Consider the following 72,089-nt stretch of genomic DNA (forward strand, 5'->3'; position numbering starts at 1 on the left):
TCAGCCTGGAGATGTGAAAGCTGTGGTACATATATACAATGGAGTATTACTCAGCCATTAAAAAGAATTCATTTGAATCCGTTCTAATGAGGTGGATGAAACTGGAGCCTATTATACAGAGTGAAGTAAGCCAGAAGGAAAAACACCAATACAGTATACTAACGCATATATATGGAATTTAGAAAGATGATAACAATAACCCTGTGTACAAGACAGCAAAAGAGACACTGATGTATGGAACAGTCTTATGGACTCTGTGGGAGAGGGAGAGGGTGGGAAGATTTGGGAAAATGGCATTGAAACATGTAAAATATCATGTATGAAACGAGATGACAGTCCAGGTTCAATGCACGATACTGGATGCTTGGGGCTAGTGCACTGGGACGACCCAGAGGGATGGTATGGGGAGGGAGGAGGGAGGAGGATTCAGGATGGGGAACACATGTATACCTGTGATGGATTCATTTTGATATTTGGCAAAACTAATACAATTATGTAAAGTTTAAAAATAAAATTAAATTAAAAAAAAAGTTCATGTCAATTAAAAAGTTTTCTTATATACTAGAATGATATAATATTTCTTGTGATTGTTTTTTTTAGCATTTTACTACTTTATTAGTTATCTGGACTTTTAAAAGGTACTTTAATGTTCATAACTCTTTGTGTATCCATGGTACATGGCTCATAGAAGGTGGTAAGTGTTCACTGAATGACTAAGTAAATGAATGCCTAACTCTTTAACCATTTATCCAGTCGGATGGTATTTTGTACTTTAGATCCAAAAATAATCCTCACTTATTTTAGAGATTAAATATATGCTTGTTATATTTCTGAGAAGAGTGCATGTAGCCCATTATCTTTTTTTCTCATCATGTTATGACTATTCTACTTCTACACATAATCAGAGACATATATGTTTTATTATGTAAATGGCAAATGACTATTTCTTCTTCAGCCTTATAACATGAAATGCATTTCTTAGTGCAATTGGGATCTGTATAAAATTCTATTTCCTTATTAATTGGTTTTTTAAATTTTCAGCTACATTGAGGTAAAATTTATAAATGAAATTGTAAGATATTTAAATTTTACACCATGAAGATGTGATATATATATACATTTTGAAAAGATCCTCCCATCTACTTAACTAAAACATCCATCACCTCACATATTTGACTTTTTATTTGTGTTTGAAAACATTAAAATTCTAGTCTCTTAGCAAATTTCAGTACAATACAATGTTACTAACTCTTTTGTCATGCTTTACATTATATTCTCAGACCTCACTCATCTCATAGCTGAAATTTTATGCATGTTTCCCAGATAGCTCAGTGGTTAAAATCTGCTTGCCAATGTAGGAGACGCAAGAGACATGGATTCAATTTCCTGGAGAAAGAAATGGCAAACCACTCCAGCATTCTTCCCTGGGAAATCCTATGGACAGAGGAGCCTGGTGAGCTGCAGTCCATGGAGTTGCAAAGATTTGGACACGATTGAGCACACACACACTGATCTCGATTTCTCCCACATCCCAGCTTCTGGCAACCACTTTTCTACTCACTATTTCTATGTTTGTTTGTTTGTTTTTTCCCCCATTTCCACACGTATGTAACACCATGCAGTATTTGTCTGCCTGTCTTATTTCACTTAGCATAATGCCTTCAGGTTCCATCCAAGTTGCAAATGCAAGGATTTTGTTCTTCCTCATGGCTGAATAAAATTGCATTGCATCACTTGTTATCAGGAGATAACACTTGCTTTTCCTTGTTTTCTTGATGGTAGCCATTCTACTAAATATGTTGTGGTATTTTATTGTAGTTTTGATTTGCATTTCTCTGATGATTAATAATGTTGAGCACATTTTCATGTATTCATTGGCCACTCATATCTCTTCACTGGAAAACAAACTTTGGATATTAACCCCCTTATCAGATAAGTTTAAGTTCAAGTGAAGTCGTTCAGTAGTGTCTGACTCTGCAACCCCATGACTATACCTACCAGACTCCTTTGTCCATGGGATTTTCCAGGCAAGGATACTGGAGTGGGTTGCCACTGCTTTCTCCAGGAGATCTTCGCAACCCAGGAATTGAACCTGGGTCTCCCGCACTGTAGGCAGACGCTTTACCATCTGAGCCACCTTATCAGATAGATCATTTGCAAAACTTTTCTCCCATTCTGTAGCTCATCTCTTAATTTTGTTGATGGTTCTTTTGCTGTTGCAGAAGCACTTTAGTTTGATATAGTCCCATTTATTTATTTTTGCTTAGTTTCCTTTGTCTTTTTTTTTAAATTTTATTTTATTTTTTAACTTTACAATATTGTATTGGTTTTGCCATATATCAACATGAATCCGCCATAGGTATACACGTTTTCCCATCCTGAACCCTCCTCCTTCCTCCCTCCCTGTACCATCCCTCTGGGTCGTCCCAGTGTACCAGCTCCAAGGTTCCAGTATCGTGCATCTAACCTGGACTGGCGACTCATTTCATATATGATATTATACATGTTTCAATGCCATTCTCCCAAATCATCCCACCCTCTCCCTCTCCCACAGAGTCCAAAAGACTGTTCTATACATCTATGTCTCTTTTGCTGTCTCGTACACAGGGTTATTGTTACCATCTTTCCAAATTCCATATATATGTGTTAGTATATTGTATTGGTGTTTTTCTTTATGGCTTACTTCACTCTGTATAACTGGCTCCAGTTTCATCCACCTCATTAGAACGGATTCAAATGCATTCTTTTTAATGGCTGAGTAATACTCCATTGTATATATGTACCACAGCTTTCTTATCCATTCATCTGCTGGTGGACATCTAGGTTGCTTCCATGTCCTGGCTATTATAAACAGTGCTGCAGTGAACATTGGGGTACACATGTCTCTTTCAATTCTGGTTTCCTCAGTGTGTATGCCCAGCAGTGGGATTGCTGGGTCATAAGGCAGTTCTATTCCCAGTTTTTTAAGGAATCTCCACACTGTTCTCCATAGTGGCTGTACTAGTTTGCATTCCCACCAACAGTGTAAGAGGGTTCCCTTTTCTCCACATCCTCTCCAGCATTTATTGCTTGTAGACTTTTGGATCGCAGCCATTCTGACTGGTGTGAAATGGTACCTCATAGTGGTTTTGATTTGCATTTCTCTGATAATGAGTGATGTTGAACATCTTTTCATGTGTTTGTTGGCCATCTGTATGTCTTCTTTGGAGAAATGTCTAGTTATTTGGCCCATTTTTTGATTGAGTCATTTATTTTTCTGAAATTGAGCTGCAGGGGTTGCTTGTATATTTTTGAGATTAGTTGTTTGTCAGTTGCTTCATTTGCTATTATTTTCTCCCATTCTGAAGGCTGTCTTTTCACCTTGCATATAGTTTCCTTTGGACACTAATAGTTGGAGAAATATACCATGTTCATGGATTGGAAGAATCAATATAGTGAAAATGAGTATACTACCCAAAGCAATTTATAGATTCAATGCAATCCCTATCAAGCTACCAACAGTATTCTTCACAGAGCTAGAACAAATAATTTCACAATTTGTATGGAAATTCAAAAGACCTCGAATAGCCAAAGCAATCTTGAGAAAGAAGAATGGAACTGGAGGAATCAACCTGCCTGACTTCAGGCTCTACTACAAAGCCACAGTCATCAAGACAGTATGGTACTGGCACAAAGACAGAAATATAGATCAATGGAACACAATAGAAAGCCCAGAGATAAATCCACACACCTATGGACACCTTATCTTTGACAAAGGAGGCAAGAATATACAATGAAGAAAAGACAATCTCTTTAACAAGTGGTGCTGGGAAAACTGGTCAACCACTTGTAAAAGAATGAAACTAGAACACTTTCTAACACCATACACAAAAATAAACTCAAAATGGCTTAAAGATCTAAACGTAAGACCAGAAACTATAAAACTCCTAGAGGAGAACATAGGCAAAATACTCTCCGACATACATCACAACAGGATCCTCTATGACCCACCTCTCAGAATATTGGAAATAAAAGCAAAAATAAACAAATGGGACCTAAATAAGTTTCCTTTGTCTTATGGTGTCAAATCCAAAACAATCTTTGCCAATAAGAATGTCAAGAATCTTATCCTCTATGTTTTCCTCTAGGACTTTCATGGTTTCCATTTTTACATCCAAGTTTTTGCTCTATTTTAAGTTGACTTCTGGGTGTTGTGCAAAATAGAGATCCAGTTCTATTATTTTTCTTATTGCTTTCTAAAATGTTTATAGTATATTTAGAACATATTGAGAAGAATAATGTCAGACTTTAATCAGATATAATTTTTCATAATGATAACCATAATTTCCTTACTGCATGAGTTACTAAATATTTGTTTTAAATGTTTGTTGAAAAGAAACTGACATAATGAATGCAACTTTAGTAACTGTGCAGTATATATGTGTCTGTTTTGATATTCTATTTTACTCTTTGCTAGCCGTGCAAACTTGGGTGAGTCGCTTAAATTCTTTAAGTCTCATGTATGAATGGAGAAAGTAGTACTACTGGCTTAATAGGACAGTTAAGAGAATTAGAGGAGATGGTACATGCCATGTGCTCAGGACAGTGTGTGTCTGTTAAGAGTTCAGTATGTGTTAGTGGTTATCCTTTTCTCAGCACCATCAGATGTGACGTCAACCAAGTGCAATAAAGCATTACTTTTAATAAATTGTTTTCAGTTATATTTTCATCATATTTCATCGAACATAGTGTAGGTTATTCTGTATGACTAATTTTTAAATGTCCTATTGTTTCTCTACAATATGATATTTTTATATCATTATTTTGTTAAAATCATTTTTATATCTGTGTAATGATGATGATCAAATACACAATAAATTGCCTAAGAACATTTAAGTTGTCCAGTTGTTCACTATTATGAATAAATCTTCAGTGATACTCCTTACATACATATCCCTGATATATCTTATATTATTCCCCTTTAGATAAATTGCTGAAAGAATTATTGAGTTCAGTTTTCTTATACATACATACATACTTGTTGCTTTCCGGAACAGTTGATCTAACATAATACAAACAGCAGTTCCTATTTCACTGCAGCTTTGCCAACATTAAGTGCATTTAAAACATCCTTACCAGCTCGATGATATAAAAAATGATATCTCATTGATGTTTTACTTTGAATTTGATTCCTAGTAAGTATCACTGTTGTTTTTGTTTGGTCACTGAGTCAAGACTTGTGACCCAGGTAGGGTAGTCTGCCGGGTTCTTCTGTCTATGGAATTCTCCAGGCAAGAATACTTGAGCGGGTGGCCATTTCCTATTCAGGTAATCTTCCTGAACCATCGAACCTGCATTTCCTGCATTGGCAGGCAAATTCTTTATCACTGAAACACCAGAGAAGGCCCAAGTATCATTATATACATTTATTAGCCATTTGAAATATTGAAGGCAGGAGAAGCAGATGGCAGAGGATGAGATGATTGGATGCCATCCCCTACTCAATGGACATGAGTTTGAGCAAGCTCTGGGAGATGGTGAAGGACAGGGCAGCCTGGCACGCTACAATCCATGGCATTGTAATGCATCATACCATAAGCATTATGAATGAGTGACTGAACAACAATTAGCCATCTGAGTTTTCTTTTTTGCAGAGTTCCTACAGGCAAATAGAACCTCTTTGCTTATTTATCTATCCTGGGTCTTATGTTTTCTTTATTATTTTATAATAATTTTTAAAAATTTAAAACATTTTCTGGAGTTTGCTTTCAGTTAATTTTATGCTATTTCTTATGATATGGATATTTCATTCAATCTATCAGATATTCTTGGTGCATTTTATCACTGATTTATAACTTTAATGCTCCCCTTACATCTAGAAATATTTCAGTTGCACCTTCAACTCATTGTTACATTTAAAATATAATTATTTTAATAAGGTAATTTATTTTATGTGTATTATTTAATATGAGGATCTAACAAATTTTCCCTTTAGCCAACAAATTGTTCCTCTCATTATTGACTAAATGCCTCTTGTTCTACTCTTTTTTATGGTGATACTAATTTCATAATACAGAAATTTATTTTTATAACTTTTGATCTTAGTGAAAATGCCATATACATCAATCATTAGGAACAAATAACAAAATCAAATTACCAGTAACTTTACAAAACCGAGATAGTCTCTAACAATACTGACACATATTTTTCCAAATATATAGATTAATCATTGACCAATTTAGTTTAGAAATATAATATATTAATAAACTATACATTTTTAAGCCTTTATGGCTTATTGAACAAATATTAATTTTCCTCCTAATCTGTTTCAGGCATTATGGTATATGCTAGGAATACAGTGGCATGGTGGAGCTAACAGAGACTACAGTATTCAGCTTTTCAATAAAAGTTAATAGTACAAAATAAAATCACATGAACAGTTCCTTGCTCCATTTACAGTAACTTTGACCAGGGAGCAAAGGAGAAAACACTTCAAAAGAATGTAACAGAAGAACCTTAGATTTTCTAAGTATTCTGGAAAAGTACCTCCAGTGTTTGGTCATCTGAAGGATGACCAAAGTTAGATAAACCCTTCTATGCTCTGGTTTCTCTAAAATTATCAGGGGAAAAAACAAACAAACCTCAATTTGAACTTTTGTTAGAATTCTTGTAGGAAATGTTGATCCACAGATTGAGATTCAGAATAGCAATTGTAGTTATTAGATTTATTTGAGGATATACCCTGAACAAACAGCTTCCCAGGTGGCAGAGTGGTCAAGGACCTGCCTGCCAGTGCAGGAGACACAATAGACATGGGTTCGATCTCTGAGTCAGGAAGATCCCCTGGAGGAGGGCATGGCACCCTGCTCCAGTATTCTTGCCTGGGAAACCCCATGGACAGAGGAGCCTGGTGGGCTACAGTCTGTGGAGTTACAAAGAGTCGAACATGATTAAGCACACACACACACACATACACACATACTCTCAAAAAGCTAATTTCTAGATTATTACACTTGACAAACTACTTTAAAAGATATATTTTTAGTCTTTAATTTAAAATGTGGAGAAAGAATATTTGCTTTACAAAACCATTTTAAGAAAAGTTTCCTTGAAATAGTTTTATGACCTGTAGAAGCTTTCAAGGCAGAATTCTATATACAAAAAGTAATTTATTTGCAGCTCCAGAAAACCATATTTCTAAGAAAAAATATGTGTCCAGAATTTATATGGTCGTAGAAAGAGAGTGGCCTTGAAATTGAGTAATCCAGGTTTGAGTCTCTGCCTTGATACTTGTCGAGTGATCTTAAGAAAGTCATTTTACTTTTCTGAATGGATTTCTTCTGTAAATTAGGATACTGGCCTAATCCTCAGCACCATTGTGAGTTTTATGTGAGATTTGTGGAAACAACTTGAAAAGCATTCAGCTCTTTGTACTTTTATGTATTCATAGTTTATGGATAACTTTATTGCAAAAGTATCTGTTTTGCAAATTATTTGGGATTGTGATCATCGGAAGTGTCATCCTCAGTGAGATAGCTATAAAGCATGAATTCAAGGCTTACTTTTACATCCTATAAATAAAACCCAAGTCACCATTAGGTAATTTTTAACTGTTATTGACAGCTACTTATACAACCCTGGCTCTACTTCAGTAGAAAGAGACTGAGAAGGCAACTGAGCACAATAGTTATGTCCCCATGGTTCACAATTATAGAAACACCTGGGCAAAAAAGAGAATGTTCTGTTGATTCACCATGATAATCCATGAGACTCAAGGGCCCTCCACATATCTCAGTCCTTGCCAGAAAGTAGGCCGATGGTTTTCAAGTGACTACAGAATGAAACAAGAATGAACTCAGTCAAAAAATACCTCTTACGATGACTGTTTCAACAGAAACACTACTTGTAATGAACACCTGTGCCACTTGACTTTACAACAGTTTTATGTGTTCTATTAAAACACTCGCTTTATAAGTTACTGCTTAGAGCTATGTACATGCAAGGAAAATGAAAGCAACTTCAGCTACACTGATATGTTTTTCTATGATTCTAGGAAATTATTCTCTATATAAGGATTAATATTTTTCCTTATTGAATATCACAATGAATGCCCAAGCTCAATTTCTTACATTTTTGTTATTTAAAATAATCTGGCTGCTGCTGCTGCTAAGTTGCTTCAGTCATGTCCGACTCTTTGCGACCCCATGGATTGTGGCCTACCAGGCTCCTCTGTCCATGGGATTTTCTAGGCAAGAGTACTGGAGTGGGTTGCCGTTTCCTTCTGCAATTGACTACACAAGCAGATAATGAAAATCTCACAGGCTTTATCCAAATCCCAAGTATGTTAAACCCCAGAAATAATGTGTTATGAATTTTTGTTTACGTATATTAAATTTTTGAACCATGACCACTCTAATTCAGCTGTGTTTGACTCTGCAACTCTACAGACTGTAGCCTGCCAGGCTCCTCTGTCCATGGGGCTATCCAGGCAAGAATACTGGACGAGTGGCCATTTCCTCCTCCAGGAAATCTTCCCAACCCAGGGATCAAACCTGGGTCTCCTGTATTGCAGGCAGATTCTTTACAGTCTGAGCCACCAGGGAAGCCCAATGTTTGTATCATACCTTGCAAATTTTAGACCTTTCAAGATTTAGAAAAAAGCCAGTATTACTAGTTACTTCTATTTTAGGCATTCTTCTAATTGAGTAGAGAACCAAAGTCCTAAAAATACTTCATGTCAATCCATTCCTCTTAATAATTCTGCTTAAAATATTAATCATAAATGTTTTTCAAGCTATTATTATGCATCTGACACTGTTCTGAGTGGTTTGATTTCATGTCTTTTTGATCACTATTATGACCAGGTACAATCAGGATATTCATTTTACAAATGAAGCATTAAGGTTTATAAAAGTTAAATAATTACTCAAGTTGTAAAAATAGGATTCATACCTAGGTTTGACTCACAGTCTATGCTTTTCTGTCTGGGTCTGAAGCTCAAGGAGAGAAATGGAAAGTAAAAACAACTTACTAATGATATAGAAGAGAAACTCAAAAATTACTGAGATTAACTCTATTTCAGATCAGTCATTTTGCTAGTAAGCAGAATTGTTCAAGGGCTTTTGTGATAGCTCAGTTGGAAAAGAATTGGCCTGCAATGCAGGAGACCCTGGTTTGGTTCCTAGGTTGGGAAGATCTGCTGGAGAAGGGATAGGCCACCCACTCCAGTATTCTTGGGCTTCCCTTGTGAATCAGCTGGCAAAGAATCCGCCTACAATACAGGAGACCTGGGTTCGATCTGTGGGTTGGGAAGATCCCCTGGAGAAGGGAAAGGCTACTCACTTCAGTATTCTGGCCTAGAGAACTCCATGGACTGTATAGTCCATGGGGTCACAAAGAGTTGGACACGACTGAGGGACTTTCACTTTCACCTTTCAGAATTACTCGAAAGGCAGAAGTGTTGTTATCACTAGCTATCATGCTTAGAAAATTATACAATAGCAATAATTGCAGATAAAGAAATTGAATGAATCTGAGATTCTCAAACCCAGTGGAATTATTAGTAAAAAACCATTTTTTATTATTAAAATCTATAATATAGTTGCTTTCCTGGTGGCTCAGATGGTATAGCATCTGCCTGCAATGCAGCCAACCAAGGTTTGATCCCTGGGTTGAGAAGATCCCTTGGACAAGGGAATGCTACCCACTCCAGTAGTTTTGCCTGGAGAATTCCATGGACAGAGGAGCCTGGCGGGCTCCATGGGGTTGCAGATTTGGAGAAGGAAATGGCAACCCACTCCAGTGTTCTTGCCTGGAGAATCCCAGGGACGGGGGAGACTGGTGGGCTGCCGTCTATGGGGTTGCACAGAGTCGGACACGACTGAAACAACTTAGCAGCAGCAGCAGCAGCAAGCACCTTTCACTTTTCAAACTATATCATGGGGATTTTATTTTAGTGAATGGTATGTCTCATGAAAGCTGGTGGGAGACTCCGACACTTTTTTGCCATTAGGGTTTTAATTGTCATGAAGTCACCCAGTAGAGCTTTTATTTTGCTCCATGAGGGAGCAGTAGAAATCAGTCATGGCAAGAGTAGCAAGATCCAGACAGACTCCAGGCCTCGTTCTGGAGGTGGTTGGATGAGGCCAAGCTTGGAAGCAGCTCTCACACTCCTCTGCTGTCACCTGATGGTATGGAGCAGCACCTGGTTCCTATAGCTCCTGCCAGATCTCTTTAAACTACTCCAAGTTCTGAGCCTAGACTTTGCACAGCTCCATGGCAAAGATCACCAGTCTTGCCTCCAGGTCAACCTCAATACTAAGATGGAGATCATGAGGGACAGACCCAGAGGACAGTCTACCTACGCAGCTTTCAGTTTGTCCTTGTTCTCAAATGCTTTATTTCCTGACTGCCTGTCAGCTGATTTACACTGACTTCAGGCTTAAAAAGCACCAACCTTCATGGACTGACTTTAGGATTAATGCTAGTTGTAGGATCAACAGCTTTCATAGATAGCACCTCAGCTCTCCATAGAAAATGCCTCAGTTTACATTACTCATAGCAATTCTACCTCCTTAATCAGACTTCAACTGACACAATACTTATTACACCTGTTCCTTTAGCTTCTCAAATGAGTTGTCCTAACCCATGGCATGTGATCAAAGAGTCATGCATATGTACTCCACTATAACTGTTCTCTTGAGATTGCTTTTATGAAATTTTATTTAAGCTTGTCATGTGCCTGTTTGATGGAGATGATAAGAAATAGCCTCATAGAAATCATGTCATCATACTTACTGTAGAGTATTATTGTTTTTTATTTCATACTGTGCCTTTATGAGGGCAAAGGAGAGAAATTTCTCCTTGAGCTTAGTAATAGAATTAACTGTGCCAATATTTTATTTTTAGTTTATGAACACTAGGAATCTTATACAAAAACCTATTTGCCTATTCAGATCAACCCTCGCAAGATCAGAGCCACATTTGTTTCCTACCTGGAACAAGCTGATAGCTATCTCTTTCTGTATCTATTTTCCTTTTGTGCTTTTCTTATTCTTTTTAATAGGTTTTCATTTTTAAACCACCTGAACATTTTTTTTAAACAGAGCAATATAAAAATTAAAGTACCTGATTAAATAAAGTACCTGGTTCATTCAAAGTAGAAGGTTTTAATTTCACAAAACTGTTTAACAATTTCTTTTTTTTTTTTCATTCTTTTCCTCCTGAAAGATTTTTATACATCATTAAAGGAAATACACCAGAAATCCCTTCTTACTGCTTTTAAAACAATATTTTTAAAATAAAGTCTCTCAACCACCCTCCAAGATAGATCGTACAATAATTAGACATAGAGTTAAGAAACTGAAAGATATCTAGCTAATATTATTGAACACTTACTTCCAAATATTATTCTAAACACTTATCATGTAATAACCTCATTTTACAACTGAGAACATTCGAGAAGAGAGGGCCTATGTCTTCCTAGCGCAGAGAGGTTTTCTAACTTGCCCAAGGCCATGCAGCTAGTAAGTGGCACAAGAACAAACCTGAGAACCACGACTCTGGAGTCCACACTGCCAGGCACTCGAAGGTATTGTCTCATCTAGGTCACACAAGTCTTTGCTTTATACAAGTTTTCATTTATGAGTTTCAGGAATAATATAATTTTTCCATTTAAAATAAATTTTCATTTCCTCAATCTGCACTTATAGAGTCATTTCCCTATTTTTTCCTTTCCTAAGAATAATTATTTAAATTATCTTCTTTGAAAACCTAAATCATATTCTACTAATTTAAATCTGTGGGTTATTTTATTAGTGCAGATTAAAATTCATTGTTATTCCTATCATTAGGAATGATAGTCCTCTAAATTTATTAGCAGTGATGAATAGGTTTTTTTTCTTCAATATTTACTCAAGAATTTTGAGCAACATATTTAGAGTATAAAGCAGAGATTATTGGGCTTTCCAGATAGCACTAGAGGTAAAAAATCCACCTGCCAATACAAGAGACTCATGAAACTCAGGTTCTATTCCTGGACTGGGAAGATCCCCTGGAGGAGGGCAGGCAACCCACTCCAGTACTTATGCCTGGCGAATCCCGTGGACAGAGGAGCCTGGCAGGCTATGGTACATAAGGTTGCAAAGAGGTGGGCACAACCGAAGCAACTTTGCACATGCACACACGTGCAAAGATTATTAACTTTTAGTCTACGGATTAAATTTTGATTCAAAGATGTATTTTAATTTGTCAACCTATAGTATTAAAGCCTTTGACTGTGTGGATCACAATAAACTGTGGAAAATTCTGAAAGAGATGGGAATACCAGAACACCTGATCTGCCTCTTGAGAAATTTGTATGCAGGTCAGGAAGCAACAGTTAGAACTGGACGTGGAACAACAGACTGGTTCCAAATAGGAAAAGGAGTACATCAAGGCTGTATATTGTCACCCTATTTATTTAACTTATATGCAGAGTACATCATGAGAAACGCTAGACTGGAAGAAACACAAGCTGGAATCAAGATTGCCGGGAGAAATATCAATAACCGCAGATGACACCACCCTTATGGCAGAAAGTGAAGAGGAACTAAAAAGCCTCTTGATGAAAGTGAAAGTGGAGAGTGAAAAAGTTGGCTTAAAGCTCAAAATTCAGAAAACGAAGATCATGGCATCTGGTCCCATCACTTCATGGGAAATAGATGGGGAAACAGTGGAAATAGTTTTCTGGGCTCCAAAATCACTACGGATGGTGACTGCAGCCATGAAATTAAAAGACACTTACTCCTTGGAAGGAAAGTTATGACCAACCTAGATAGCATATTCAAAAGCAGAGACATTACTTTGCCAACAAAGGTCCGTCTAGTCAAGGCTATGGTTTTTCCTGTGGTCATGTATGGATGTGAGAGTTGGACTGTGAAGAAGGCTGAGTGCCGAAGACTTGATGCTTTTGAACTGTGGTGTTGGAGAAGAGTCCCTTGGACTGCAAGGAGATCCAACCAGTCCATTCTGAAGGAGATCAGCCCTGGGATTTCTTTGGAAGGAATGATGCTAAAGCTGAAACTCCAGTTCTTTGGCCACCTCAAGCAAAGAGTTGACTCATTGGAAAAGACTCTGATGCTGGGAGGGATTGGGGACAGGAGGAGAAGGGGACGACAGAGGATGAGCTGGCTGGATGGCATCACTGACTCGATGGACGTGAGTCTGAGTGAACTCCGGGAGTTGGTGATGGACAGGGAGGTCTGGCATGCTGCGATTCATGGGGTCGCAAAGAGTCGGACACAACCGAGCGACTGATCTGATCTGATAGTATTTTTCTTTAGTCAATCTTTTGAAGTGTAATTTGCATTTCATAAAGAACACATATTTTAAGTTTACAGAGTGACATTTTCATAAACACATATACTCCCATATGCATCATCAGTTAAGATTTGGAACATTTCCATCATGCCCACAAATTTCCATCATTTCTCTTTAAATGCAATGCATTCCTACCTTCCTAACCCAGATAATCACTAAGATTTCTATCACAGTAAATTAATTTTGCTGGTTTTTGAATTTCATACAATTACATTATACAGAGTGTACTCATGTGTTTGGCTTCTTTCATGTATCAACAGTTTTGTTCCTTTTTGTTTCTGAATAATATTCACCGCATGGTTACATTAACATTTGTCAGTTCACTTATTAATGGGAATTTGAGTTGCTTCCAGGCTTTTGGCTAAAGTGAATAAGGCTTCTATGAATATTAATGTGCAACTCTTTCTGTACACATTTTCTTTTTTCTTAGGTAAATACTTAGGAGTCAAAATTTGGGCCATACATTAAAGGTATGTTTGACTTTATAAGCAACTGCCAAATTGTTTCTCAAGTTATTGTACTAATTTTGTTACAACCAACACTATCTGAGCACTACAAATTTGAGCCAACACTTGGTATTGTCACCGTTTCATTTTGCTTATTTTAGCCTTTCTAGAAAGTAAAGTATCACTATATACTTTGGACATAAATCCTTTGCCTGATATATATATGTGTGTGTATATATATATATATATATACATGTAATTGATATTTTATCCCTGTCTATGGCATCTCTTTTTATGTTCTTAACACTGTTTTGAAGAATACAAAAGTTTAATTATGATGAAAATTGATTTTTTTAACTTATATGATTATTGCTTTTCTGTGCCTATATAACAAATTTTGATTGCCATAAGACTCGTAAGAGCTTTCTAGGCGAACAACCATGTCTTCAGCAACACTGTTAATTCTTTCAAATGTAAAAGGTAAATCTTTTTCTTGACTTTTGCATTGGCTAGGGCACTCAGTATAGTTTTGAATAGAAATGTGGATAACAGACACTATTGTTTTGTTCCTGATGTTATTGGGATAGCATTCAGTTCAGTTCAGTCACTCAGTCATGTCTGACTCTTTGTGATCCCATGGACTGCAGCAAGTCAGGCCTCCCTGTCCATCACCAACTCCAGGAGCTTACTTGAATCATGTCTATTGAATCAGTGATGCCATCCAACCGTCTCATCCTCTGTCGTTCCCTTCTCCTCCCACCTTTAGTCTTTCCCAGCATCAGGGTCTTTTCAAATAAGTTGGCTCTTCGCATGAGGTGGCCAAAATATTGGAGTTTCAGCTTCAGCATCAGTCCTTCCAATGAACACCCAGGACTGATCTCCTTTACGATGGACTGGTTGGATCTCCCTGCAGTCCAAGGGACTCTCAAGAGTCTTCTCCAACACCACAGTTCAAAAGCATCGATTCTTCGGTGCTAAGCTTTCTTTATGGTCCACCTCTCACATTCATACATGACTACTGGAAAAAACATAGCCTTGACTAGATGGACCTTTGTTGGCAAAGTAATGTCTCTGCTTTTTAATATGCTGTCTAGGTTGGTCATAACTTTTCTTCCAAGGACCAAGTGTCTTTTAATTTCATGGCTTCAGTCACCATCTGCAGTGATTTTGGAGCCCAAAAAAATAAAGTCTGTCACTGCTTCCACTGTTTCTATTTGCCATCAAGTGATGGGACCAGATGCCATGATCTTAGTTTTCTTAATGTTGAGCTTTAAGCCAACATTTTCACTCTCCTCTTTCACTTTCAAGAGGCTCTTTAGTTCTTTGCTTTCTGCCATAAGGTGATGTCATCTGCATACCTGAGGTTATTGAGATTTCTCCTGGCAATCCTGATTCCATCTTGTGCTTCATGCAGCTCAGCATTTCTCATGATGTATTCTGCATAGCATTCAGCTCATATTTTTTAAAAAAGTGATGTTAAAAATGTTTTACTTACTTTAAGTTATTCTCCTTTTTCTGGCTTTTAAGGTGGAAATTTAATTGTCATTTAACTTTTTTTTTCTTTTTTAATAAAGGAATTAAAGCTACAGATTTCTAAACAAACAAACAAAAAAACACACTACAGATTTCTTTATACACATTGGATTAGCTGCAAACCACCAGTTTTGATATATATTATCAGGTAATATATTTTCTAATTTCCCTGTAGTTTTTAATTCATGGATCATTTAGAAATCTGTTATTTAATGTCCAAATACTTTGTGAATTTTTAGATATTTTATTATTATTAATTTCTTGTTTAATTCTGGGTCAGAGAATAGACTCTACAGAATTTTAATCTCTTAAAATTAATTATGAAAAACTTATGACAACATACATGTACAGAAAAAATGTATATTTTGAACTGGTTGGATGTAGAGTTGTATAAAGATCAAATATACAAGTTGATTGTTCAGATCTTCTATATCCTTATTTTTATTTTCCTGCTTAATTTATCAGTGACTGAGGAAATGTTAAAATCCTCAAGTATAACTACCAAGTTTTGCTTTGGTGAATTTTGAGGTTCTATTACTAAGTGTATAAGTATTTGTGATTTTATATCTTCCTGATTAATTGTATCTCATGCCATAATGAACTGTCCTTTATTTCTTATAATATTTCTTACAGAATCTTTTTTTTAATATAGATAAAATCACATTTGTTTGGGGGTTTGTTACATATATTTTCACATATATTTTCCATCCTTTAAATCCCATGTTTTGTGTATCTTTATATTTAAAGTGCTTTCTTTTATAGCATATGTAGAAGCCTTTATTTTTATTTGACAATGAAAGTGAAAGTTGCTCAGTCGTATCCTACTCTTTGTGATCCCAAGGACTATACAGTCTATGGAATTCTCTAAGCCAGAATATTGGAGTGGTAGCCTTTCCCTACTCCAGGGGGTCTTTCCCACCCAGGGATCAAACCCAGGTCTCCTGCATTGCAAGTGGATTCTTTACCATCTGGGCCACAAGGGAAGCCCAAGGATAGGGGAGTGGGTAGCCTATCCCTTCTCCAGTGGATCTTCTGGACCCAGGAATCCAACCAGGGTCTCCTGCGTTGCAGGGGATTCTTTACCAACTGAGCTAACAGGGAATATGTGTTCTTTAATTGGAATGTTTTATAATTTTTGTAATTATTGATATTTTCTCAGTCACTCAGTTGTATTTGACCCTTTGTGACTCTACGGACTGCAGCCTGACAAGCCCTCCTGTCCAGGGAATTCTCCAGGCAAGAGTACTGGAGTGGGTTGCCATTCCCTTCTCAAGAATTATTGATGTAGTTGGATTTAAATTTACCAGATTGTTGGTTGTTTTCTCTTTTGTTGTTCAGAAGTTATTTTTAGAGGTTGCTCTAGGATCTAGATTGTTCATACTAAATCTAATTAATATTTATTTGAAATTGGTACTTTACCACTGCACTTTTCTCACCTCCAGTCTCACTCTTTACTGTTTGTACTTTCTATGTCCTACATCTCAATTCACACCTGATATTTCAGAGTTCTCAATTCCAGTTTCCCACTTCACAAGTATAATAAACTTACAAGAGCAAATTCCATTTAACCATCTTCTCTGTTCTATTATTGCCTTATTTTAATTTCTGTATATGTTAAATAGCATTTTACAGTATTATTGTTTTTGTTTTAATGTGTTATCTTTTCATAAATATTAGTAGAAGTATTATTTTTATGTTTACCCACTTAATATTTCTGGCACCTCTCTCTCTTTAGTGTATATACAAGTTTTCTTCTAATAAAATTCCCCTTCATCATGAAAAATAAATTTTAGCGTTCTTGTAGTTTAGGAATGCTGGTAAATGATTCATTGGATACATATACTTTTGTGTTAAGAGATTATTATTTCTTTCAACAATACATATGTTCTTCTGCCTTTGGGTTTCCGATATTTCTGATAAGAAGTCAGCCTTATTTGTTTATTATTGTTTTCTGTATTTAATATGCTTGTAATGTGGGAGATGTAACCTGTATGTAGTACAGGAGGGTTAAATCTCTGGATCAGGAAAATCCCCGGAATAGGAAATAGCAACCTGCTCCAGTATTCTTGGTTGGAAAATTTCATGGACAGAGGAGCCTGGTGGGCTACAGTCCAGGGATTGCTACAATTAGGACATGCGTTAGCAACATAGCACACACACACAATGTATATGGTAAGGATTTTCTTTTTATTTTGATTGTTAGTAGTTTCATTTTGATGTGCCAGTGTGTGATTTTCTTTGTATACATCTAGACTGGTTTTCGGAGAAGGCAATGGCACCCCACTCCAGTACTTTTGCCTAGAAACTCCCATGGACGGAGGAGCCTGGTAGGCTGCAGTCCATGGGGTCGCTAAGGGTGGGACACGACTGAGCGACTTCCCTTTCACTTTTCACTTTCACGCATTGGAGAAGGAAATGACAACCCACTCCAGTGTTCTTGCCTGGAGAATCCCAGGGACGGGGGAGCCTGGTGGGCTGCCGTCTATGGGGTCGCACAGAGTCAGACACTACTGAAGTGACTTAGCAGCAGCAGCAGCAGACGACTGGGTTTTACTCAGAACTTTGGAATATGTAAGTCAATTTTTTTTATTAAACTTGAAAAGTTTGGAGAAATTATAACTCAAAATTTGATTCTCTCCACTTGTTCCTCCCTTCTGTTTTTAAAGTTTCTATTATATATGGGATATAGAATTTGATATTGCTCCATAGGTTTCTGAAACTCCAGTTGTTAGATAATGTCTATTAAGCTACAATCAAACTTACCTATCCATTTTTTCCTGACATCTTTAGTCTGCTGTTAATGTTGTCTATTTTTTAGAAATTTAATTTTTAGTTCTAAAATATCCATTTAATATTTTTTTAAATATTTTTCTCTACTGTAGATTGCTACCTGTTCACTTATTTAGATCAAATTTCTCTCTTTTTTTAAAAAAAAGTTGCATTCCTTTGTTTCTTTGCACATTACTCTATGGGGTGCTTTAAAGTCTATATTTAATTAATCTTAATGTTTTTGGTGAAGTTGAGTCATCTCAAGTTAAATATCTATTGAATTATTTTATAGTGAGCTCCGTTTTCCTTTTTATTTACATGACTACTAATTTTTAATTCTGTTCTGGACATTGTTGGTGGAACATTGTAAAGACTAAGTTCTGTAAATTTTTTCTGAAGAGTATATATTTTGATCTGGTTAATAGTATAATTATTGGCTTTCTGTCTTGAACTTGTTTAGGCTCAGTTTCATGGCCTGATAGGGCAAATTTATTGAAAGCCCAAAGTGTTTCTCAAGTTTCCCTAAATTTGGGTTATTTAACTACCAAAATTTGCCTCCTTGTTTATCTTTTAGAATTTATTTTGAGCTACTATTAGGATAAGCATACACCAAGCCATTCTTTAAGACTCAGTCTTTATTTCTGTGGGTAGACTTCGTGAGTTCTCAGCCAGGTGCCCTGTACGCTAATGAAGTCTCTTCAGTCTGGCTGAGCCAGGAAAACAATGCCTCCAACTTTGTTTGACATGAATATTTCTGTTTCTTTTTCAACCCTGCATAATCCACTCTCTAGTAAACCTTATACAGTCTCTACCTAGGCATGCGTAGCAAAGCTATCTGCCAAGAAATTGAGGAAAACCCCCAACCCCCACTGACATTCAGATTCCAGCTTTATCATCAGCTGCCACAAATTCTGATCCTTGCCTCCTCCATTTGAAGGGATCACCATGCTTGGATTTCAGATCACAGTTCCATAGTTGGGATATTTCATTTTTGCAAAATCAGAGGATCACCATGATTTGAGAGCATTCCTTACATATTCCTTTGCTAAGGAACTGAGGCTTTATGCTGCCTGTTGTCCTATGCCTGAAATTAGTTGCCTCCTATAATTTTGGTTTTATGATTTCTATGGCATGGGGACCTAATCTGGTATTATCATTTACTTAGTCAGAGCTGAAATGGAAATTCAGCATAGCATTAGTTAAAAATTAACTTGTAAGTATTTTTAAATTGGGAGTTTTAAAACAAAAACCTGGATTTCTGTTTTCTTTTTGAAATTCTAGAAAATATATATATATAGTGTCGACTGAAAAAGATGTACAACTTGAGAGTTGTAAGTTTTATTTGGGACCAATGAGGACTGCAGCCGGGAGGCAACATCTCAGATAGCTCTGAGAGACTGCTCCAAAGCGGCAGTGGGGGCAAGTCAATATATAAGGTTTTGGTGAAGGGGGAGTTCAATACCTTGAAGCGTTTTACAAAAGGTTTTTTGTTAGTCATGAGGATCTAATGTCACCATGAAGGGATTTAGTGCTTCTCTAGATATGAGGAGATGCAAGGATTGAGACCATAAAATCTGTTCCTGAAAACATCCAACTATCTAAAGACCTGTCCAACCAGATTCCCTGGAGCACAGAGTGCTTCACTTCACCCTGAACTCCCTCTGGGGGTGCTGAAGGTCAACAGCTATGGCAGCATGGGGTTCAATATCCATAGAGGCAGATGGCAAATGCCTTTGTTGTTCAGTCGTTGGCAATGCTCTTGGTAAGTGCCAATTTGTAGTTGACAATAGCAATCACTAACTAGGCAAAAGTAGTATTGTGTCCTCTCTTTTTAAAAAATGTCTTATCCATCTTTATTGATTTTCTATTTCTGGTTTTGAATTTACATAAAATTCAAATAGTATTAAAAACAAAAATTTGGTAACAACACAAATAAAACTCAGTTCATCCCACTTACAAGTCATTATTTTCTTGGAGTCCTCTCTTTAGGAAGGCATGATCCCAGGAGCTCACCACAACTCCAAATACCAAATAGATTCCTCTGTACAGAGAATGACTATGAGTTCTACCTATTTGGGGGTTTTATTATTGTTTAATATTCACCTGGCCCATTTCACTCTTTTTCTCTACCTACTTAGCAAATCTTGTCACAAAGCAAGAGGTGTCTTTTTGGTAATCTAGCCTTTATTACTCCCATACCAATATGTTTTTCTATTACATTATATTGTCTTTCCTCAAGTTCTGCTATACATGAAGCTTTTGTCCGAGGAGACACATGTGCTGACAAAGCAAGAGATTTTACTGGGAAAGGGCACACGGGTGGAGAGCAGTAGGGTAAGGGAACCCAGGAGAACTGCTCTGTCACATGGCTTGCAGTCTCAGGTTTTATGGTGATGGAACTAGTTTCCGGGTTGTCCTTAGCCAAACATTCTGACTCAGAGTCCTTCCTGGTGGTGCACGCCTTGTTCAGCCAAGATGGATGCCAGAGAGAAGGATTCTGGGAGGTGGTCGGACATGTGGTGTCTCCTTTTAGCCTTTCCCGAATTCTTCCAGTTGGTGGTGGCTTATTAGTTCCATGTTCCTTAGCAGGACCTCCTGTTGTAAAACAACTCATGCAAATGGTTACTATGGTGCCTGGCCAGGGTGGGCAGTTTCAATCAGTATGCTTCCCCTAACAAAACCATGATGTTTTCCATGAGAAAGATATTATTCCTAGGAGAAAATTTTGAGTATAATTTGCCAAGTTAATTGTTTTCATTTATACTTAACTGTATTTCTTTTGAAATATTTTGGGCTTTGGACATTTTACCATGCTACAGAAAATTCCATTTCTTTCCTAATATCCAGGTTAAAATAATTGGTAGATGCAAGTTAAATAAACTATTATTTCATTTTAATATTGCAACAGAGTTTGGAAGAGATTTACTAGGTTTGCTAGCTGAAAAGTGAGTACAAATATGCCTTACTATGCTGCTGTGCTAATTTGATAAGGTCTAAATTAAGTATTTAACAATCTCAAGCTGAATGTATACAGTTTTCAGAATTTTGCATAGCTTACAAGCTTTGATATGGCTCTTTTTTTCACTCCTTATGTTAACCTAACCTAAATTTTTTCCACATAAAGAGAGGAAGATACACCCATATATAAAATGCAATCACTAACTGAGTCATATATAAATATATATGAGGAATTTTGGTTTGTGGTTACCATGAAGTTTTTATATAGCAGTCTATATATACACATAATTGTTTTAAGCTGCTGATCTCTCAATTTCACATGCATTTTAAAAACCCTGCATTTGTACTGTCTTCCCTTCCTGATTACTGTTTTTGATTTGACATCTAATTGTTTTATATATCCCTTAACTGCTTACTGTGGATATAGATGATTTTGCTACCTTTGTCTTTTAACCTCCCTACTCTCTTTGTCTATGGATAATTTCCTAACTTTACTGAGTGCTTGCCTTTATCTGTGAGCTTTTACATTTCTTAAGTCTCTTGTTCCTAGCTGTGGCCTTTTTTTTTCTTTCTTTCACTTTTTCTTCACCTAAAGAAGTTCCTTTAACGTTTGTTGTAAAGACAATTTGATGGTGCTGAATTCTTTTAGCTTTTGTTTGTCTGTAAAGCTTTGGATGTCTCCATCAAATCTGAATGAGAGCTTTTGGTGGGTGGGGTATTCATGATTGTAGGTTCTTCCTTTACATCATTTTAAATATATCCTGCCTCTTGTTTCTGGTTTGATTTGTTTTAAACACACTGTGCTGTCTTTCCAGAAAAATTATAAGAAGAAAAATATAATTTTTTATGCTTCCCAACTTAATATTTCTGGTGCTCTCTCAAAGAATTCAGTGAGTCTAAATTTATATGTGATAATATATTTTTCATATATATTATATATATAATACTACATATTACATGTAGTGTGAATCTAAATATATAATGCATATATGTTCATCAGATCAGATCAGTCGCTCAAATACATGTATATATATATACATATTTGTCAGTATGTATCTATACATATGAATAATATATGTTACATAACTATATGGATGCTGTAACTAATTTAAAATGTCTAACTACATAAAAATAATGTAAAAGTAAAAGATCAGGGTAGCCCAAGCATATAGCTTTACTACAACTTCATGTGAGACCTCAACCCAAAATCACTCAGTTAAGCTGTTTCCAGATTTTTTTTTTAATAAGTTAATTTATTTTTAAAATGAATTTATTTATTTTTATTGCAGGCTAATTACTTTACAATATTGTAGTGGTTTTAAAACTGTGAGATTATAAATATCTATTATTATAAGCCATGAAGTCTGTTATGATTTGCTATACACTATTTGACAACTAGAATTTCCTCTAACTAATAAAAGGTAGGGCTTCCCTGATGGCTCAGATGGTAAAGAATCTACCTGCGATGCAGGAGACCAGACTCAATCCTTGGGTCAGGAAGATACCCTGGAGAAGGAAAGGGGAACCTATTCCAGTATTTTTACCTGTAGAATTTCATGGACAGAGGAGCCTGGCAGGCTATAGTCTGTGGGGTTGCAAAGGGTGGGACACAACTGAGGAAAAAATATTTTCACTGCTATTACTTATATGATATTCATGAAAAGTGAAAATATTCACGACCCAGATAATCACGATGGTGTGATCACTGACCTAGAGCCAGACATCCTGGAATGTGAAATCAAGTGGGCCTTAGCATCACTACAAACAAAGCTAGTGGAGGTGATGGAATTCCAGTGGAGCTATTCCAAATCCTGAAAGATGATGCTGTGAAAGTGCTGCACTCAATATGCCAGCAAATTTGGAAAACTCAGCAGTGGCCACAGGACTGGAAAAGGTCAGTTTCATTCCAATCCCAAAGAAAGGCAATGCCAAAGAAGGCTCAAACTACTGCACAATTGCACTCATCTCACACGCTAGTAAAGTAATGCTCAAAATTCTCCAAGCCAGGCTTCAGCAATATGTGAACTGTGAACTTCCTGATGTTCAAGCTGGTTTTAGAAAAGGCAGAGGAACCAGAGATCAAATTGCCAACATCCACTGGATCATAGAAAAAGCAAGAGAGTTCCATAAAAACATCTATTTCTGCTTTATTAACTATGCCAGGCCTTTGACTGTGTGGATCACAATAAACTGTGGAAAATTCTGAAAGAGATGGGAATACCAGACCACCTGATCTGCCTCTTGAGAAATTTGTATGCAGGTCAGGAAGCAACAGTTAGAACTGGACATGGAACAACAGACTTGTTCCAAATAGGAAAAGGAGTTTGTCGAGGCTGTATATTGTCACCCTGTTTATTTAACTTATATGCAGAGTACATCATGAGAAATGCTGGACTGGAGGAAACACAAGCTGGAATCAAGGTTGCTGGGATAAATATCAATAACCTCAGATATGCAGATGACACCACCCTTATGGCAGAAAGTGAAGAAGAACTAAAAAGCCTCTTGATGAAAGTGAAAGTGGAGAGTGAAAAAGTTGGCTTAAAGCTCAACGTTCAGAAAACGAAGATCATCGCATCCCGTCCCATCACTTCATGGGAAATAGATGGGGAAACAGTGGAAACAGTGTCAAACTTTATTTTTCTGGACTCCAAAATCACTGCAGATGGTGACTGCAGCCATGAAATTAAAAGACGCTTACTCCTTGGAAGGAAAGGTATGACCAACCTAGATAGCATGTTCAAAAGCAGAGACATTACTTTGCCAACAAAGGTTCGTCTAGTCAAGGCTATGGTTTTTCCTGTGGTCATGTATGGATGTTAGAGTTGGACTGTGAAGAAGGCTGAGCACCAAAGACTTGATGCTTTTGAACTGTGGTGCTGGAGAAGACTCTTGAGAGTCCCTTGGACTGCAAGGAGAACCAACCAGTCCATTCTGAAGGAGATCAACCCTGGGATTTCTTTGGAAGGAATGATGCTAAAGCTGAAACTCCAGTACTTTGGCCACCTCATGCGACGAGTTGACTTATTGGAAAAGACTCTGATGCTGGGAGGGATTGGGGGCAGGAGGAGAAGAGGACGACAGAGGATGAGATGGCTGGATGGCATCACTGACTCAATGGACGTGAGTCTCAGTGAACTCCGGGAGTTTGTGATGGACAGGGAGGCCTGGTGTGCTGCGATTCATGGGGTCGCAATGAGTCGGACACGACTGAGCGACTGATCTGGTCTGAACAGCAAACTTGATGGGCTACCCTGGTAGCTCAGTTGGTAAAGAATCCACTGACAATGCAGGAGACCCTGGTTTAATTCCTGGGTCCCAAGATCCACTGGAGAAGGGATAGGCTACCCACTTCAGTATTCTTGGACTTCCATGGTGGTTCAGCTGGTGAAAAACCTGCCTGCAATGTGGGAGACCTGGGTTTGATCCCTAGGTTGGAAAGAACCTCTGGAGAAGGGAAAGGCTACCCACTCCAGTATTCAGATCTGAAGAATTCCATGAAATGTATAGTTCATGGTGTCACAAAGAGTTGGAAAAATATGAGTTGGACACAACTGACCTTTCACTTTTGCTTTCAATAGCAAATTTATTGGTGGAATATTGAATGCCTTTCCCTGACATGAGGAATAAAGCAAGTGTGACTGCTCTATTTCTAATCAAGTTAGTTTATGACTAAGGAATAAGATACAAAAAAGAAACCAAAACAGATAGGTTGGATATAAATAAGTAAATCTCTATCTGCAGTTTATTTTTTACTTTCTATGTAGAAAATGCTATGAAATCCACAAATATGTAAAGAGACTTAATAAGTGAGCTTATCCAGGTTGCAAGATATAAGGTTAATCTATAAAACCATATTACTGTTTTATATGAAAAATAAAAAGCTGACATTTAAAAATATTATTTATACGAACATCATCAAGATACAATATTTATGGATAAATGTGACACAAGGTGTGCCTACTAATGTACTGGGAACTACTAAACAATGCTGAGAGAAACAAGAATAATTAAGTAAGTTGCTGTTCAGTTGTTCAGTCGTGTCCAACTCTTTGCGATCCCATGGACTGTAGCATGCCAGGCTTCCCTGTCCTTCACCATCTCCCACGGCTTGCTCAAACTCATGTCAATTGCCATCCAACCACCACATTCTCTGTGGTCCCCTTCTCCTCCTGCCTTTAATCTTTCCCAGCATCAGGGTCTTTTCCAGTGAGTTGGCTCTTCACATCAGGTGGCCAAAGTTTTGGGAGCTTCAGCTTCAGCATCAGTCCTTCCAAGTATATTCAGGGTTGATTTCCTTTAGGATGGATTGGTTAGATCTCCTTGCAGTCCAAGGGACTCTCAAGAGTCTATTCCAACACCACAGTTCAAAACCATCAAATTTTCAGCTCTCAGCCCTCTTTATGGTTCAGCTCTCACATATAACTACAGGTAAAACCATAGCTTTGACCATATGGACCTCTGTTGGCAAAGTGATGTCTCTGCTTTTTAATACACTGTTTAGGTTTGTCAGAGCTTTTCTTCCAAGGAGCAAACATCTTTTAATTCCATGGCTGCAGTTTCCATCTGCAGTGATTTTGGAGCCCAAGAAAATAAAGTCTATCATTGTTTCCCCATCTATTTGCCATGAAGTGATGGGAGCAGATGCCATGATCTTAGTTTTGTAAAAGTTGAGTTTTAAGCCATCTTTATCACTTTACTCTTTCACCTTCATTAAGAGGCTCTTTAGTTCCTCTTCACTTTCTGCCTTAAGGGTGGTGTCATCTGCATATATGAGGTTATTGATATTGCTCCAGGCAAACTTGATTCCAGCTTCTGCTTCATCCAGCCTGGCATTTCTCTAAATTAAATCCCTTGCAATTATACAGTGGAAGTGACAAATAGATTCAAGGGATTAGATACTCCAATAGACAGATTATGTGAAAAACTGTGGACAAAGGTTGATAACATTGTACAGGAGGCGGTGATTAAAACCAACCCCAAGAAAAAGAAATGCAAATAGACAAAATGGTTGTCTGATAAGGTTTTATAAATAGCTAAGATAAAAGGAGAAGTGAAACACAAACGAGAAAAGGAAAGATATATCCATCTGAATGCAGAGTTCCAAAGAACTGTAAGGAGAGAGAAAACCTTCCTAAGTGAACAATGCAAAGAAATATAGGAAAACAATAGTATGGGAAAGACTAGAGATCTCTGAGAAAATCAGAGATACCAAGGGAATATATCATGCAAAGATGGGCACAATGAAGGACAGAAATGGTATGGATGTAAAAGAAGCAGAAGATATTAAGAAGAGGTGGCAAGAATACAGCTATACATAAAGATCTTAATGAAGGAGATGGAAGAAGATGGTGGAGGAGTAAGATGGGGAGATCACTAGGCTCCTCACAAATACATCAAAAACTAATCAAGATATCAAACAACTCCTACAAAGTATCTTCTAGGTGAAAGCAGAAGACCCCAGGCCTCCAGGGGGACAAGCTAAGCTCCCTGAAATTAGGTAGGAGAGAGGACGGAGACATAAAAAGGGAAAAGATGGAGACCTTCTGGGCAGGAGCTTGTGCCCCAAGGGAGGGAGGAAGCCCTAAACAGGAGTTCCCCTGCACAAGGAAACTCCCTCACAGGTGGGTCTCAGGGGGAGCTGAGATATCGCAGAAAACTAGGCAAAGCAGGGACTTGGAGGGCAGTAAACAGCGAAAGATGCTCTTCTCAGCCACTTAACAGCTCATGGACTGTGGCCTCAAGCAGAAGGCGGGATCGGGGATGACAGCGGTGCAGCTAAAACAAAAACAAAAACAAAAACCAGCCAGCACACCCAACTCCTGCCGCACAGAAGACTTGACCCGGTAGCTGAGTGTGATGCAGCAAACACAGCCATTGCAGAGTGGGCCCAGGGTGCCAACAGAGGTAAAGCATGCAGACTTGGGCAGAGCACACAACCCTCCCAGCACAGCCGAAAGAAGAACACAGAACCCCAGTGACAAAGAGGGTAGGCGGTGAGATGAATCAAGTGCACATAAACCGCCTGACGCAGAGGGCGGGCATGGGGAGCCAAACAAGTCCACGCTAGCCCCGTGTGGCAGAGGCCAACCCGCGGGCTGAAACAAGTGCACACAAGCCCCATGAAGCAAACGGCAGGCTGGGGGAGCCAAAACAGCTGCACACAAGCTCCGCGACGCAGAGGGTGAGCTTGGGGCAGAGGGAAGCCCACACAAGTGCCCGTGAAGCAGAAGGATCCACACAAGCACCTGCCTAGCAAGCTTGGGCCAGCTGCGCAGGGCGGGACAGGGGAACAGAAGCAGCAGCAATGACCCCAGGGACAGGCAGGGGCTGGCGGCACTGCAGTTATGCTGAGAGCGGCAATCGGAAGCAGCTGGGGAAATAGATGCGCCTAACACCCCCTGGTGGGCTGCAGTCCATGGGGTCGCTAAGAGTCGGACCCGACCGAGCGACTTCACTTTCACTTTTCACTTTCATGCATTGGAGAAGGAAATGGCAACCCACTCCAGTGTTCTTGCCTGGAGAATCCCGGGGACGGGGGAGCCTGGTGGGCTTCCCTCTATGGGATCACACAGAGTCGGACACGACTGAAGCGACTTAGCAGCAGCAGCAGCAGCAGCAACGCGGCCAAAGCTTGAAGGACTGACCAAAGACATACAGAACCCATAAGTTCAGTTCAGTTCAGTTCAGTCACTCAGTCGTGTCCGACTCTTTGCGACCCCATGAATCACAGCAAGCCAGGCCTCCCTGTCCATCACCAACTCCTGGAGTTCACTCAAACTCATGTCCATCGAGTTGATGATGCCATCCAACCATCTCTTCCTCTGTTGTCCCCTTCTCCTCCTGCCCCCGATCTCTCCCAGCATCAGGGTCTTTTCCAATGAGTCAACTCTTTGCATAGGTGGCCAAAGTTTTGGAGTTTCAGCTTTAGCATCAGTCCTTCCAATGAATGCCCAGGACTGATCTCCTTTAGAATGGACTGGTTGGATCTCCTTGCAGTCCAAGGGACTCTCAAGAGTCTTCCCCAACACCACAGTTCAAAAGCATCAATTTTTTAGCACTCAGCTTTCTTCACAGTCCAACTCTCACATCCATACATGACCACAGGAAAAACCATAGCCTTGACTAGACGGACCTTTGTTGGCAAAGTAATGTCTCTGCTTTTGAACATGCTATCTAGGTTGGTCATACCTTTCCTTCCAAGGAGTAAGCGTCTTTTAATTTCATGGCTGCAGTCACCATCTGCAGTGATTTTGGAGCCCAGAAAAATAAAGTCTGAAACTGTTTCCACTGTTTCCCCATCTATTTCCCATGAAGTAATGGGACCAGATGCCATGATCTTAGTTTTCTGAATGTTGAGCTTTAAGACAACTTTTTCACTCTCCTCTTTCACTTTCATCAAGAGGCTTTTTATTTCCTCTTCACACTCTGCCATAAGGGTGGTGTCATCTGCATATCTGAGGTTATTGATATTTCTCCCGGCAATCTTGATTCCAGCTTGTGCTTCTTCCAGCCCAGCGTTTCTCATGATGTACTCTGCATAGAAGTTAAATAAGCAGGGTGACAATGTACAGCCTTGACGTACTCCTTTCCCTATTTGGAACCAGTCTGTTGTTCCATGTCCAGTTCTAACTGTTGCTTCCTGACCTGCATATAGGTTTCTCAAGAGGCAGGTCAGGTGGTCTGGTATTCCCATCTCTTTCAGAATTGTCCACAGTTTATTGTTATCCACACAGTCAAAGGCTTTGGCATAGTCAATAAATCAGAAATAGATGTTTTTCTGGAACTCTCTTGCTTTTTTGATGATCGAGAAGATGTTGGCAATTTGATCTCCTGTTCCTCTGCCTTTACACACCCCAAAACATACTACTGGGCACTGCACTGCCCTGCAGAGAGACGAGATTCAGCTTCACCAACCAGAACACAGGCACTCGCTCCCCCAACCAGGAAAATATCACAGGACACTAACCCAACCCTGTCCACAGAGGCAGACTCCACAACTGAGAATTATGACCTCGAGAACCATCTTTTAATTTTTTTCTTTTTCTTTTTTTTTCTTATAAAAAACACTGTTTACCCCCTCGATATAGCTCCATCTTCAAAATAGCCTTCTGTGATGTTGTGGAGTTTTCCTCATTGTTTTCCTTGTTTAATAAAAAAAAAAGAAGAAGAATTCATTTTAAGATTTGGTTGTTTGTTTTTTTCTTATAAATCATACGGTTTATCCCCCTTACATGTTTCCACCTCCATGTTAGCCTTCTGTGGTGCTGGGGAGTTTTCCTTTCTGTGTTTCTTGTCAAAAGAAAAAAATTCATTTTAAGAATTTTTTTCACTTTTTTTATTTTATTCACTTTTTTTCTTGACGATTTTTTTCAATTTTATTTTTATATATTAAACTACTTTTCCTATAGTTCTTTACCAGCTTTAGCTATTCTTGAATATATAGAAATCTTTTCTACATACATAGAAAGTGTATTCATTTTTGCTTTGTTAGTTTTCTTCTTTCTCTCTTTTAATCTTCTTCTCCACCCCCTCCTTTTCTCTTTCCCTTCCCTTCTCCACTTTTTTCTCTTTTTTTTTCCTCCCTTTTTTTTTGCCTTCACTCTTTCTTCTTTCACCAGGTAAGTTAAATTGCTGAGCTCTCTTTGCTATATTCCCCAGCTGGCCCTCTGCTCATGCTCAGATTTCTAGGTTGAGCATTAGCTAACTCTGCTTTCAACTGGTTGATATCACCTCTGGTTTCCCTTGCTCCCCAAGTCAAGCTCCTGTACTCTTATTTAGAACACTTTGGTTCTAACTGTATGTGTAGAAGTGTGTGTACATATGTCCCAGAATATGTAGCTACCTTCTGGGTCTCCTCCCACTAGAACACAGGCACAAGTCACCCGTAACAAGAAATAAACACAAACCACCCAACAAACATTACCCTCCAAGGGAAAAAATCAAAAGGAAGAAGTAATACAACCCTAAAGCCTTGGAAAAGGAGACCTCAAGTGGAGCAAGATAGGAATAAAATAATAATAATAATGAAAAGACACATAAATACAGCACAAATGAAAGAGAAAGGTAGAAACTCATCAGACCAAATAAACAAAGAGGAAATAACTAGTCTCCCTGAAAGAGAATTCAGCATATTGATCTTAACAGTGCTCAAAAGACTTGAAAATAGAATGGAGAAAATGCAACAAGCATTCAACACAGTTAATACAATCACCAATGATATAGAAGAAATAAAGAATAAGCAAACAGAGATGAATAACACAATTAATGAAATTAAAAATTGTCTAGAAGGCATTTACAGCAGAATAATGGAGGCAGAAGAATGGATAAGTCAGCTGGAACATAGAATGGTGGAAATAACTGCTGAAGAGCAGAATAACGGGAAAAGAATGAAAAGAATTGAGGACAGCCTCAGAGACCTTTGGGACAATATTAAATGCCCAAAATTCGAGTTATAGGGGCCACAGAAGAAGAAGAAAAAAAGAAAGGCACTGAGAAATTTTTTGAAGAAATTATAGTTGAAAACTTCCCCAACATGGGAAAGGAAATAGGTTCCAAGAAGAGCAGAGTCCCTAACAGGCTAAACTCAAGAAGAAACACATCAAGACACAAATTAATCAAGCAAACAGAGATTAAGAACAAAGACAGAATATTAAAAGTAGCAAGGGAGAAGCAACAAGTAACATACAAGGGGAAAAAAAGCATACAATTAACGGTGGATCTTTCAGCAGAAACTCTACAGGCCAGAAGGGAATGGCAGGGTATTTTAAAGTTCTAAAAGAGGAAAACCTACAACCAAGATTACTATACCTGGCAAAGATCTAATTCAAAACTGATGGAGAAATCAAAAGCTTTACAGACAAGCAGAAGTTAAGAGAATTTAGCACCACCATACCAGCCTTGCAACAAGTACTAAAGGGACTTACATACCCAGTAAACGGCAAGAGAAAGGAAAGACATACAAAAACAAACCCAAAACAACCAAGAAAATGCCAAAAGGAACATATGTATCAATACTTACCTTAAATATAAATGGATTAAATGAACCAACCAAAAGATATAGACTGTTGAATGGGTACATAAACAAGACCCATATATATGGTGCCTATAGGAGACCCACTTCAGACCTAGAGACACAAACAGACTGAAAGTAAAAGGATGGGAAAAGATATTCCATGAGAAAGGAAACCAAAAGAAAGCTGGAGTGGCAATCCTTATTTCATACAAAATGGACTTTAAAATAAAGAATATTAGACAAAGAAGGACACTATATAATGATCAAGGGATCAATCCAAGAAGAAGACATAACAACCGTAAATGTCTGTGCACCCAACACAGGAGCACCTCAATACATAAGGCAAACACTAAAGGCATAAGAGGAGAAATTGATAGCAACACAATAATAGCAGGAGACTTTAACACCCCACTTTCACCAATGGACAGATCATCAAAATAGGGAATCAATAAGGAAACAAAAGTCTTAAATGAAACATTAGACCAAATGGACCTAATTGATATCTTCAGTACTTTCCATCCAAATGCAGAAGAATACATTTTCTTCTCAAGTGCACACAGAACATTCTCCAGGATAAATCACATCTTGGTCCACAAATCAAGCCTCAGTAAATTTTTAAAAACTGAAATTGTATCATGTATCTTCTCTGACCACAACTCTATGAGACTGGATATCAACTACAGGGGAAAATAAAATAGCAAAAAACACAAACTCATGGAGATTAAACAATACATTACAAAATAATAAAGAGGTAACTGAAGAAATAAGAAAGGAAATCAAGAGATTCTTAGAAACAAATGACAATCAAAATACAACAACACAAAACCTATGGGATTCAGCAAAAGCAGTTCTAAGAGGGAAGTTTATAGCAATAGAGTCATACCTCAAGAAACAAGAAATGCATCAAATAGACAGTCTAACTCTACATATAAAGCATCTATTAAAAAGAACAAAGAACCCCCAAAGTCAGCAGAAGGAAGGAGATCATAAAAATCAGAGCATAAATAACTTAAAAAGAAATGAAGGAAACAACAGCAAAGCTTAATAAAACTGAAAACAGGTTCTGTGATAAACAAAATTGACACTAGACTCATTAGGAAAAAAGGGGAGAAAAATCAAATCAACAAAATGAAATGAGAAAGGAGAGGTTACAACAGACAGCACAGAAAAAACAAAGGATCATAAGAGAATATTATGAGCTGCTACTGCTAAGTCACTACAGTCGTGTCCGACTCTGTGTGACCCCATAGAGGGAAGTCCACCAGGCTCCCCTGTCCCTGGGATTCTCCAGGCAAGAACGCTGGAGTGGGTTGCCATTTCCTTCTCCAATGCATGAAAGTGAAAAGTGAAAGGGAAGTCACTCAGCCGTATCTGACTCTTAGCGACCCGATGGACTGCAGCCTACCAGGCTCCTCCATCCATGGGATTTCCCAGGCAAGAGTACTGGAGTGGGGTGCCATTGCCTTCTCCCATATTATGAGCAACTATATGTTAATAAAATGGACAACCTAGAGGAAATTGACAGATACTTAGAAAAGATCAGCTTCCGAAGATTGCACCAGGAAGAAATAGAAATTATGAACAATGCAATTACAAACACTGAAATCAAAACAGTGATCAAAAATTTGTCAAAAAACAAAAGCCCAGGGCCAGATGCCTTCACAGGGGAATTCTATCAAACACTTAGAGAAGAGCTAATGCCTATTTTTCTGAAACTCTTCCAAAAAAATTGCAAAAGAAGGAACACTTCCAAACTCATTGTATGAGGCCCAATCACCCTCATACAAAACCAGGCAAAGACAACACGAAAAAAAAGAAAATCACAGGCCAATATCACTGATGAACATAGATGCAAAAATCTTTCAATAAAATTCTAGCAAACAGAATCCAACAACACATTAAAAAGCTCATACACCAAGATCAAGCCCGATTTATTTCTGGGATGTGAGGATTCTTCAATATATGTGAACAAATCAATAATATACACCATATCAACAAATTGAATGATAAAAACCATATGATCATCTCAATAGATGCAGAAAAGCCTTTGACAAAATTCAGCATCCACTTATGATAAAATTACCTCAAAAAAGGGGCATAGAAGGAACCTACCTCAACATTGTAAAGGCCATATATGAAAAGCTTACAGCAAACATCATTCTCAATGGTGAAAAACTAAAAGCATTCCCTCTAAGATCAGGAGCAAGACAAGTGTGTCCACTCTTACCACTATTATTCAATACAGTTTTGGAAGCCCTAGCTACAGCAATCAGAGAAGAAAAAGAAATAAAAGGAATCCAGATCGAAAATGAGGAAATAAGACTCTCACTGCAGATGACATAGTACTATAGATAGAAAACCCAAAAGAAACTACCAGAAAATTATTAGAGCTAATCAGTGAATTCAGCAAAGTCCCAGTATACAAGGTCAGTACACAGAAATCACTTGCACTCCTATATACTAACGATGAAAACTCAGAGAAATTAAAGAATCAATCCCATTCCCCATTGCAACAAAAAGAATTAAATATCTAGGAAGAAACCTATCTAAGGAGACAAAAAAAAAAAAAAAAAAAAACTGTATATGGATAACTATAAGACACTGATGAAAGAAATCAAAGATGACATGAAAAGATGGAGAGATATTCCATGTTCCTTGGTAGGAAGAAACAATATTGTGAAAATAACTATTCTACCAGATACAATCTACAGATTCAATGTGATCCCTAATAAATTACCAGTGGCATTTTTCACAAAACTAGAACAAAAAAATTTCACAATTCATATGGAAATACAAAAGACCCTGAATAGCTAAAGCAGTTTGAGAAATAAGAATGGAGCTGGAGGAATCAACCTTCCTGACTTCAGACTATACTACAAAGGTACAGTCATCAGGACAGTATGGTACTGGCACAAAAAAAGAAATATAGACCAATGGAACAAGATAGAGAACCCAGAGATAAACCCACACACCTATGGGTACCTTATTTTTGACAAAGGAGGCAGGAATATACAATGGGGAAAAGACAGCCTCTTCAATAAATGGTGCTGGGAACACTGGACAGCTACATGCAAAAGAATGAAATTAAATCGCTACATAACACCACACACAAAGATAAACTCAAAATGGATTAAAAACCTAAATGGAAGACCAGAAACTATTAAACTCTTAGAACAGAACACAGGCAGAACACTCAACAACATAAATCAAAGCAAAATCTTCTATGATCCGCCTCCTAGAGTAATGGAAATAAAAACAAAAATAAACCTAATTAAACTTAAAACTTTTTGCAAAGCAAAGGAAACTACAAACAAGGTGAAAAGACAACCCTCAGAATGGGACAAAATTATAGCAAAGGAAACAACCGACAAAGGATTAATTTCCAAACTCTACAAGCAGCTCATACAACTCAATACCAGAAAAGCAAACAACCCAATCAGAAAGCGGGAAAGGGACATGAAGAGACATTTCTCCAAAGAAGACATACAGACGGCTAACAAGCAAATGAAAAGATGCTCAACATCACTCATAATTAGAGAAATGCAAATCAAAACTACAATGAGATACCACCTCACACCAGTTGGAATGGCCATCATCAAAAAGTCTACAAGCAATAAATGCTGGAGAAGGTGTGGAGAAAGGGAACCCTCTTGCATTGCTAGAGGTAGAAATGTAAATGGATACAGCCACCATGGAAGAAGGTATGGAGATTCCTTAAAAACTAGAAATAAAACCACCGTATGACCCAACAATCCCACTCCTAGGCATACACCCTGAGGAAAAAAAAAATTGAAAAAGATATATGCATCACATTTTTTCATTGCAGCAGTATTTACAATAGCTAGAACATGGAAGCAACCTAGATGTCTGTCAGCAGATGAATGGATAAAGAAGCTGTGGTACATATATGCAATGGAATATACTACTCAGCCATAAAAAGTAACACATTTGAATCTGTTCTAATGAGGTAGACAAAACTAGAGCCTTTTATGCAGAGTGAAGTAACTCAGAAAGAGAAATAGAATATCATATACTGACACATATATGAGGTATCTGAAGAGATGGCACTGATTAATTTATTTTCAGGGCAGCAATGGAGAGGCAGACATAGAGAAAAGACCCATGGACATGGCGGGAAGAGAGGAGGGAAAGGGGGAGATATACGGAGAGAATAATGGAAATTTACAATCAGTTCAGTTCAGTCACTCAGTTGTGTCTGTCTCTTTATGACCCCATGAATCGCAGCACACCAGGCCTCCCTGTCCATCACCAACTCCCGGAGTTCACTGAGACTTAACGTCCATTGAGTCAGTGATGCCATCCAGCCATCTCATCCTCTGTCATCCCCTTCTCCTCCTGTCCCCAATCCCTCTCAGCATCAGAGTCTTTTCCAATGAGTCAATTCTTCACATGAGCTGGCCAAAGTACTGGAGTTTCAGCTTTAGCATCATTCCTTCCAAAGAAATCCCAGGGCTGATCTCCTTCAGAATGGACTGGTTGGATCTCCTTGCAGTGCAAGGGACTCTCAAGAGTCTTCTCCAGCACCACAGTTCAAAAGCATCAATTCTTTGGCGCTCAGCCTTCTTCACAGTCCAACTCTCACATCCATACATGACCACAGGAAAAACCATAGCCTTGACTAGATGGACCTGTGTTGGCAAAGTAATGTCTCTGCTTTTGCACATACTATCTAGGTTGGTCATAACTTTCCTTCCAAGGAGTAAGCGTCTTTTAATTTCATGGCTGCAATCACCATCTGCAGTGATTCTGGAGCCCAGAAAAATAGTCTGACACTGTTTCCACTGTTTCCCCATCTATTTCCCATGAAGTGGTGGGACCGGATGCCATGATCTTCGTTTTCTGAATTTTGAGCTTTAAGCCAACTTTTTCACTCTCCTCTTTCACTTTCATCAAGAGGCTTTTTAGTTCCTCTTCACTTTCTGCCATAAGGGTGGTGTCATCTGCGGTTATTGATATTTCTCCCGGCAATCTTGATTCCAGCTTGTGTTTCTTCCAGTCCAGCATTTCTCATGATGTACTCTGCATATAAGTTAAATAAGCAGGGTGACGATATACAGCCTTGACAAACTCCTTTTCCTATTTGAACCAGTCTGTTGTTCCATGTCCAGTTCTAACTGTTACTTCCTGACCTGAATACAGATTTCTCAAGAGGCAGATTAGGTGGTCTGGTATTCCCATCTCTTTCAGAATTTTCCACAGTTTATTGTGATCCACACAGTCAAAGGCTTTGGCATAGTCAATAAAGCAGAAATAGATGTTTTTCTGGAACTCTCTTGCTTTTTCCATGATCCAGCAGATGTTGGCAATTTGATCTCTGGTTCCTCTGCCTTTTCTAAAACCAGCTTGAACATCAGGAAGTTCACGGTTCACATATTGCTGAGGCCTGGCTTGGAGAATTTTCAGCATTACTTTACTAGCATGTGAGATGAGTGCAATTGTGTGGTAGTTTGATCCTTCTTTGGCATTGCCTTTCTTTGGGATTGGAATGAAAACTGACCTTTTCCAGTCCTGTGGCCACTGCTGAGTTTTCCAAATTTGCTGGCATATTGAGAACAGCACTTTCACAGCATCATCTTTCAGGATTTGAAATAGCTCAACTGGAATTCCATCATCTCCACTAGCTTTGTTCGTAGTGATGCTTTCTAAGGCCCACTTGACTTCACATTTCAGGATGTCTGGCTCTAGATGAGTGATCACACCATTGTGATTATCTGGGTCATGAAGATCTTTTTTGTACAGTTCTTCTGTGTATTCTTGCCACCTCTTCTTACATCTTCTGCTTCTGTTAGGTCCATACCATTTCTGTCCTTTATTGAGCCCATACTATATATAAAATAGATAGATAGATGGCGAAAGTGAATTTGCCGTGTGACTCAGGGAACTCATACACGGGCTCTATGACAAGCTGAATGGTGGGATGGGGAAGGAGATGGGATGGAGGCCGAGAGGGAGGGGACATGGGTGAACCTAGGGCTGATATTCATTGATGCATGGCAGAAAACCACAAAATTCTCTATAGCATCTATCCTTCAATTAAAAAAAAAAATACTGGAAAAGTGGAAAAAAAAATCTTAATGATAACCATGATGGTGTGATCACTCACCTAGAGTTAGACATCTTGGAATGTGGAAGTCATGTGGGCCTTAGGAAGCATCACTATGAACAAAGCTAGTGGAGGGGATGGAATTCCCACTGAGCTGTTTCAAATCCTAAAAGATGATGTTGTTAAAGTGCTGCACTCCATATGCCAGTAAATTCGGAAAACTCAGCATAGGCCCCCAGACTGGAAAAGGTCAGTTTTCTTTCCAATTCAACAGAAGGCAGAGCCAAAGAATGTTCAAACTACTGCACAATTGCACTCATTGTGCATGCTAGCAAAGTAGTGCTCAAAATTCTCCAAGCTAGGTTTCAACAGTGTGTGAACTGGCAATTTCCAGATGTTCAAGTTGGCTTTAGAAAAGTCAGAAGAACCAGAGATCAAATTGCCACATGCATTGTATCATAGAAAAAGCAAGAGAATTCCAGGAAAACATCTATTTCTGCTTTGTTGACTATGCCAAAGCCTTTGATTTTGACAACAAACTACGTAAAGTTCTTAAAGAGATGGGAACACCAGAACACCTTACCTGCCTCTGTCTTAGTTGGCCCTGCATGGCATGGATCATAGTTTCATTGTGTTAGACAAGGCTGTGGTCCAAGTGATCAGATTGGTTAGTTTTCTGTGATTGTGGTTTTCACTCTGCCTTCTGATAGAGAAGAATAAGAGGCTTATGATGCTTCCTGATGGAAGAAACTGACTGAGGAGGAAACTGGGTCTTATTCTGTTGGGCAGGGCCATGCTCAGTAAATCTGTAATACAATTTTCTGTTGTTGGGTGGGCCTGTGTTCCCTCCCTGTTGTTTGACCTGACACCAAACTATAGTGGTGGTAATGAAGATAATGAGGACTTCCTTCAAAAGGTCCCATGCACACACTGCTGCACTCAGACTCCCCAATAAGGCTGCAGGCCATTGCCAAACCATGCCTCCTCCAGAGATTCCTGGACACTCACCGGCAAGTCTGGGTCAGTTGCTTGTAGGGTCACTGCCCCTGGCTTCCAGGTTCTCATGCACACAAGGTATTCTTTGTGCCTTCCAAGAGTCTGTTTCCCCAGTCCTGTGTAAATTCTGGCAGCTCTATTAATGGCAATCTCCTCAAGAGGACTTATGCCACACCCAGGTCTACTGCATAAAGAGCCCCTGCCCCTGCAGAAGTTTACTGCTGACCCGTACCTCCACAGGAGACACTCAAACACAGTTCTGGCTCAGTCTCTGTGGGGTCTCTGGGTCCTAGTGCACATAAGGTTTGTTTGAGCCCTCCAAACATCTTTGGCGGGTATGGGGTTTGATTCTAAATGCAACTTCATCCCTCTTGCCATCGTTCTGGGGCTTCACCTTCACCTTTGCCCTTGGACATGGGGTATCTTTTTTGGTGGGATGCAACATTCTCCTGTCGATGGTTGTTCAGCAGTGAGTTGTAATTTTGGAGTTCTCACAGGAGAAGATGAGCACACGTATGTCCTTCTACTCCACTATCTTTGAATAATAACTCGCAGAGCTCTGACAAAACATGGTCCACTGGAGAAAGGAATGGCAAACCACTTCAGTGTTCTCGCCTTGATAACCCCATGAACAGTATGAAAAGGCAAAAAGATAGGACACTGAAAGATTAACTCTGCAGGTCAGTAGGTACCCAATATGCTACTGGAGATCAGTGAGAAATAACTCCAGAAAAAATGAAGAGATGGAGCCAAAGCAAAAACAACACCCAGTTGTGGATGTGACTGGTGATGGAAGTAAAGTCTGATACTTCAAAGAACAGTATTGCATAGGAACCTGGAATGTTAGGTCCATAAATCAAGGCAAATTGGAAGTGGTCAAACAGGAGATGGCAACAGTAAACTTTGTAATTTTATGAATCAGCAAACTAAAATGGACTGGAATACCAGACCACATGACTTGCCTCCTGAGAAATCTGTATGGAGGTCAAGAAGCAACAGTTAGAACTGGACATGGAACAACAGATTGGTTCCAAATCAGAAAAGGAATACATCAAGGCTGTATATTGTTACCCTGCTTATTTAACTTCTGTGCAGAGCATATCATGTGAAATGCTGGGCTGGATGAAGCACAAGCTGGAATCAATATTTTTGGGAGAAATATCAAAAACCTCAAATATGCAGATGACACCACTCTTATGGCAGAAAGCAAAGCAGAACTAAAGAGCCTCTTGGTGAAATTGAAACAGGAGCTTGAAAAAGTTGGCTGAAAACTCAACATTCAGAAAACTAAGATCATGGCATCTGGTGCCATCACTTCATGGCAAATAGATGGGGAAACAATGGACACAGTGACAGACTTTATTTTTTTGGGCTCCAAATCACTGCAGATGCAGAGTGCCAAAGAATTGATGCTTTTGAACTGTGGTGTTGGAGAAGACTCTTGAGAGTCCCTTGGACTGCAAGGAGATCCAACCAGTTCATCCTAAAGGAAATCATTTCTAAATATTCATTGGAAAGACTGATGCTGAAACTCCAATACTTTGGACACCTGACGTGAATTGACTCATTTGAAAAGACCCTGATGCTGGGAAAGACTGAAGGCAGGAGGAGAAGGGGACGACAGAGGATGAGATGGTTGGATGGCATCACCTACTCAATGGATATGTTTTGAATAAGCTCCAGGAGTTGGTGATGGACAGGGAAGCCTGGCATCCTGCAGTCCATGGGATTGCAAAGAGTTGGACATGCCTGAGCCACTGAACTTATCTGCCTCCTGTGAAACATGTATGTAGGTCAAGAAGCAACAACATGAAACAACGGACTGGATCAATATTGGGAAAATAGTACATCCAGACTGTATATTGTCACCCTAATTATTAAACTAAATAAGTGTATAGTTAATATTGGGAAATTTAAAATTTAGGGAGAGAATACTACAAACTTACTAGAATGTCTCAAGTTAAAAGGCTAACTGGACCAAATAAGATGGAAATAGAAAGGACTTCAAAATCACAAATACTATTGGCTGGAATGGAAATGATACAAACACTTTGGAAAATAGTTTAGCATTTTCTTAAAAATTAAAACATACACATATCGTGTGATACATAATTATCACTTGTCAATGCCACTTCTGGATAAATAGTAGGAAAACATACAAAAGGCACAAATTATAATGTTCATAGCCACAAGATTTAAAAAAATAGACGTTTAAACAACTCGTGTCCAACAGGATAGTTGACATGAAATATTGTTTATTTTTAATCAATTCTTATTGGATTATAGTTGCTTTAGAATGTGGTATTGCTTTCTACTGTATAGCAAGGTAAACCAGTTACACCTACACATACATCTCTTTTTGGATTTCCTTCCCATTTAAGCCACCACAGATCACTGTGTAGGGTTCCCTGTGGTATATAATAGGTTCTCACCAGTCATCTACTTTATACATAGTATCAACAGTGTGAATACATCAATTCCAGTCTTCCAGTTCATCTCATCCTCCCTCTCCCTGGAATCCATATGTTTGTTCTCTACCTTAATATCTCTATTTCTTCTTTCCAAATAAGATCATCAATACTGTTTTTCTAGAGTCTACATATATGCATTGATATAGAATATTTGTTTTTTTCTTTCTGATTTACTTCATCCTGTAGACAGTCTTCCATTCACATCTCTAGAAATTAACCCAATTTTGTTCCTTTTGTGGCTTTGAAATATTTCACTGTGTATATGTACCATGTCTTTATTCATTCCTCTCGTGATGGACATTTAGGTTGCTCCCATGTCGTGGATATTGTAACGAGTGCTGCATTGAACATTGTGGTGCGTGTGCCTTGAAAATCTTGCCCATTAATTGAAACAAATACTTCCATGAGAATTAGTAAATGAAACACATAATGTTGATGAAAATAAACCAGAAAAGTGCACTTATTGTATAATGCTATTCATACACAGTTCAAAAATAGATACAACTAATCAGGGGAGTTAAAAACCCAGATAGAGTTATCCTTGATGACATGGGGGAATAGAATGTCAGGGAAGAGGCATGAGGGAGGCTTCTGTGGCCAGGTAATATGTTGTTTCTTCATATGAATGTACATTGCACAGATCTTATACATTTTAAAACAAAGGAACTTTACTGAAGTGTAACTGTCACATGATAAATGCAGATATTTAAACTGTAAAATTGTATAAGTTTTGACACATGTAAGCCAATTAAACCATTGCCACAATCAAGTTAGAGAACATACACTCCCTCCTATTCTTCCCTTCTAATCACAAGATCAGCTCTACCGATCCAGTTTCTGTCACTAAAGAAAAGAACTTGCATTTTCTAGAGTTTATGTAAATATAAGTTTTGGTGAGCTCCTTTTCTTGTCTGGCTACTTATACTCAATATTATTTTGAAATTCATCTATGTCATTACATGCATCAATACTTCATTGATTTTATTTATGAATAGTATTCATTTGCATGAATATATCAAAATTTATTCGTACTTTCACCTCTTGATGAAACTCTAAATAGTTCCCAGTTTGTGGCTACTTCCAATAAAGCTTCCATGAACATTTGTCTACACATTTTTTCATGACTGCATATTTTCTTTGTGATGATTCATGTTTTGAAATCCAACTTGCAGTGTACTTAAAATTTGTGCTATTCTATGTATGTATATTTTAATTGTATGTGCACAATAAGAAAAATAGTGAGAAAGAAAACAGAATATTTAGTGAAAACAGTAGTGATGACACACTCTAAGGAAGTTTATAGTTAGAAAGAAAATAAAAACAAAAAAATTGATTATAAAAATAGAAACTATTCCATTTTAAGGAAATATTACATGCACAACAAAATATGCTCTTGTTTTTAAAATTATAATAAAATATTATATTTATTCTAGTAAAGAATATTCCACAGTTGTTTGAAACACACACACACAAAACATGCTAGAAAGGCCACAATTAAATATTACATTAGATAATTCTAGTTTAGTCCAGTCCTCCAGTAGATAGTCACTGCCAAGATGCCTGGCATGTGAGTAAAACTATTTAGATCCTCCAGAAGAGCCCATCTGCCAGTACAATTACCCTGTCACCTCTGCATATTATGTGTAATGAGTTTTCCCCACTGAACCCTGCCAGATTCCTAACCTATAGTATCCTGAGAGAGAAAAATGATGAATACTTTGTGACATAAAGTTTTGATGCAGACTATTCCAATAGGTAACTGGAACAAACAGCTTGGATTGTATTGGATTGGTGTGATGGAACAACAGACTGTTTCCAAATTGAGAAAGGAGTACATCAAGGCTGTGTGTTGTCAGCCTACTTATTTAACTTCTATGCAGAGTACATCATGCGGAATGCCAGGATGCATGAAGCACAAGCTGGAATCAAGGTTGCCAGGAGAAATATCAATAACCTCAGATACATAGATGACACCACGCTTATGACAGAAAGCAAAGAAGAACGAAAGAGCCTCTTAATGAAAGTAAAAGAGGAGAGTGAAAATTTGCTTAAAACTCAACATTCAAAAAACTAAGATAAAGCTGTGGTACATATACACAATGGAATATTACTCAGCTATTAAAAAGAATGCATTTGAATCAGTTCTACTGAGGTGGATGAAACTGGAGCCTATTATACAGAATGAAGTAAGCCAGAAAGAAAAACACCAATACAGTATATTAATGCATATATATGGAATTTAGAAAGATGATAATGATGACCCTATATGCGAGACAGCGAAAGAGACACAGATGTAAAGAACAGAGTTTTGGACTCTGTGGGAGAGGCGAGGGTGGGATGATTTGAGAGAATAGCATTGAAACATGTATATTATCATATGTGAAATAGATTGCCAGTCCAGGTTCAATGCATGAGACAGGGCGCTCAGCGATGGTGCACTGGGATGACCCTGAGGGATGGGATGGGGAGGGAGGTGAGAGGGGGGTTCAGGATGGGGACACATGTACACCCAGAGCTGATTCATGTCAATGTATGGCAAAAACTACTACAATATTGTAATTAGCCTCCAATTGGAATAAATATATATATAAAAAAAATAAGATCATGGCATCTGGGCCATCACTTCATGGCAAATAGATGGGAAACAGTGGAAACAGTGACAGGCTTTATTTTCTTGGGCTCCAAAATCACTGCAGATGGTTACTGCAGCCATGGAATTAAAAGATGCTTACTCCTTGGAAGAAAAGCTATGACCAACCTATCAGCATATTAAAAAGTAGAGACATCACTTTGCTGACAAAGTTTCATCTAGTCAAAGCCACGGTTTTTTCCAGTAGTCATGTATGGATGTGAGAGTTGAACCATAAAGAAAGCTGAGCACCAAAGAATTGACACCTTTGAACTGTGGTGTTGGATAAGACTATTGAAAGTCCCCTGGACAGCAAGGAGACAAACCAGTCAATCCTAAAGGAAATCAGTCCTGAATATTAATTGGAAGGACAGATGCTGAAGCTGAAGCTCCAATGCTTTGTCCATCTGATGTGAAGAACTGACTCATAAGAAAAGACTCTAATCCTGGGAAAGATTGAAGGTGGGAGGAGAAGGGGATAACAGAGGATGAGATGGTTGGATGGCATCACTGACTCAATGGACATGAGTCTGAGCAAGCTCTGGTAGCTGGTGATGGACAGGGAGGCCTGGTGTGCTACAGTCCATGGGGTCACAAAGAGTCGGACACAACTGAGCAACTGAACTGAACTGAGGTAAACTGATGGATAAGGGAAAGAGAATAATAAAGAGAAGAGGGTAGAAAGAAGAGGAACACAGTAGAAAACCAGGACCCCTTGAATAGTTGTTCTTGTTATTGTTTAATGAGGCTACTTGGGTTCAACCCTCAATTTTCTAATTTGCTTATTGTTTCTGATATGAGGACTGGGAATCAGAACTTGTAAAAGCATTAGAGGTGCCTCTACTAAGCAGCCTAGATTTACATACATATGTTATTGTTGTAAACTAGCTAAGTCATGTCCAACTCTTTGTGACCTCATGGACTGCAGCCCACCAGGCTCGTTTGTCCTCCACTATCTTCTGAAGTTTGTGCATATTCATGTCCATTCAGTCGGTGATCTTAACTATCTCATTCTCTGCTGCCTCTTTCTCACTTTGCCTTCAATTTTCCCAGCATCAGTTTCTTTTTCTATGAGTCAACTCCTCGCATCAGGTGCCCAGAATATTGGAGTTTCAGCTTCAGCACCAGTCCTTCCAAATCAGGGTTGGTTTCTTTTAGGATTGACTGGTTTGATCTCCTTGTCCAAGAATTTCTCAAAAGCCTTTTCCAGAACCACAATTTGAAAGCATCAATTCTTTGCTGCTCAGCTTCCTTTATGGTCCAGCTGTCACATCCATATGACTACTGGAAAATTCTAGTAGTCTAAGCTATAATCTAGCTTTGATTATAAAGACCTTTGTCAGCAAAGCGATGTCTCTGCTTTTTAATACACTGTCTAAGTTTGTCATCGGAGAAGGCGATGGCACCCCACTCCAGTACTCTTGCCTGGAAAAATCCCATGGACGGAGGAGCCTGGTGCGCTGCAGTCCATGGGGTCGCGAAGATCAGACGCGACTGAGCGACTTCCCTTTCACTTTTCACTTTCATGCATTGGAGAAGGAAATGGCAACCCACTCCAGTGTTCTTGCCTGGAGAATCCCAGGGATGGGGGAGCCTGGTGGGCTGCCGTCTATGGGGTCGCACAGAGTCGGACACGACTGAAGCGAATTAGCAGCAGCAGCAGCAGCAAGTTTGTCATAGCTTTTCTTCTAAAGAGCAAGCATCTTTTAATTTCATGGCTTCAGTCACCATCTGCAGTGATTTTGGAGCCCAAGAAAATAAAGTCTCTCACTGTTTCCATCTATTTAACATGAAATGATCAGGCTGAATGTCATGATGTTAGTTTTTTGAATGTTGAGTTTTAAGCCAGCTTTTTCAATCTCCTTTTTCACCTTCAACAAGAGGCTCCTTAATTCCTCTTCATTTTCTGCCATTAAAGTCATATCATATGTATATCTGAGGTTATTGACATTTCTCCTGGCAATCTTAATTCCAGCTTGAGATTCATCCAGCCTGGTATTTCACATGATGTGCTCTTCATATAAGTTAAATAAGTAGGGTGACAATGTTCAGTCTTGTCTTACTCCTTTCCCAGTTTTGAACCAGTCCATTGTTCCATGTCTGGTTCTAACTGTTGCTTCTCAGCCCTCATACAGATTTCTCTGGAGGAAGGAAAGGTGGCCTAGTATTCCCATTTCTTTAAGAATTTTCCACAATTTGCTGTAATCCACACATCCGAAGGCTTTTAGTTTAGCCAATGAAGCAGAAGCAGATGCTGTTATGGAATCTCCTTGCTTTCTCCATGATCCAACAAATGCTGGAAACTTGGCTGCTCTTCCTTTCAAAACCCAGCTTCTGTATCTGGAAGCTCTCAGTTCACATACTGCTGAAGCCTAGTTTAAAGGGTTTTGAGAATTACCTTGTTAGCATCTGAAATGAGTGCAGTTGTGTGGTAGTTTGAACATTATTTGGCATTGTCTTTCTTTGAGATTGCAATTAAAGCTGACCTTTTCCAATCCTATGGCTACTGCTGAGTTTTCCAAATTTGCTGACATATTGAGTGCAGCACTTTAACAGCCTCATCTTTTAGGACTGAAATAGCTCAGCTGGAATTCCATCACCTCCATTCGCTTTGTTTGTAGTCTTGCTTCCTAAGACCTACTTGACTCCACAATCCAGGATGTCTGGCTCTAGGTGAATGATCACACCACTATAACCCATGGTTACCTGGGTTACTGTGATCTTTTTTTGTATAGCTCTTCTGTGTATTTTTACCACTTGTTAATCTCTTCTATTTCTATTTGGTCTTTATCATTCTTATCCTTTTTCATGCCCGTCCTTGCATAAAATGTTCCCTTGATATTTTCAATTTTCTTGAAGAAATTTCTAGTCTTTCCCATTCAATTGTTTTTCTCTACTTCTTTGCATTTTTCATTTAAGAAGGCTTTCTTATCTCTCCTTAAAAACAATTAGAGTATACCTATTCTTAGTCTTTGAAAAGAAATAAAAATGTCCATTTCATTATTTTATTTTAATAATCAGAGAATACATATTAAACACTATCTTGGAAAACTTAAAAATAATTGATATGTTTAAAAATAACTGAACAAAACAAACATACATTTCATAGAAAGTAAGTAGAAAAATAAAAGGCAAAGGTAGAAATAAGTAACCAAACTAAAATATATCAGGTGAAACAGAAAATATTCTTATAAAGTGCTTCAGTTGAGCAACAAGTATTCTCTTTATAAATGATTTTAAAAATACATCAAAGATATAGTCATCACATATTTTTTCAGAAAAATGGAAATAAACATAAAAAGGTCAACATTAATTTTTAACTAGCTAGAAAATTCGCTATGCACCAAAAATATTATTTATAATGAATAAAAATAAAAACTATAACACTGACATATTGCTCCCCATAGAACAAATAGGAAAATGAGACTTTATACAAATCTTTTCTTTTTCTGTACTAAGTTCACAAAAATTAAATAAAAATGAAGAAGTTGAATGAAAAAGCTAATAAGTTTTATAGTAATTCATCAAATTTATATCAATCAGTTTTCCCTCATAAACCTCAAGCCCGATATGTTGAATCTTTGCTTATGTTCCACATCCTATCAGCCACCAAGTACAGTGAATTCTACACTTTATGCATTTCTCAAATGTACCTTTTCTTCTCCATTTCATAGTAATGTGACACCATTACTCACAAAACAGTCAACTCTCCAGTGAACCACTTATTTACTGCCTTTGTCTCTTCTCTGGGCCCTCCAATATTTTGACTCATCCCTTGACAAAATACTCTCCTTTTTGAAGACAAAGTGTTTTAAAAATGCAAATCCTGTTCTATCATGTCACATCCATTCTCCTGCAATACACTGAAAGATAGAAATATGCTTATATAGGTAAATGTTGTCCATATACTTATTCTTTAAGGAAAAAAAAAAGACTAGGTGGATTTTCACCGAATTTTCAAAAAAAGAAAGAAATCTGATGCTCTCACTTGAAAAATAGGCTCCATGAGATATACAAAACTCACTGCTGGGAAGCTCCTGAGGGTACCTCAAAGAAATAAGCAGTCTTTCTCCACAGTAGCCTGGAGTATTGACTTACCATGGAGCTGATGCTGCACACTGGCTTGTGGATACATAGCTGGAGGGTCTGAAGCAGCAGGTTTATGATTTTACCCAGCAGCGTTGTGGGTCTGTAAAATACAAGTTAAAAGATTTGAATCGGTCTGAAAATATCTTCTACTTTAAAAAAGTAAATAAGCACTGATGTTAGAACTTGAATGCTTATTCATATCACATATACATATATATATGCGTGCACACAATCACATACCATAAATGGATTAAGAGTTCCAGAAACCTGAGGTTGGAGGTATATGCAAATAAATAGTTATATATATGATTGATTAAATTACAACTGCATTGAAGGATCTTGATTTAAATTGTGGTTCTCAGCTATACTCTCTTCTCATGAAAATGCTGCAGAACGAAGCACTACATGACCATTACCATATTTGGTGATGATGGCTATGTGGGGTCAGAGATTCTGAACTTTCACAGAAAGAAGATGTAATCACACCTTCCTCAAATGTATTAAAACTGCTCTATTTCTACTTCTGAAGTGATATGTCTCATGGTATCACTATAACAAAAAAGGTACTTAAAATATTTATGAAAAATAAAACAAGACTTATTTTAACTCTTTCCCAGAGAAATTACTCTGAAGTTTGGAAGTAGAAGGGGCATTCAGAAAGTATCTTTTCCCCCTTTTGTGAAGTAAGTGAATCCCAAGGAAGTGCAACAGCTTGCCCAAGGTCACTCAGCTGTTCTGTAGCAAAGTCCCTTGATTTTATTATATCAAAATGAAAATCACATGGTATTACTTTTAGAGAGCAAGCATGTGCAAATAGGATAAATACTTTTGAGGATGCATGTGTGCTAAGTCACTTCAGTCACATGTGACTCTGCGATGCTAAAGACTGAATATTGGAGTGGGTTGTATGCACTTGTCCTGGGGATCTTCCCAATCCAGGGATCAAACTCAAGTCTCATATGTCTCCTGCATCTGGAGGTGGGTTCTTTACCACCAGCGCCACCTGGGAAGCCCACCTCTGGGGAATAGTTAATCTTAACTCATTAGTACATTCATTTAATCAATATGTGTTTACTGAGCACCTACTAAATAGGCTTAGTAAATACATGTTTATTGTCGGAGAAGGCAATGGCACCCCACTCCAGTACTCTTGTCTGGAAAATCCCATGGACAGAGGAGCCTGGTGGGCTGCAGTCCATTGGGTTGCTAAGAGTTGGACACGACTGAGTGACTTCACTTTCACTTTTCACTTTCATGCATTGGAGAAGGAAATGGCAGCCCACTCCAGTGTTCTTGCCTGGAGAATCCCAGGGACGGGGGAGCCTGGTGGGCTGCCATCTATGGGGTCACACAGAGTCGGACACGACTGAAGTGACTTAGCAGCAGCAGTAGCAGCAACTCAATCCACTATTCTTACCTGGAGAATCCTATGAACAGAGGATCTTGGACCCCACAGTCCCATAGGGCTACAAAGAGTCAGGCATGACTGAAGCGACTTAGCACTTACACACACATGAGCACCTAACAGACAAGGCTCTAGGAAGGCCACAAGTTGAGTGAGATTTGTTCTGTGCCTCTAAGGAGATGACAATTCATTTGAAAGAATAAAGTAAACAGACTATCTTAGCAAACTGAGAATTGAATAATAAACACCTAGCTTATTATCACTGTAAACCTGGATTCTTTTTTTTTTTTTTTAATTCTTCAGGGTATGAGAATTAAATGAGATAAAATATAAAGCGGTGCCTGAAAATAGTAGGTAATTATCAAATGTTTTTCTTTAAAGTTACTAATTGCCATAAAATCATTAAAAGATGAAAAACAACAACAAAGTGTTGGTAAAAGACAGTACCTCAAAGACGGTGACACTTGTACATGTTAAGTGAAATGAAAGGTTGATCTTATTCTCCAGATAATGGAGTAGGGTAACATATAAATCTAAGATACCAGGCTTATTTCTCTGCCTTTAAGGCAGCAGTTCCCTTTTAGGATGTAGCCTCAAAGCCCCAACCTTCATTGTTTACTGATTCAGTTGACGGACAGGGCCTGAGCTTCCATGGTAATGCACTGATTGCTATTTGCTTCTAGAAATAAATGTGGCTTAACTGGGTTTTACTTATTGATTTCTTGGAATGGGAGCAGACTGCCAATGAAGTCTGTAGGAGGAAACCAAGGAGGCCTGCTTTCAGAAAGGGGAATTTGTTAAAATGCTCTTCTGGCTATGTTGGGGCAGAAATAAATTGTCCAATGCCAGCCACGCTTTGGGGTGCCCTTTTCAGTTTCATTTAAGCCATTCTGTAGGTTGTGACAAGAAGAGAGCAAATGCTATTTGATGCTACACAAATACACTTGGCAAAATCTCCCATCCCATTGAAGGCTTGGAGGATGATGCTGCACATGGCAAATTGCCTGACATGTAGACAACATGAAAAGAGTTCCTACCCCCAATGATTATACAGAATCATTTTCTCTTTAATGCAGGATTCCCACCCCAGAACTTCACTTCATATTATCGTTTGCTGTAGGGCTACTGTCAGCTTCAGGGCACCGCTGCTTGGGAGACCATAATGAGTTACTTAACCACAGCAGCCTGCAGAAACCAAAAGATGAGACAAAAGCGAGGAATGGCCCCACTGGCTCAGGGGAAGAGCTGCGAACTAGCCGAAGAGAAAGGACACTCCTACGTCAGGAAACATCGCAGACATCTCTCCATGCTGAACACTCCTGAGCCTACAGCAGACAAAATAGTAACAGTAGTAAAGCTGAGAGCTCCTACCTACTGTTTCCTAAGTGTGGAAAGCTTTGATTTAATCATTCCTCATCCTTACTCAACTTTGTGAGAGAAGTAGGATTATTCCTTTTCTATCCATGAGAAAACTGAGGCTCAGAGAATTTAATGACTCATCTCCAGTGACTGGTCTGGGGAATAAACACAATCTGCCTTATTCTGAAGTTAATGCTTCTTTCAAAACATCATATTATCATAAATGTTTCTCCTACCTTGATGCACACCAAATTCATGGTCCTACTTACCTCTGGGGAAGAAGACAGGAGAAATGAAGCTTCAACTACGATCTGTCTGTAATGTTTTATTTCTTAAAGTGTAATGATATAAAACACATATGGCACAATGTTAGCATTTAAAATGGATTTTTGTTGCATTGTTTTCTAGTTTCTCTGAGTTTGAACTATTCCATCTTAAAAAAATTGTTTCCACTAATAAATGGCAAAGTTGTGGTTACTTCTTTGCTAATGGAATGATGTCAGGGATTCAAAACATTACTCATAAAAGGAAAATAAGATGGTGCTGATAAAAAATTAAGCCCCTTCTTTCCTCTTCTTATTGATACAGATTAATGGCTATCAAGAATACAGTCAACTCCCTTTACAAACGATAAAGGTTTTCTTAGATAGCCGTTATTTGTGTGCATGCTAAGTCACTTCAGTTGTGTCTGACTCTTTGTGATCCTATGGACTGTAGCCCACCAGGTTTCTCTGTCCGTGGGATTCTCCAGCCAAAAAAGCTAAACAATTCTCATTTTGTACAATAGTGAGAGACCATAAAAATAACCAAGCAATCTGAAACTTTGTAAAACAGTCTTAATAATCATGAAAAGATTATAATTTTCAAAATGAATCCGCCACAGGTATACGTTTGGCAAAACCAATACAATATTGTAAAGTTTAAAAATAAAATAAAATTTAAAAAAAAAGAAAAAAAAGATTATAATTTTCTCTGACTTATTTTGTCAAAACATTTAAAACTCTGTCACTGTAGATAATAAGTATGTAGAAAATTTTAAAATAAAGTTACTTTAGTATAGTATATTTTAAAATACCAAAATACTGAGAATTAATGTTTGAGCTCTTTGTAGAAGATATCAGAAGTAACTTAAGTACTGCTTACCTTCTCATCAGGTAACTTGTACTTTGAGATAAGCATCTCTGCTATGCCTTTGTGAATTATCTTAATTTCTACTATTTCATATTTTGTATTTAAAATGTTATGCAAGAGCTCCTTGATTTCCTATAACATGAAGCTTTTTCACCATTGTGTCTTCTTTGGGATATTGCTGTTCACTTCATCACTATTATAGCCCTTATCTCTGTTGATAAGTTCCCTTTTAATAAGTTTCTCTCATTGCACATATGATAGTGTCAGTGTGAACATTCCCACTGCCAGCTATTTTTTCTATACCTCATTGACGTTAGATTTCAATTTCAGTTTCAGCATCACTACTTCTTATTTCGTTGTTGCACTTTCATCTTTCTTGGCCAGTTTCATCTTTCAGTCATCCATTTTTGTGAAACGCTGTGTGAATTTATCACTAAGAGATGGGAAGGCAGTACAACACTGCTTCGCTACCCCTGGGAGAACTGGATACCCATTGTCTTGTGACCAGTCAGTGACAGATCTGACTGTCAGATGCGATTGGTCACTGAGTGTGTATGCATCTGTTATTTCCGTAGTGTTTTGTGAACAGGGGGGCAAGCAATTAGTCAGTTATTTAATGCAAATTGTTGGGTTTCACATATTTAGATTTCTACTAAATCTGAAATGCTGGAGGTTGAACCTGGAAACTTTCTTTAACCTCTCCTCACTCTCATGATTCTTTCATGTGCTAAAGTCTGAGAATCACAACTTTGAGACAACTTTTGTTGTCTTAAAGACTTGGCTACATATTGGTATCAACTGGAGTGTTTTAAACAATATTGATACCTGAGGTACACACACTGATTTCAGTTTAATTTTTCAGGTACAGACCAGATGGAAAGCAGCACTTCAACAAATAAAATGATAAGGTGAAAAAGCACTAGACTTCAATAATTGCTAAATTACATAATCAAAAAAACATGAAGGTTGCACGACTATGGAAACTAGCACAAGTTCTTCAGAGAAGCTGAGCTTCAACAGGACGTATAAGGAAGGGTAAAGTCTGTAAGTCGAGAGTAATAACTCTACATGAGCAAAAGGAACATTGGCATAATGGTGATATGAAATTACTGTTGAAAAAATGATACATGGATATAAAATATATAAACATAGGCCTCTTAGCCTATCAGCAATGCCCTAGTTGATTAAATTAATTCTGTATTGATAAAGAGGGATTTCAAAAAAATTTTACAAAGATGCTCATAAGGCAACAAGCTAGAAAATACACTAAAGCCCCTTTTCGGTTGGACCAATTATGAGTATTTCAGGGGTGTAAACTTGATTTAATATTTTTAAATCTGTCAATGTAATATACCATCTTTAACAGGATAAATAAGAAAAATTATGTGAACAAAACCCTTGATGCAGAGAAAACACGTGACAAAATTCAACACTGTTTGTAACATAAAAATCCTCAGAAAACTAGGAATATAAGGGAAATATTTCAATTAGATTAAAATATTTAAAAAATACTGAAGTTAACATCAGACATATTTGTAAAAGACTAAATACTCACTCCCTTACAGGAACAAGGCACAAAGATATTCATTCTCTCCATTGCTATTCAACATAGTAATGAAAGTACTAGCCAGCGTTATAAGGCAAGAAAATGTAGTAAAAGGCATACAGATGAGAAAGGAAGAAATAAAATAGTCCCCATCTGTAGATGATATAAATATCTATATGGGAAACTGAGTAATCTAATAAAATTATAAATTGTTACTGTAAGTCCTAGCAATTCATAAGACAAATTAAGAGAAATAAAGTGTATTATAATTGGAAATAAAAAGAAAAAAATTTCTACTGGAGGATAATGTTTGCTGTGGGTTTGTCATATATAGCTTTTATTATGTTGAGGTTTCCTTCTATTCCTGCTTTCTGGAGAGTTTTTATCATAAATGGATGTTGAATTTTGTCATAGGCTTTCTCTGCATCTATTGAGATAATCATATGGTTTTTATTTTTCAATTTGTTAATGTGGTGTATTACATTGATTGATTTGCAGATATTGAAGAATCCTTGCATCCCTGGGATAAAGCTCACTTGGTCATGGTGTATGATCTTTTTAATGTGTTGTTGGATTCTGATTGCTAGAATTTTTTAAGGATTTTTGCATCTATGTTCATCAGTGATATTGGCCTGTAGTTTTCTTTTTTTTTTGTGGCATCTTTGTCAGGTTTTGGTATTAGGGTGATGGTAGCCTCATAGAATGAGTTTGGAAATTTATCTTCCTCTGCAATTTTCTGGAAGAGTTTGAGTAGGATAGGTGTTAGCTCTTCTCTAAATTTTTGGTAGAATTCAGCTGTGAAGCCATCTGGACCTGGGATTTTGTTTGCTGGAAGATTTTTGATTACAGTTTCAATTTCAAACCCACAGCAAACATTATCCTCAATGGTGAAAAACTGAAAGCGTTTCCTCTAAAGTCAGGAACAAGACAAGGGTGCCCACTTTCACCATTACTATTCAACATAGTTTTGGAAGTTTTGGCCACAGAAATTGGAGCATAAAAAGAAATAAAAGGAATACAAATTGGAAAAGAAGAAGTAAAACTCTCACTGTTTGCAGATGACATGATCCTCTACATAGAAAACCCTAAAGACTCCACCAGAAAATTAATAGAACTAATCAATGACTATAGTAAAGTTGCAGGATATAAAATCAACACACAGAAATCCCTTGCATTCCTATACACTAATAATGAGAAAACAGAAAGAGAAATTAAGGAAACAATTCCATTCACCATTGTAACGAAAAGAATAAAATACTTAGGAATATATCCACCTAAAGAAACTAAAGACCTATATACAGAAAACTATAAAACACTGGTGAAAGAAATCAAAGAGGACACTAATAGATCGAGAAATATACCATGTTCATGGATTGGAAGACTCAATATAGTGAAAAGGAGTATACTACCCAAAGCAATTTATAGATTCAATGCAATCCCTATCAAGCTAGCAACGGTATTCTTCACAGAGCTAGAACAAATAATTTCACAATTTGTATAGAAATACAAAAAACCTCCAATAGCCAAAGCTATCTTGAGAAAGAAGAATGGAACTGGAGGAATCAACCTGCCTGACTTCAGGCTCTACTACAAAGCCACCGTCATCAAGACAGTATGGTACTGGCACAAAGACAGAAATATAGATCAATGGAACAAAATAGAAAGCCCAGAGATAAATCCATGCACCTATGGATACCTTATCTTTGACAAAGGATACAAGAATATACAATGGAGAAAAGAAAATCTCTTTAACAAGTGGTGCTGGGAAAACTGGTCAACCACTTGTAAAAGAATGAAACTAGAACACTTTCTAACACCATACACAAAATAAACTCAAAATGGATTAAAGATCTAAACATAAGACCAGAAACTATAAAACTCCTAGTGGAGAACATAGGCAAAACACTCTCCGACATACATCACAACAGGATCCTCTATGACCCACCTCCCAGAATATTGGAAATAAAAGCAAAAATAAACAAATGGGATCTAATTAAAATTAAAAGCTTCTGCACAACAAAGGAAACTATAAGCAAGGTGAAAAGACAGCCTTCAGAATGGGAGAAAATAATAGCAAATGAAGCAACTGACAAACAACTAATCTCAAAAATATACAAGCAACTCCTACAGCTCAATTCCAGAAAAATAAACGACCCAATCAAAAAATGGGCCAAAGAACTAAACAGACATTTCTCCAAAGAAGACATACAGATGGCTAACAAACACATGAAAAGGTGCTCAACATCACTTATTATCAGAGAAATGCAAATCAAAACCACTATGAGGTACCATTTCACACCAGTCAGAATGGCTGCGATCCAAAAGTCTACAAATAATAAATGCTGGAGAGGGTGTGGAGAAAAGGGAACCCTCTTACACTGTTGGTGGGAATGCAAACTAGTATAGCCACTATGGAGAACAGTGTGGAGATTCCTTAAAAAACTGGAAAAAGAACTGCCTTATGACCCAGCAATCCCACTGCTGGGCATACACACTGAGGAAACCAGAAGGGAAAGAGACACGTGTACCCCAATGTTCATCACAGCACTGTTTATAATAGCCAGGACATGGAAGCAACCTAGATGTCCATCAGCAGATGAATGGATAAGAAAGCTATGGTACATACACACAATGGAGTATTACTCAGCCATTAAAAAGAATACATTTGAATCAGTTCTAATGAGGTGGATGAAACTGGAGCCTATTATACAGAGTGAAGTAAGCCGAAAAGAAAAACACCAATACAGTAAACTAATGCATATATATGGAATTTAGAAAGATGGTAACAATAACCCTGTATGCAAGACAGCAAAAGAGACACAGATGTATAGAACAGTCTTTTGGACTCTGTAGGAGAGGGTGAGGGTGAGATGATTTGGGAGAATGGCATTGAAATATGTATAATATCATATATGAAACGAGTCGCCAGTCCAGGTTCGATGCACGATACTGGATGCATGGACTGGTGCACTGGGACGACCCAGAGGGGTGGTATGGGGAGAGAGGAGGGAGGGGGGTTCAGGATGGGGAACATGTGTATGCCTGTGGCAGATTCATGTTGATATATGGCAGAACCAATACAATATTGTAAAGTTTAAAAATAAAATAAAATTTAAAAAAAATTTCTATTTGAGCAAAAATATTTTCTACCAAAAACGTCAAGATAAAACTTGGAGCATTCACCTGTTTTTCTGATAAAGTCCAATCTTTAAACAATTATAGCATTCTTATTAGTAAAAAAAAATAACTGATGCAATAACAATAATAACTCCTATTTAATAAGCACCATCACTGTGAGAGGTATAGGAACAGCTTATCAAAAGATGTGAATATTTTGTTCAAGAACAAATAAAATAAACAATAAAATAAAAAGACATGGACAAATAGAAATATATGCCATGTTCATAGATGAAAACATCTGAAATCATAAAGATGCAAATGTCTCCACTATAACCTATAAAATTAATATGAATAAAATTAATACTTATATAAGTTTTTCTACTTTTTGGTATAGCCCCAACCACAAATTCATGTAGAAAGTGGAAAGAAAATAAAACAAAATTTGAAAGAAGAACCATGTAGTAGGATTTACTTACTAAATATCACTTTATAATAATGAGCCTGGAAAGAGAGCAACACATATATAAATTTAATTTCGGTTTGTAGTAGCATGACAAGCCAGTAAAAAATTTCAGATTACTCAGTAATGTTAGTTATCCTTGTGGAAAAAATAACAATACATTTAAAATAAATCATTTTAAATGAGTATAAATATAGTTGTTGTTACTGCTGCTAAGTCGCTTCAGTCGTGTCCGACTCTGTGCAACCCCATAGATGGCAGCCCACCAAGCTCCCCCATCCCTGGTATTCTCCAGGCAAGAACACTGGAGTGGATTGCCATTTCCTTCTCCAATGCATGAAAGTGAAAAGTGAAAGTGAAGTCGCTCAGTTGTGTCCGACTCTTAGAGACCCCATGGACTGCAGCCTACCAGGCTCCTCCATCCATGGGATTTTCCAGGCAAGAGTACTGGAGTGGGGTGCCATTGCCTTCTCCAATAAATATAGTTATTTTTATATTTAAATGCTAATAGGTGACACTAGTGGTAAAGAACCTGCCTGCCAATGCAGGAGATATACAGGCATAAGTTTGATCCCTGGGTTAGAAAGATCCCCTGGAGGAGGGCATGGCAAGCCACTCTAGTATTATTGTTTGGAGAATCCCATGGACAGAGGAGCCCAGCAGGCAGAGTCCCACAGAGTCAGACATGACTGAAGGAACTTGGCACACATACACACACATTTAAAATTTTACCAAGTAAAATATAACATTTTATGAACTTAAGATGGAAAAATATTTATTACAAAATTCATGAATTGCTGGTCATATAAAGAAAAAACATCAATAAATGTGAGTACATTAAAATGTCTGTGAACAGAAGAAATATTAAAAATTTTAAAAGTCAAGTGATAAAGGAAAATTATTAATAAAGGACAAGCATCAATAATTTATTTTAAAATATTTTAGAAATCTTAATGCAAAAGCATAACCAATGCAGTGAGAAATTGACAAAAACTACAAAAGACAATTTATAGAGGAGGAAGTCAGAATAAACAGTAAACCTACAAAAATATTTTAATTCTATCATTATTCAGGAAATGCAAATTAAACAAGCTGCAATATTTTCCAATATTCAGCATGCTGAAAATCTGAGAAGTCTGAACTTTTTAATTAATAGTGAGGATATGAACAAGTCAGATATCATATACATTATTGTTGGGATTTTATAATTTTTATTAGTTTATATTAATACAATTTATTTTGAAAGCTTTGGTTAGTGAAAAATAAAATGAAAGAGCATGTGTCCATCCAATACCTGTGGATTTATAGAGAAAATGTAGCACACATCTCTTTTGAGATATAAACAAGAATGTTCATGTGGCTAACAAGTTAAAAATGGAAACCATTTAAATGCTTATTAATAAAAGAATGAACAAATAAATGGCAGCATATTCAGACAATGGAATTATTAAGAGCTAGTATGTTTCCCTCTAGGTAATTACCTCTCTCTCTCTTTTTTATTTTCTTGGCTGCTCCAGGAAACATATTTAACTTCCCACACTGGGACAGAACCTGTACCACTGCAGTGGAAGTACAGAGTCTTAACCACTGGACCACCAGTGAAGTGCCCATAAAGTGTTTTAAAATGAAAAACTCAGATACAATTTTATAAATTTTGCAAACATTCATTTAAAAATACACATGAACATGTAACACTGGCCATCATACAGTGTATTTTTATGAATATGTAAACATGAAGAAAGTATATGTGGCCATAAACATGTGTCTCCCTTTTCCTGATTAAGAAAATAAATTTAAGATAAGAAATTTCTGTGAGAAGATTGGGAAATTGGATAAAAGAAGGTGTCTTGGGGTTATCACTTTGATCTATAGTTACTTGGCTTCTTAAGAAGTAAATATGAAGTAAATATGGTGAATGTTAGTAACTGAGAAAAATGGAATATAGATATGTATCTTTTTACTCTCTCTGTTGCATGTTTTATATCTTTTACTTTAAAAATCTAATATTTTATAATAAAATCTATTAAATTAAGAGTAATTTTGTCTCTTACCATCAACATATTTCCTTAAAATATAAGCTTTGCTAGGTATACCATTCCTTTCCTTTCTCATGAAAAAGTTCACCATCATTAGGAAGTGTGAGACTAATGTTGAAAAGCAAAATTTTCTTTACTTCTAGAGGCAATTAAATTTAGCACCTGGCCGCCTGTTAATCAAAGCATTGAGTTCACTTATTCTCCTGACAGATCTTTCTTCTTCTTTGGGTTTCTCATTTTACACAGCAGGGAATCAGGTTTGCTGAAATCCACAACTAATTTCCAAAGCATAGCAGAGTTACTTTACCAAAAATCACTTTTTTAACCCAGGATAAAAAAAAAAAAAACTTTTCACTCCAGCTTTACTGCAAAGATACATATAAATCACATACACATGAAAACTGTGATAAGCAATTACCTTTCTTAAACACACTAAACATTTATCTCAGTTCTAGGCTTAAAACTTTTAGCATTACACTGACCTCAACACACTATCTTTATAAGAAAAATTCATAAAACTAGACTAGAAACACTGATGTGACTCCTGATTTTTCTCTCCCCTTTATCCTTCTGTTCTTTCTGTCAAAAATCCAATAATAAAGACGTTCTCCCATATGTATCACTGACTTTTTCAGGCTCAAGATGAAAGGAAATTAAGGAAACATTATAATAAAGGCATGTTGGTTTGAAAACTCAGGAGCTTCCTGGATGAAATCTGAAATTGACTCTCTATACAGAGGACAAGGAGAGATTGGAGAAAGGGGTGAGTCACTCTAGATTGGCAGGAGGCAGATTTAGGAAGCAAAAGAATTACATGCAAAGCTTGTCTTGGGCAGTCTCAAGATGAGTAGATCCCCACATTTTCCTACCAGAATCTTCAAAGCTTTTATAGAGGCTCTAATGTGAGTAATCAGTCACATGGACCATCCAGATGGTCTCAGCAGCACTTTGCTTTCTCAAGGCTGTGTCCTTGAAAATGGCTCCCACTGCAGGAACAATGTGGAAAATACACTCCAAGGATGGAGAAGACATTCCAAGGATGCAGGAACAATGTGGAAAATACAGTGCAAGGATGAAGAAAATACATTCCAAGGATGCAGAGCTTCTGATTACTCTAGACCAACCACGTCAAGCAATGGTCATGGTCTCTTAATGATCTCCTCCAAAAGGCATTGTGAAGATGAACTAAGTCCCAGAGAAAACAAGTGGCTTGCTCCAGGATACAGACCAGATGAGAACAGAGTCGGTGCTAGAACTTGAATAAATCCTTTGTTCTCAAGAATGCCTCATTTCATGACATCTCCCATGCTTGTGTTTTTTCCGTACTTACAACCATCACATTAAACTGAAATAAAGGCTTTAATCTCACTTTAAACTTCCAAGACGGTCCACCTGCCTCATAGTATCATTCCTCTATATGTAATTTTTTCCCTTTTAGTTCCACTATCTCCTTACTATAGAACAGTCTTCTGTGTTCAACTCTTAAGGCCCTCAGTAATCTTGATCCTAAACTTATTTCCCTCTATTCCTTTGTCTCCTCTGTCTTGTACTAGATGTTCTCTTCTAAATAGATGATATTACCTGTGACTTAACATTATATTGAACATTCTTTCTCCTAAATTCTGGAAGTCCTACACATCATTGGAGGCACGTATATAATTCCTATCCTGTCTATGAAATCCAAGACTATATTCACCCATAATTCTGCTATTATTTAACTATTATATATATGCTGCAGAAATGAATAATTTATTTATTGATTATCTCAAACGCTTTGTTGGTTTTGCCCACAGTTGTTTTCTAAATTCTGTTATAACTAGTAATATATCTTATGATTGCCTTGCAATCTCTCCAGAGTTTAAGGTAATGATGATCTACAACAAGTGCTCAAATCTACTTGTCAATTAATTGATTAAATTTCATTTGGAAAGTCAAATTACAGAGGAGGACTAGTGAATAAGGTAGACAATAGGTGCCTAAACAATTTTCACTGTTTGTAACATACTGGAGTATGAGAGTCAATTTGCTAGTCCCACAGAACTCCAGAAGAGTGACATAAATGAGCACATATCTCCACTGAACAAAATGGTAATACCTAAATTTAAGCAAGGCTAGGCAGCCCATTGGCATAGTGGATTCTTCTTGAGAAAATGAACTAGAAGACAGAGAGGTTAGCCACGGGATAGTATGTTTTCTATAGATAAAAATCTGTGTATTGTTGAGGCCAGACTTTGCAGAGTTTGTGCCAAGATAAATCAGAGCCACATTCAAGCTATAGTTAAGGGGAAAATAACACAGAGAGTTAATAGACCAGCTGGTTTCCAGTAGGTAGAATGCATCAGACAAACTGATAGAGAAGGAAAGACAGGAAAAAGGAAGGAAGGAATTTTTGGTGTGTTATAAAAGGAAGGAAGGGAGGCCATAGTGCATTTGCATTTGTGTGTGTGTATGAGAGAGAAAGAGAGAGGAAAGAGAGAGAAATTAGCTTCTGACAATCTAGAATCAAGCCCATGAGGCCCAGCTATATACTTCATTCCTTATTATTAATGTAAATGAGATTGTTCATCATATTTATATAATAAACTCTCCCCTCATCCATATTTGAACAAATTTTATTGGGTCTTCTTCTTTGCAACTCAAATTTCTTCATCTATATGCTTCTTTGGGCAATGAAACCTAACTCTGAGGTATAAGATTATTGTCTTATTTTGCTAGTTAATTCTGATATTTAGGTGCATGTCCAGTCCAGTGACACACAAAATTTCTTGGATGTATGTTTATTTACAACTGGCTCACTCCTCCATCTATCCTCTTTATTATGCCTTACTTCTGTGTGGTTAATGTAGGAGAAATAGAAGGCAGAGAAAAAATTATTATGCAGCTTATTGCCCATTTAAACCTTGGAGGCAAGTATTTTATATTATCCCAAATTATTTAAAAGCACTCATTTAAATAATTATATTAAAACAAGTGAAGGAAAGTATTTCCAATTCAAGTTCTTTGTCAAAGCATCCAAAACGGCAGGTTTAATTATCATGAACTCACACACTACAGAAGCAGCATGCACTACATTAGATACTAGTCATTCCTGAGGATTTCTTTATGAATACTGTGACAGCGATGCAATGGCATCGGTTTCTAGAATGATGTTGAGGTACCCTGGCTCAAATTAATATGCCTCCAGTTTGGGGGAAGAAAAGGAACTTCAGTTCAGTCGCTTAGTCGTGTCCGACTCTTTGTGACCCTACGAACTGCAGCACGCCAGGCCTCCCTCTCCACCACCAACTGCTGGAGTCCCCCCAAACCTGCAAAAGTGTATGAGAGACACTTGCAAATAACATGTTAGATATGTGTATGTGTATATGGATGTTGACATATGTGGACATGTGCACACATTTATGTGTCTATGTATTCATGGATCAATATATATCATTATGCACATGCACATGCAGTTACACAAAAAATGCACACAAACTCTCATTGACTTTTATATCTCTCTGCTTCTGTTATTTCAAAGAGGCCAAACTCCATTCACAACTAAGGACATATGCTGAAGCTCACACTATATCATTTTTATTGAAGTTTTTGGTGGAAGAAGTGGAGTTATTAGTGAGACAGTCTGTCTTCTCCAAGATCTCAGATACCAGGGGAAATCATCTGCTTTTCAGTTCATAGGAATATATCAAGACGGTATCAATCCATTTTCTCTTGTCAAGCATCTCTGTTCAGGATTTTAGCTCATGCAGAACTAGTCTTTATTTATCAACAAACTGATCATATGTAAGAGAATTCTCTTCTATCATGAAACAAAGCAGATTCTATGTTTTTTTCGTCATCATCATCACTACCATCATCAGCATCACTATCATTACCATCATCATCCTTTTGTCAAACACACATGTATGGATTTATACTTTGTAAAGTGCTTTCACCTAGTTGTTGAAAGTATCTATACAGTGGATTTACATGAAACAAAAAGAACTGAAGAATGTTTCTCACAACACCCTAGACTACTATTCGACTTTTAATTATGGACAGACATACAATTGTGCTTTGAATTATTCTGGGACTTTAAGGCGTGTCATATTTCTAAGAAATAGAATACATCCAAGATAAGCATAAAGATATTGATAGTGAACAGCTTAAGACTCACAAAAAGGCCTTTAAAACAGATCTTGCTTTCTTAATGCTCTTTCCATTGTTCATGCTATTCTCTGCTTCTTCTAAGTCTAGAACATTTGTTTAGTTGTCATCATTTATTCTATAAAGGCTTTATTGAGTCCATTATTACATTCACACTTCCTATCCCCAGGAAATCAGAGCCTCCATTAAATGTTCACAATGTGTGGTGAAGAGTCACTTTTGATAGTAATATGATCTTATTTTATATAAATTTATTTACTGAACTGTATGGATCACAACAAACTGTGGAAATTTCTTAAAGGGATAGGAGTATCAGATTACTTTACCTGTTTCCTGGAAAACTATATGAGAAAAAGTTAAGAAGCAACAGTTAGAATTGGACATGGAACAACAGACTGGTTCAAAATTGAGAAAGGCATAGAGCAAGACTATATATGGTCACCGTGCTTATTTACCTTATATGCAGAGTACATCATACAAAATTCTGGGGTGGATGAATCATAAGCTGGAATTAAGATTGCTGGGATAAATATCAACAACCTCAGATATGCAGATGATACCTCTCTAATGGCAGAAAATGAAGAGGAACTAAAGAGCCTCTTGATGAAGGTGAAAGAGGAGAGCAAAAAAATTGGCTTAAAACTCAACATTTAAAAAATGAAGATCATGGTAACTCGTCCCATAATTTCATGGCAAATAGATGGGGGAAAAGTGGAAACAGTGACAGATTTTATTTTCTTGGGCTTCAAAATCACCGCAGACAGTGCAGAAATAAGATTAAGAGACACTTGGAAGGAAAACTATGACAAAAGTAGACAGCATATTAAAAAGCAGAAACATCACTTTGCTGATAAACATGCATATAATCCAAGCTATGGTTTTCCCAGTAGGCATGTATGGATATGAGAATTGAATGTAAAGAGCACTGAAGAATCGATGCTCTTGAATTGTATTGCTGGAGAAGACTCTTGAGAGTCCCTTGGACAGCAAGATCAAGCCAATAAATCCTAAAGGAAATCAGCCCTGAATATCCATTGGAAGGACTGATGCTGGAACTGAAGCTCCAATACTTTGGCCACCTAATGTTACTGACTCATTGGAAAAGACCCTGATGCTGGGAAAAATTGAAGGCAAGAGAAGAGGGTGGCCAAGGACGAGATGATTAAATAGCATCACCAACTCATTGGACATGAATCTGAGCCAACTCTGGGAGATAGTGGACAGGAAAGCATGACATGCTGCAGTCCATGGAGTTACAAAGAGTTGGATACAACATAGCAACTGAATAACAACAGCAGCAATGGTAGTTAGTCATGGAGAATCTTAAGGGAAGGTATAATATCTTTTTAATTACTGAATCTTCAGGCATGAAACATTGAACTTGGCATATGGTAAGCACCAAGTAATGCTAATTGTCTTTCTTCTAAGTTACTTTGCAATTGAATTCCTGAAGGACATACCAATCATTTTATTGCAATGAGCAAGACTATAGATGTAAAATTACATCATTTCTAATATTTGCAATTAAAAACATACAATTATGATGAATCATCATATGTCACTTTGGACATGAGCAATCATATCTGTTGAATATTACTAGAGTAAGATTCACTGGATGGAATTATATGTGCATTTTAAATTTTGATAGATTTAATGAAGGCCTCCCACAAAAGTCATATTAACCTACATTTCAACAAGAAATACATGAATCTGGCTGTTTCCTGATTCCACACCAATGCAATATGTTGGTAAACTTTCCAACCTACATGATTTAAATTGCAATTCTCTTATTATTTGTAAAGTTGAACACTTGTATATGCTTAAACAATTTGTATTTCCATTTTTTGTGAATTGTTTGTATGAATCATTTGCTTATTTTTTAATCAGGTGATTAATTTTTTTTGTTTTAATAGAAGTTCTTTATAAATATAAAGTGAACCTGGCCATAGTGATTTCCAAAGGGCATAATATGGAAAATGACTTTAAAAAATAACTATATTAGAGAAATCTGACAAATGCTACCTCAAGCAGGTCATCTACGTCAGTAGCAACAACGCTATCTCATCCTGGTATTATCTACACTTGATTTAATGTGATAAAAATAACACTTTATCTATGTGGTCTTCCTCTCCAAACCCATAATCTCATTCTAATTATGAAAATAAAAAATCAGACACATTTGAATTGACAGACACCTTACAAAATACTTGGCCAGTACTCCTGAAAACTAGCAAGGTCATCAAAAACAAGGAAAGGTTGAGGATTGGTATAGCCAACAGGAACCCAAGGAGACATAATAGCTAAATGTATTATGAAATACTGAACAAGATTTTAAAAAAGAAAGATATTAGGCTAGAATTAAGAAAATCTAAATAAAGTGTATACTTTAGTTAGTAATAATGTATCAATATTGGTTCAGGAAGTATCAGTTCGGTTCAGTTTTTGTGACCCCATGAATAGCAAATGTAAAAAAAGTACATGTTTATTGGAATTTTTTTTGGTTTTGTTTTTGCTGTTGTTGTAATAACCATTTTTTTTCCAAATAAAACCTTTCAATAAGAAAAACAGCATGCAATATATCTTCAAATGAATTCTACACAGTGACAGAAATGAGCTAAAGAAACTTAACCAAATGGAGAAATTTTGAGTTTGGAATAACAAAGCAAATTATCTGGAATCTTTCACATAAAAGATTTGCCTCTTCTCCTTCGTTTGTTTATTTATTCAATAATTTATTCATGTAAGTGTATCTTCATTGATATTTATTTTATACTTTGAGTTATATACATTAATTTTTTTTTTCTGCTCTGTAAACTGTTAAGAGCTCTTTCAGTTGGCTCCTGTGTGCCTTTAACCTACTTCCATCATTGTTTTCTCCCTGATACTTTCATACTTTCATTCATGTCTTTTTACATCTTCATAGCTCATTCAGTTTTATCACTGAGTAATATTCCATTATATGGATATTTCATAACTTGCTTATTAATTCTCTTAATGAAAAACTTTGTTGTTTCCAGTTTTTGGTGATTATAACTAAAAATTCCTATAAGTATTTGCATGCAGGATCAGATTTTCACTGAGCCATCAGGGAATAGCAACCCATTCCAGTATTCCTCCCTGGAAAATCCCATGTACAAAGGAACCTGGTGGGCTACAGTCCATGAGTCACAAAGTCAGTCATGACTGAGCGATTAACACATACACTCAGATTTTCAAAGTGCAACCACCACAAATTGCAAAGTTCCTACCATATCAAACCCTGTTTAGGTTTGGTCCCTCAGATCTTCCATTTTAAACAATTTTGCAAGGCAAAACATACAGATACATGCTTATAGATGTCTATTTCTATGTGTTATAGTCTTCAATTAGAATTTCTGAGTAATGAAATGCATATTGACCAAGCTGATACATGTTGTCCAATGTTGTCAGAGAAGTTATTCTCTCCCCAAATTTTGTCAGTGTACATTGGGAGGGGGGTTCAGGATTGGGAACATGTGTATACCCGTGGCTGATTCATGTTGATGTATGGCAAAACCAATACAATATTGTAAAGTAATTAGCCTCTAATTAAAATAAATAAATTTAAATTAAAAAGTTATTATTTTAAAACGTACATTTTAAAGGATATACTTGGTCTTGAAATGCTAATGATAATAATAATAGAGATTATATTTCACCAATTATATGTAGATCTAGAGATGAAATTTTTGTTTAGGAAAATGTGAGTGAAAAAAATTTCTGCAATTGTTGAACTCATTAAAACCTTACAAAATGTATCTGTTGTATTGGATGTGGTACCTTAGTGAGAGAGAGTCACTAGATAGGGAATTAAGGGGTTTCTGAAAGACTGGTAAAGTCTCTTCATCTATTCTTCAGTGGCTTATGGTAACATAAATAGGTTCTTTTTCTGAAAATGTATGCAACTGTATTTATGATTTGTGAGTTTTTTTCTCTATGTTACATACCAATAGTTAGCTTGATAAATAAATTAAATTAAGTGAATTGATAAACAAATTAAGTGAATTTTGAATACTGCTATCAAACTTTTTACAGAGAAAACCAAGGAAAAGTTTAATAGAAAAAGATCATGGATGCTGCTAAGTCACTTCAGTCATGTCTGACTCTGTGTGACCACATGGACAGCAGCCTACCAGGCTCCCCTGTCCCTGGGATTCTCCCGGCAAAAACACTGGAGTGGGTTGCCATTTCCTTCTCCAATGCATGAAAGTGAAAAGTGAAAGTGAAGTTTCTCAGTCACGTCTGTCTCTCAGCGACCCCATGGACTGCAGCCCACCAGGCTCCTCCATCCATGGGATTTTCCAGGCAAGAGTACTGGAGTGGGGTGCCAGTGCCCTCTCGGATAGAAAAAGATCATGGGTGAAAAGGCAAAAAGGTACTTCATGTAGATTTATAACGTATAAAATGCTGTTACCTGTGTCTATTGCTGTAGAAGTAAGTGGGAGTTTTTAGGCAAAATGAAACAATGTAGCCACAGCAATTGATTTTCACAGCATTCTGCAGCAACCTTTGTAAGAACTTACAAAACACATAATGTCACAGCATCAGCTCTGAGAGATGGTTTAAACTACACCTGGGTTCGTTGAGATCACTGTACTCAGACTGTGTTGAACATGCCTGGTCCCTCCTGATCATTGACACTGCAGAGCTGGATCTGAGCAGTACCCAGATAAGACGCTTTAACGACAGGAAGGAAGTAGTAGACTTTATAAGATTCTGACAAGCATCAGATGTCCACTTATGTGGTAGGGGGTTTCTTCCATACTCAGGAAAGAGACAAAGGTAGCCACTGCCTCTTAAATTGAGTCCTAAATCATAGAAGTAAAGAGGTGACTGATATGACTGCAAATAATACAGATTAGGTTCATAATGCTGCAAAATGAATTAGGAAACCAAGCAGGACCATATATAGTAGTCTATTTCTCAGAACATGGGTCTGCAGCCTCCTTGAAGGACTAGTAAAATTTCTACGTATTTGCTCTCATTGCATTGTTCCCCAGGTCTTTGATAATTCAGCTTTAATATTAATAATTATAGGGCTACATCTCACAGATTTCATTTTAATTTCCTCTTTAAGGATGCTTTTGTCTCTTGCGTCCTAGAGGCATCCATAAATTCAAGGATCAGTACAAGCAAAGAAGAGAAATATTAATGAGGTATACTTCTCAAAGACAAGGTATAAAAAATTTGCTATATGCCTGTTCTGTACTCAGGAGCACATTATTTAATACTCACACTAAATAATTTAACATGTGAGTGAAAGGGAAGTCAGAGTCTTTGTGACTTCAGCAAAGTCACACACACACACAAATGAGAATCAGTGCTAAGATTTTGTTCTCAATTTGTCAGGAAAGAAACTCACTCCTATTTTCAACACTAGACACCGCCAGCCATAGGACTTTCCATCACTATGTGATACTGACTCATGTTCCCAGGAAAAGAAAATTAAATTAGAGCTCACCTAAAACTGCCAAAAAGAGGACAACAAATCATCCTTAAGTTAAAAGGCACATAAGCCTTTTAATCAAAAAGAAAGATATACTTATGACAGAATATCAATACTCAGAAAATATGTACCTGTCATTATCTGATTCAAAAATTCATTTGAACATGCGTTGCTATGTTGATGTGCAGGTAGCAACAACCTTCTGATTAAATATAGCTTACATAAGATCAACTTCTTGTTTTGATAATGATTTGTTTTAGGAGGGCTTCCTTTGTGGCTCAGCTGGTAAAGAATCTGCCTGCAATGAGGGAGACCTGGGTTCGATCCCTGGGTTGGGAAGGTCCCCTGGAGAAGGGAAAGCCTACCCACTCTAGTATTCTGGCCTGGAGAATTCTATGGACTGTATAGTCAACAGGGTCACAAAGAGTTGGACATGACTGAGCTACTCTCACTTGTTTTAGGAGACGCGTACTTGAGCTTCACTGCTGTATATTTTTGGAATAGAAACAAGTTCCCTTCTGCAAATCAGAAGGAACAATGTTCTATTAATACTTCAGCTTTTGCAAGTCACTTCCAAATCACAGAAAAGCTGGGAACAAGCATTAGGTACTCAAGTCAAGCCGGAGTTCCCACGTCCAGCAAAGCTGTCACTTAAAGGTCCTGAATGATTCAGCCTGCAGAATTTAGGTCAGTGATGCTATTCTCTAAATTTCTCCTGTAGTGAGACTTACATAGTACTTAAAACAGGTCTGATAGAGAACAGACTTATAGACACGGGGAGAGGGGAGGAGAGGGTGAGATGTATGTTTAGAGTAACATGGAAACTTACATTGCTGCTGCTGCTGTTGCTGCTGCTAAGTCGCTTCAGTCGTGTCTGACTCTGTGCGACCCCAGAGACGGCAGCCCACCAGGCTCCCCTGTCCCTGGGATTCTCCAGGCAAGAACACTGGAGTGGGTTGCAATTTCCTTCTCCAATGCATGAAAGTGAAAAATGAAAGTGAAATCACTCAGTCGTGTCTGACTCCTAGCGACCCCATGGACTGCAGCCCACCAGGCTCCTCCATCCATGGGATTTTCCAGGCAAGGGTACTGGAGTGGGGTGCCATTGCCTTCTCCGGAAACTTACATTATCATATGTAAAATAGATAGCCAATGTAAATTTGCTGTAGATCTCAGGGAACTCAAACAGGGGCTTGAGCTTGAGCTTGAGCTCTGTCAACCTAGAGGGAGGGATGGCAAGGGAGATGGGAGGGAGGTTCAAGAGGGAGGGGACATATGTACACCTATGGCTGATTCATGTCGATGTTTGACAGAAAACAACAAAATTCTGTCAAGCAATTATCCTTCAATTAAAAAATTAAAAAAATAAACTTTTCTTTTTTTCTTAGACTTAAGAAGACTATGTATGTGGTAAGAAATCAGCATCTGAGAAGAAAGTAAGACAAAATCATTTCCTTTAGGAAAATTGTAGAGATTAATTAAATTAGTGTGGTTAAATGAAGTTCTCTCTGATTTGCTGTTAAGGAAGTGTGGGCTTGTGTAGTGAAATAGTTAAACAAATATTCCAAATGAATATAAAACAATAGTAACTGCTCTCTTTTATTAGGCACCAGCTCTATGAAGAACATGGTTTCTGCATTAGACAGATTTGGCTTCAAGATTAACTGTTGCAGCAGCTGTGTGACCAAGGACAATCTTCTGAATTGCTCTGATATTTCATTTTCCCTTTCTTAACACTGGCGTAGTAATGTTCTTGGCTGGTTATTGAAAGATAAATGAGATGACACACGCAGATGGTTTTTATGTCTAATAGTATATAGTATAAGTAGGTGCTCACTTTGTATTAATTACTGATCTCTTATCTGAGCATTGTTATTCTACAGAGGTTATTTGTGTTCTTTTGTTTTCCTACTAGACTCTAAGTTTTCAGAGGCAAAGACTAGGTGTTTTGAATTTTTCTTCCTCACCATCTTGTAAAGTTCATGATATATATTCACCGAAAGGAAATGGAAGAAGCAAAGTCTTCCGTGAAATCATAGCTGCTACTAAAAAACATTCTCCTAGGTGAGAATAGGTCATAATATTAAGCAATTGTCCTTAATGGTCAAAATTTAAAGCTCCATCAAGTATGCTATGACCCAGAGGGATGGTACGGGGAGGGAGGAGGGAGGGGGGTTCAGGATGGGGAACACATGTATACCTGGGGTGGATTCATGTTGATATATGGCAAAACCAATACAATATTGTAAAGTTAAATAATAAAATAAAATTAAAAAAAAGAAGGCATGAATACCAGGCTTATGTGTATTTTTGGAATAGAAACAGTTATGAAGAAAATAGAAAAATATATGAAGACTCTCTCAATAAATCTCTTTTTTTTTCAGATATATTGTCAAGATGTGTTCAGTCACTCAGTCATGTTCAACTCCTTGAGACCAAATGGACCTTAGCCCTCCAGGCCTCTCTGTCCATGGGATTTTCCAGGCAAGAATACTGGAGTGGGTTGCCATTTCTTCCTCCAGGGGATCTTCTTGACCCAGGGATCTAACCAGCATCTCCTTCGTCACCTGAATTGCAGACAGATTCTTTACCCTTGAGCCACTGAGGAGGGCCCATTGTCAGGATAACATGAAATAATATTTGAAAAATGCTCATTTCAGTGTTTGGCACATCTTGCTTTTAACAAATGGGTCAGTTTTGGTTCCTGTCTGGCGAAACCTCCATGTCCATCTCCTCATTTGTGTATTATTATATTTTTCCACGTGGAATAAACATCATTACTTCTTTCTAAAGTAGATTGTATCCTACCTTCTTGAAGAGGCTTAAAGATAAGGTATCTTTTTCTTTTTTTCCCCTAATCTCAGCTCTCTCATCTCCAGTGTATGGGCTGAGGTGCATCTGTGGCCAAAGGTTGATTTTGAATCCCTTTGCCAGCCTGTGAGCTGTTTGACTGGATACATTCCTCTGTCTCCCTTAGTCTCTGTCAGGTCCCTTCTGCCTTTCAGGACACTCTAAAATTGTTCAAGTCTTATGGTGTTTGTGTTCTTCATCACTGCTTCATGTGTGCTAATTTTGTTCCTTGATTATCTACTTCTAAACTGTCAGTCTCTGAGATGTATTTGCTTGAATGTGTCCTTCACAATGCCATGCTAATTGATCTGAAAAAGTACTTGCTGATTGATTCAACTGGAAAAAGTCACAGCAATAACCAAGTTTGGCTTTGTGATGAATGCAATACTTTTACCAGTGACCTTGGCATTAGAGGTACCACTGTCAACACCATGAAAAAACTATCAGAATGGCAATTGGAAAATCCTAAGTAACTAAGGTTTGGATGGCAAAGAGTAGCCCTTTAGAATCCTCATTCTGGGTTTCTAGGGAAAATAAGAAATAAAAGAAGTCTTCTGAGACCTTTGAAAATTTCACTCAAAGGACTAGCTTTGACCCTGAATTTCAGTAGCTTCATGAACTTGATAAGCCATATCACTTCCCAGAAGCCTGGATTCTACAGAATGGCATAATTATATGTGTTTTTGTTTGACAAAGATCCAAAAGTAATGTGCATATAACATACTCCAAAACTATAAATCACACAGTGTAAACTTAAGGTGTTCTATAATTTTTCAGCCAAAGTTTAGCATTTGCATGGAATGCAGGTACTGAAAATACCACTAGGTTAATAGATTGCAGCTTCAGTAATGATGTAGATGTTAATGTTCCAAGATAAAAAATGAACTTAGCAGCCAAAGCACTTAATAAAACATGTATATTGTATCATAAATATTTTAGGGGGGGGGGGTGATTTACCATACTATTTTAGTAGAAAACACTGTAACATGCTTAATAGTTTGCAGCTTACATTGTGAAATTGAAATTCAAGGTTAACTAATGGTAATTATAGGGGAAATAACCAAATTAACTGCATTATACATTTCCATGCTTGAGAGAAATGCACAAGGACTTTTTATTTCTCGTCGAAGTGAAGGTTTCTTGGAATCTAAATGAACAAACTTCTGTTAATGTTCTGACCACATGTACGTGCACATGTCCACCCAGAAAACTAAATCAAGCAACGTTAGGAATTGTAGAGTTTGCAGCTTTGCAGATAAGAATACAT

Source organism: Bos indicus x Bos taurus, chromosome 29 (genome assembly GCF_003369695.1).
Source record: "Bos indicus x Bos taurus breed Angus x Brahman F1 hybrid chromosome 29, Bos_hybrid_MaternalHap_v2.0, whole genome shotgun sequence".
Taxonomy (NCBI): Eukaryota; Metazoa; Chordata; class Mammalia; order Artiodactyla; family Bovidae; genus Bos; species Bos indicus x Bos taurus.